General features: G+C 40.6%; 1 protein-coding gene, 1 long non-coding RNA gene and 1 other non-coding gene across 5 annotated transcripts; 1 reads left to right on the top strand and 2 right to left on the bottom strand.

Moving 5' to 3' along the window:
* Positions 1–50,891: 50,891 nt before the first annotated feature.
* Positions 50,892–58,386, top strand: LOC107824326 (putative disease resistance protein RGA4). Of its 3 annotated transcripts, none has more exons than XM_016651075.2 (6): positions 50,892–55,271; positions 55,803–55,949; positions 56,541–56,786; positions 56,908–57,028; positions 57,547–57,614; positions 57,751–58,386. In XM_016651075.2, exons 1-2 carry the CDS (start codon positions 51,494–51,496, stop codon positions 55,805–55,807), a joined length of 3,783 nt encoding a protein of 1,260 aa, XP_016506561.2. In that variant the 5' UTR covers positions 50,892–51,493; the 3' UTR covers positions 55,808–55,949; positions 56,541–56,786; positions 56,908–57,028; positions 57,547–57,614; positions 57,751–58,386. The 3 variants fall into 3 exon arrangements, with proteins under 3 accessions (XP_016506561.2, XP_016506563.2, XP_016506559.2); XM_016651077.2 differs by having other exon boundaries at positions 56,541–56,832; positions 57,956–58,386; XM_016651073.2 differs by having other exon boundaries at positions 56,541–56,832.
* Positions 58,387–58,676: 290 nt separating this feature from the next.
* Positions 58,677–60,495, bottom strand: LOC142180648 (uncharacterized). Its single transcript, XR_012709280.1, has 3 exons — positions 60,125–60,495; positions 59,915–59,977; positions 58,677–58,986 (listed from the first exon to the last, which is right to left on the bottom strand). It is a non-coding gene; the product is annotated as an uncharacterized LOC142180648 (long non-coding RNA).
* A 10,467-nt stretch (positions 60,496–70,962) lies between these two features.
* On the bottom strand, positions 70,963–71,037 carry TRNAD-GUC (transfer RNA aspartic acid (anticodon GUC)). Its single transcript has one exon. It is a non-coding gene; the product is annotated as a tRNA-Asp (tRNA).
* Positions 71,038–72,089: the final 1,052 nt, after the last annotated feature.

Below are 72,089 nucleotides of genomic sequence, written 5' to 3'. Positions count from 1 at the left end.
TAATTTCCCTACGGAAACCCCAAATGCACATCTTTGCGGGATTCGGTTTCAAATTGTACCTCCTTAGCCTATCAAAGAACTTTCTCAGGTCCACTATGTGATCTGCGGCCCTCTTGGATTTGATAATGGCATCGTCCACACACACCTCTATTTCCTTGTGTATCATATTATGGAAGATGGCTGTCATGGCTCTCATGTAAGTATCCCAAGCATTCTTTAGTCCGAATGGCATTATCTTGTAATAGTATACACACCATGGTATGATGAAAGTTGTCTTCTCTACATCTTCTTCATCTATCCAGATCTGGTGATAACCCGCAAAGCAATCCACAAAGGATTGGAGTTCTTGCTTAGCGCAATTATCGATCAGGATGTGTATATTTGGTAGTGGGAAGTCATCCTTGGGACTCACTCTGTTTAAATCCCGATAGTCAACACATACTCTGACCTTCCCATCCTTCTTCGAAACTGGCACAATGTTAGCTAACCAGGTTGGGTACTCAACCACCCTGAGAACTTTGGCTTTGATCTTCTTGGTAACTTCCTCATTGATTTTTAGGCTCATGTCTGGTTTGAAATTTCTAAGTTTCTGTTTTACTAGCAGACACGAGGGATTAGTGGGTAGCTTTTGAGCCACTATGGACGTGCTCAAACCGGTCAAGTCATCATATTACCATGAGAAAATATTTTCATACTCTTTTAGGAAGCGAATGTACTCTTCCTTCTCTGTTGGTGACAAGTGAATATTGATTCGAGTCTCCTTGACGGTCGTGGCATCTCTCAAATTTACTGCTTTGAGCTCGTCCAGATTGGACTTAGGCTTATTCTCAAAGTTTTTAACCTCCCTGACAATTTTCTCGGGTATCTCATCTTCTTCATCTGAACCACTATTCTCATGTTGCGTTGCCTTATTACATGTCACAGTTACTGGTTCATCGAGAAAATTAATAATAATGTTGTAGAAAGGAAGAGTGTAAAGATAGTAGTGAATAATAAAGAGCAAATGCATTTAATTAAAGCTGAAAAATCATCCAAACAAAGTGTGTCTCGATGAATCGGACATTTATTTTAAAACAAGTAAATATTAAAATAAAATTACGGCAAATCTTAAATGCTTAGAATGGCTATAGAAGTAAAATCTGCCAAGCTACCCAGGGGCTTGGCGGGCTCAAGATGGTGTGGCAGTTCAGTTCCTAAGAACGGCTCCCTTCTTTACGGTCTGAATGGTGAGGCCTTCCTCCTCCTCCTCCTCAATTATGGCACTACAGTCTATGTCCTCATCCTCTAAGAGCAAATTCTTCAAACCAGCTAGTGCTTTCTCTTCTGTAGTCCCCCATATCGTATCAGTCCCCTAAAATAGGGAGGGAAGGATTAACCTCATGTAGGTGTGGAAGCAAGGATTAACCTCGTGCAAATATAGAGGCAATGATTAGCCTCATGCAAATAGGGAGGCAAGGATTAGCCTCTTGAAGGTGTGGAGGTAGGGATTAGCCTCATACAGATGTGAAGGCAAGGATTAGCCTCATGCAGATGTGGAGGCAAGGATTAGCCTCATGCAAATAGGGAGGCAGGGATTAGCCTCATGTAAGTATGGAGGCAAGGATTAGCCTCATACAAATAGGGAGGCAGAGATTAGCCTCATGCAAGTTTGGAGGCAAGGATTAGCCTCATGCAGATATGAAGGCAAGGATTAGCCTCATGCAGATATAGAGGCAAAGATTAGCCTCATAAAGATATGGAGGCAAGGATTAGCCTCATACAGATATGGAGGCAAGGATTAGCCTCATGCAGATATAGAGGCAAGGATTAGCCTCATGCAGATATAGAGGCAAGGATTAGTCTCATGCAAATAGGGAGGCAAGGATTAGCCTCCTGCAGGTGTGGAGGCAAGGATTAGCCTCATACATATGTGGAGGCAAATATTAGCCTCATGCAGATGTAGAGGTAAGGATTAGCCTCATGCAAATATGAAGGCAAAGATTAGCCTTATGCAGATATGAAGGCAAGGATTAACCTCATGCTGGTAGGGGCACGGATTAGCCTCATGCAAATAGGGAGGCAAGGATTAGCCTCATGTAGATATGGAGCCGGGGATTAGCCTCATTCAAATATGGAGGCAAGGATTAGCTTCATGCAAGCAGGGAGGCAAGGATTAGCCTCATGTAGGTATGGAGGAAAGGATTAGCGTCATGCAAATATGGAGGAAAGGATTAGCCTCGTACAAATAGGGAGGCAGAGATTAGCCTCATACAAGTATGTAGGTAAGGATTAGCCTCATGAAAATAGGAAGGCAGGGATTGGCCTCATACAAGTATGGAAGCAAGGATTAGCCTTATGCAAATATGAAGGCAAAGATTAGCCTCATGCAAATGTGGAGGCATGGATTAGCCTCATGAAAATGTGGAGGCACGGATTAGCCTCATGAAAATGTGGAGGCAAGGATTAGCCTCATGCAGATATGGAGGCAAGGATTAACCTCATGCAAATATGGAGGAAATAATTAGCCTCATGCAAATGTGGAGGCAAGTATTAGTCTCATGCAGGTATGGAGGCAGGGATTAGGCTCATACAAATAAGGATGCAAGGATTAGCCTCATGCAGGCATGAAGGTAGGGATTAGGCTCATGCAAATGGGGAGGCAAGTATTAGCTCCATGCAAATATGGAGGCAAGGATTAGCTTCATGCAAATATGGAGGCAAGGATTAGCCTCATGCAAATGTGGAGGCAAGGATTAGCCTCATGGAGAGAGCAAGTAGCAAATAAGAGTAGTATATATTTTAGCTAGAGATATATTAGGTGGCTGATGACCTGGTTGATAGTAATCTTGCTACGTGCATATAGTTTCGGATGTTATCGTTATGTCAGATATATCTGCATTCAAAGAAAAATTGTAAGTTCTGTGGGGGGAAAAGTTGGTTTGTGCTTCTATTGGCTGGCTTTCCTTTGCTCCGTTCTGAAATCATTTTTGAGTTCCCCTAGGTGACACCTGACTGTTATGGAAATAGAGTTTTTGAAAATATGCAATTATTGAGAGAAATAGAGTTGCTTTAGAAACGTATTGATATATCAAGTAATTTTGATGAACTAGTAACTGTAACACATCTCAAGGGCATTACAGCTCTCTTATATTTGAATTTTGAGGGTCCTCCTCAAAATTCTGCCTCAGTTTGGTAGCTGATCTTTTGACCATTTGCGGATAATGGATCTTGCTGAACCTTTTTCGGAATTTTGAGAATCCTTCTCAAAATTCCACCCTAGTTTCTTAACTAATTACTGACCGTCTGACACATGTTAGCATTGGCTGGACTTGCTCTGGAATTTTGAGGACCCTCCTCAAAATTTTGCCCCAGTTTTTTATCTTGGGGGAAATAAATTTTTTATTATGATATGACTGAACCTAGAAGACTGCCTACGTATCCCCTCTTAAACGGGAATCATTCCAATCATAGTTCAATTACATCAGATGAAGAAATGTAAATAATCTAGGCATTGTATCTCTTGACTACGTTTGAATTGATTGGTTTTGACCAGTTTCTCCATCTATTTCTGCAAGTATGAGTGTTCCTCCTGTCAGCACCCTATGAACTATGTATGGACCTTGCTAGTTGGGAGAGAATTTTCCTTTGGCTTCATCTTGATGTGGGAAGATCTTCTTCAGCACCAACTGACCTAGTGCAAATTGCCTCAGTTTGACCCTTTTGTTGGAAGCTCTGGACATTCTGTTATGATAAAGTTGGTCGTGACACACTGTGTTCATCCTCTTTCCATCGATAAGAGCCAATTGTTCATAGAGGCTCCTTATCCAGTCTACATTGCTGAGTTTGGCTTCTTGTATGACTCTTAAAGAAGGAATCTCTACTTTGGCTGGATGACAACTTCAGTACCATAAACCAGCATGTAGGGAGTTGCCCCAGTTGATGTTCGAACCGTAGTGCGGTATCTCAATAAAGCAAAAGGTATTTCGTGCTTCCTTAGTATTTTCTTGATGTTTTTGTTGGCTGCTTTTACGGCTTTATTCATCTGAGGTTTGTAGGCTGTGGAATTCTTGTGCTTGATTTTGAAAGTTTCACACATAACTTTCATCAGATCACTATTGAGATTGGCAACATTATCAGTAATAATGGACTCAAGAACCCCAAATCGGCAAACAATTCGATCCTTGACAAAATCTGTGATGCCTTTCTTGGTTACAGCCTTGTAGGACGCAACCTCTACCCATTTTGTGAAGTAATTAATGGCTACTAGAATAAACCTGTGTCCGTTTGAAGCAGTAGGCTCAATCGGACCAATAACATCCATTCCCCAAGAGGCAAATGGCCAAGGTGAGCTTGTTGCATTGAGCTCATTCGGTGGCACCTTTATCATATCGGCATGCACCTGGCATTGAAAGCATTAGCGGACATACTGGATGCAATCTATCTTCATGCTCATCCAAAAGTAACTGGCCCTGAGTATCTTCTTAGCCAAGACGAAACCATTCATGTGCGGGCCACAGGTCTTGGGATGTACATCCTTAAGTAGTTTAGAAGCTTCATCTGCGTCGACACATCTTAGTAAACCCAAATCAAGAGTTCTTCTGTACAAGTTCCCTCCATTATGGAAGAAGTGATTGGACAATCTCTGGACTGTACGTTTCTGAGTGTGATTTGCATGCTTCGGGTATTCTCCTTTTGATAAGTTCTCCTTGATGTCATGGAACCAAGGCTTTCCATCCGTTTCTTTTTCAACATGAGCACGATATGCTGGCTGATTATGTATTTTCATTGGAATGGAATCAATATAATTCTTATCTGGATGTTTTATCATAGATGACAGGGTGGCCGATGCATTGGCAAATTCATTCTGAATTCTGGGCACATGTCGTAATTCTATCTTCGTGAACCTCTTTCTCACTTCATGCACATGGTGCAAATATGGCTATATTTTGGAATTCTTGGTGGCCCATTCTCCTTGTACCTGGTGCACAAGCAAATCTGAATCACTGATCACCAGCAACTCCTGAATGTTCATGTCGGCTGCCATGTTGAGTCCTAGTATGCAGGCTTTATACTCTGCCATGTTGTTCATGCAGGAAAATTTGAGTTTAGCAGATACCGAATAATGTTGACCCATTTCTGATACCAAAACTACTCCAATGCCTACTATTTTGAAATTTTCGGCTCCATCAAAGAACATCCTCCAACCGTCATATGCTTCGGTAATGTCTTCTCCTACGAACGATACTTCTTCATCAGGAAAATATGTTTTCAAAGGTTTGTATGCTCCTCCTACCAGATTTTCAGCAAGGTGATCTGCCAATGCTTATCCTTTGACCTCCTTTTAATTTATGTAGGCGATGTCGAATTCACTCAACAATATCTGCCATTTGGCCACTTTGCAGTCGGCATGGGTTTCTGGAATATGTACTTTAGAGGGTCCATCCTGGATATAAGGTATGTAGTGTAGGCACAGAAGTAATGCCTCAATTTCTGAGCTGTCCAGGTCAAAGCATAGCAAGTGCGTTCAAGCACAGAGTACAGTATTTCATAAGGTGTAAATTGCTTACTCAAGTAATATATGGATTGATCCTTTCTTCTTGTCTCGTCATGTTGTCCCAAAACATATCTGAAGGCTCCATCTAATACATATAGATAGAGTAGAAAAGGTCGTCTTGGTTCTGGTGGGACCAGAACTGGTGGTGTGGACAGGTACTCCTTGATCCTGTCAAAAGCTTTCTGACAATCCTCGGTCCAGATTGTTTCGGCATCCTTCCTTAGCACCTTGAAGATGGGTTCACATATGAATGTGGATTGGGCTATGAAGCGACTGATGTAGTTGAGATGTCTTAGGAAGCTCATCATGTCCTTTTTTCTCTTAGGTGGCGGTAACTCTAGAATATCCTTGACTTTACACAGATCTAGCTCGATCCCTTGATGGCTGACAATGAATCCCAATAATTTTCCTGTGGGAACCCCAAATGCACACTTTGCGGGGTTCAGTTTCAAATTGTACCTCCTTAGCCTGTCAAAGAACTTTCTCAGGTCTATTATGTGATCTACGACCCTCTTGGATTTGATAATGACGTCGTCCAATACACCTCTTTTTCCTTGTGTATCATATCATGAAATATGGTTGTCATGGCTCTCATGTAAGTAGCCCCAACATTCTTCAGTCCGAATGGCATCATCTTGTAATAGTATACACCACACAGTATGATAAAAGCTGTTTTGTCTGCATCTTATTCATCTATCCAGATCTGGTGATAACCCGCGAAGCAATCCACAAAGGATTGGAGTTCATGCTTGGTGCAATTATCGATCAGGATATGTATATTTGGCAGTGGGAAGTCGTCCTTGGGACTCGCTCTGTTTAAATCCCGATAGTCAACACATACTCTGACCTTCCCATCCTTCTTCGAAACTGGCACAATGTTAGCTAACTAGGTTAGGTACTTAACCACCCTGAGAACTTTGGCTTTGATCTGCTTGGTAACTTCCTCCTTGATTTTCAGGCTCATGTCTGGTTTGAACTTTCTAAGTTTCTACTTTACAGGGGGACACGTGGGATTAGTGGGCAGCCTGTGAGCCACTATGGACGTGCTCAAACTTGTCATGTCATCATATGACCATGCAAAAACATCCCTATACTCTTTTAGGAAACGAATGTACTCTTCCTTCTCTGTTGGTGACAAGTGAATACTAATGCGAGTCTCCTTAACGGTCAGGGCGTCACCCAAATTTACTACTTCGATCTCGTCCAGATTGGACTTAGGCTTATTCTCAAAGTTTTCAACCTCCTTATCAATTTCCTCGGGTATCTCATCTTCTTTATCTAAATCACTATTCTCATGTTACGTTGCCTCATTGCATGTCACAGTTACTGGTTCATCAGGAAAAGTAATAATAACGCTGTAGAAAGGAAAAGTGTAAAGATAGTAGTGAATAATAAAGAGCAAATGCATTTAATTAAAACTGAAAAATCATCTAGACAAAGTGCGGCTCAATGAATCGAGCATTTATTTTGAAACAAGTAAATCTTAAAACAAAATTACGGGAAATTTTAAATGCCTAGAATGACTATAGAAGTAAAATTTGCCAAGCTACCTAGGGACTCGGTGGGCTCGGGATGGTGTGGCGGTCTAGTTCCTGAGAACAGATCCCTTCTTTATGGTCTGAATAGTGAGGCCTTCTTCCTCATCCTCCTCAATTATGGCACTACAGTCCATGTCCTCATCCTTCAAGAACAAATTCTTCAAACCAGCTAGTGCTTCCTCTTATGCAGTCCCCCATATCGTATCAGCTTGGTGAAAAGCTTGTTCCAAATGTGGCACTGGTTGCTCGAGAGGGTAGTACAGTCCATGCCATGGAGGCAACCAATTTCTATACTCTTTCCATGTGTACTGGTATCCGAGCCTAAAGGTGATACCATGATTTTTCAGTTGTATTGGTTTGGTGATACCTTGGAGGTTCTTTCCCAATTCTTTGCTGGGTTCATATCCAGACCAAGCCAATGTACTTTCTATTTTACTGCTCCACCATTTATCCTTCTCAATGGTGTTGACCCGTTCAATGTGATGGTAGGTTTCCCCTCCTAGCCTCCTTCTATGTCCAATAGCCGGGATGGTTTGACTAGTGTGAATGGGGTTACTTCCATCTTCGTGAATGATCACCTCTTGACAATTCCATTCAAATTTCACGGCTTGATGTAGTGTGGAAGGCCCGGTTTCAGCAGCATGGATCCATGGTCGGCCCAGCAGAAGATTATATGAGGCTGGTATGTCAAGCACCTAAAACTCGACGTCAAACCAAGTTGGTCCCATCTGCAAACAAAGGTTGATTTCCCCGATTGTGGCCCTTCAGGACCCATCGAAAGCTTCCACGTTCATGCTTACTGCCCGTATTTCATGAAAACCTTTCTCCAACCTTTTTAGAGTGTCCAATAGAAAAATATTTAGGCTTGAACCTCTGTCAACTAAGACCCTGGCAATGAATTTGTCTTCAAATTGCACTGTAATATGCAATGCTCGATTGTGATTCAGCCCATCAAGTGGTAGCTCATCTTCATGGAAGATAATTTTATGACTTTCCAATACTTGCCCCACCATGTTGGCCATTTCTCCGCTAGTGATGTTATTAGGTACATAAGCCTCGCTCAGCACTTTCATTAAAGTGTTCCTATGCGCCTCTGAATTTTGCAACAATGACAGGATAGATATCTAAGTTGGGGTTTGCTCAGATGGTCAACGATGGAATACTCCTTTGCTTGTACTTTCCTCCACAGGTCATCTGGCCCTGTCTCAATGATAGGCTGCCTAGTAGTGGCATCCTTACTTGAACCTCCCAAGTGTTCAGGTGTATAGACCTTTCCAGTCCTAGTCATCCCTTGTGCAGCATCAGATTCCTCTACTTTGGCCTTCCCTTTTTGCCGAGCCTCAGCAACATAATCCCAGGGTATTGATTTTGAGTTGAATAGAGGTGTGGTCGATACTGTCACAGTGAAAGGTGTGACCATTTCTTCTTCAAATGGAGCGAGGGTGGCTGCAGGCTGAGCCACCTCCACCTCCAATGGAATTGATGTAGTTACCTCAACCTCGATTGGTGACTGAGTCCGTACCACGATAGGAGTAAGTGTGACTGCAACTTTAAAGTCATCACCTTCTTGAATAAGCCCAATGACCACTTAGGGTCCCACTCTTAGTTCATCTCTATCACATGTACTCTACCACCTCTATGATCAGGAAGGGGGGTTGTCGCGGACATTAGGTGCGACTTCCTTTTCCTATATGACCTTGTTGTTAATTAGCGTCTGGATCTTATCTTTCATTGTTCGGCACTCAGCAGTGGTGTGCCTCTTCATACCGGAATGGTACGCATAAGTTTTGTTCAAATTGACCAATTGGGATGGGTTCTCTAATGCCCTAGCAGGAATAGGAGTGACATAACCCGCGGCTTTCAACCTTTCATACAACTGGTCGATGGGCTTAGCAATGGTGGTGTATTGTCTGAGTGGCTTGCAGTCGAAGTTGGGTCTTGGTCTTAGAAAGTTTTGGCGAGTTGGAGGTGATTGGAAATGGGATGGTTGGGAGTTATAGGTGTGATAGACAGTGGCTGGTTGGGAATATCTGGGAGATGAAGGCTGATATGTAGGCGGTGAAACTTGGTATGTGGGCGGAGGTGTTTGATATGTGAGCGGAGGTGTTTGATAAATAAGTGGAGATTTTGGGCCCTGGGCCACCATTACTGCCCCAACATCTCTCTTATTTGATATGCCACCTGATTGTAATGCCTTATTTGTGATTGTAGTGCCTCAAAATTCGTTACCATCTTGCTCTTGATTCCTTCCTCGATTCTTTCTCCAAATTTGATGATATTAGAGAATTTTTGATTTTCGATAACCATCAACCTTTCATAATATTGCAGATCTTGTGCTCTGACAAAGAATTTATTCATCTGTTCCTCGTCCAAAGATGGCCTGACCTTAGCCTCTTCTGACCTCCAACGAGTAGCATACTCACGGAAAGTCTCAGTAGGTTTCTTCTTAAGATTTTGGATGTAGAAAACATCCGGTGCGTTCTCTGTATTGAACCTGAATCAGTCCATGAAATTTGAAGCCATACTTACCCAATTGGACCATTTCTCGGGATCTTGGCTGATGTACCAGGACAAAGCATCCCCACTAAGACTCCTCATAAAAAGTTTCATTCAGATCTTTTCGTCTTTCTCGGCCTCGACAAGTTTGTCACAATAGGTCCTAAGATGGACTCTGGGATCACCTGTACCGTTGAACATCTCAAACTTGGGAGGTTTGTATCCCTCCGGTAGTTCTACATCTGGCTGGATGCATAAGTCTTCATAGTTCAGCCCTTCTATTCCTTTATCGTCTTCGACACCTTGAACTCGGCTTGTCACCCTCTTGAGTTCTTCAGCCATGTTTTTAATGAGCAGGTCCTTTTCGAAGGATTCCGTTGTATAGGAGATGGGTTGGATAGAGTGAGGTACGATTTCTACGTATATAGGGTTGCTTTGATGGGTACCAGGGACTTCGGTGTAATGATGGTCATTGTTGGAGTTTTGGGGATCGAGAATGGGTTGTGGTGTGTTTTGGGGAGTGTGGTAAGTGGTGGTTAGTATTGTGGCGGAGTTGGTATTGGCAATGGATTGAGATTTTGGGGTGGATTTGCGTATTGATTTGGCACTAAAGGATTTTGTGGATGTTGGTTTTATGTGTTTTAGGGAGCTATTGGGTTCTTTGTGTTCTATTGGTTTATGTCGGGGACATTCAAGGTGAGTGACAAGTTTGCCAAGTTGCGAACCTACTCAAGTTCTCCTTGCAATTCCAATAGCTTTTGTTCCAATCTCAGGACTAGATCATTTGGGGCCAGAGTACTACGGCCATCTGAGGTTTCTGCGTTCTTAACATTCTCCTTTTGGATACCACTTAAGTCGTCCAATTTTTGCTTTTCCTCTGTCTTTTGTATTGCTTGGAGGAGAAGGAGAAAGTGGAGGGCCTCTAGATCTGGTGTGGTATGCTGACGAGGCTAGTATGAGCAGACCAACCTAAGGGGATGAGAATAATAAAAATAAGGAAAAAGCAAAAAGGTAATAAGTTAGTGAGAATTCTGAAATGTTTGCAGTATTTAAAAACACATATTGCAGAAATATAAATTTGTGTCTTAATTTGGGAGCCTCGTTATGACTGAGGTAGGCCTAGAGACAAATAAATTTGGATAACTTTAAATGCCAATAAATGCTTCATTTCATAATATAAAAATAGGTGAATCCCAAATCGATACTAAGATAATAAAAATAAGTCACTATTGGCACTTGGCCTTATTACATTTTAGGAAAATAAGTAAATCTAGCCTATTTGGTCCCAGAAGGACCTTCCCCAGATTTGATCTTCCTGACTCCATCATATAGGTCCCCCAGCTCGCGCAGACCCAGCAGCAAGTAGGCTCTGGCCAGATGTCCTCCTTCAGCGTTCTGGCAATCCTCGATCCTCTTTTTGACTTTGCCTTCCAGCTCCACTATTCCTCGCTCCAGATATTCCAGTTTCCTGTTAGAAGAGACTGCTATCTCTTTCCATTCTTCAATCAACCTCACATTTCTCTCATGTATTTCCCTGTGCTCATTCTCAGAGTCGTGGATCCTCTTGCGCAGCCTGTTGTATTTGACCTGAGCTTTAGCTTCTTCGTCTATGATCCTATTCCCTCGACCAGCTCCTGGCATTACCATTCCTTTTAGCTTGTCCTCCAACCATGATGGGTAGAGAGGCTCATACCCTACATGATACCTATCTAGCTTGACGATGTTCTTTTCCACAATGATTTTGCAATGCCACATGTGCTGAGCTTGGCACTTGTAAGAGACGTCGTCGTCTTGAAAGTTTGCCCTGAAATGACTCATCTTGGCAACCCTTGGTACAACCTGTTTCCTGCATGCTTGCCTCATAACTTGGATGGGGACATAAGAGTATATCTCTCTCAACCCAATCAGCATCAAGTGTGGAGCGTCTCTAGATCTGATGATGAATTCGTTTATTAGGAACCATTCAAACATCCATTGCACTTGTTCATCGGTCAGATTGTTGAAGAACTCTACCCATTCTTTGGCACTTTCTGGCTGAGAAAATCTGTCTAGAATGTAAGTCATCCGCTTGGGGTAATGGAAGGCAATATGGTCGTTCCAATCCCTTCGCGGAAATTCTTGGTGGTAGTGACCCTTTTAAAAATATTCTAACAACCACAATTGCAGCAACAAGTTACAACCCTCGAAATGCTTGACCCCTTTTTGGAATCACTCCAGAGCCCTGTAGATGCCGGCTATGATCATGGGGACTATAGTGTATGTTTGTCCATTGATCCCTTCCATCAAAGTCTTGGCGAGCATGGCCAACCTAGTGTGGATTCTTTCCCTTTTCATTAGGAACACTATCAGGCCCAAGAAGCATACAATGAACATGAACACTCTGCGGTGGATGTGGCCCAGAGAAGTGAGAGAGATCTCATCATGGTAGGTACAGTAGGACTTGCTATGGCCATACCTCTCATACAGGTATTCAAAGGGTATGTAAGATTCTTTCAGTCATACCAATTCAGCATTCTTCTTCAACCCCATCATCTTTAAGAACCCTTTACCGGTACGGTTCTCCGGTACCGATAACCCGGGACTATCCCAAGTCAATCTTGCAAGCCCTCCAATTTCTTCTAGAAATGGTGTTATTTCTATGTCGCCGAAACGGAACACAGACCTCTCACTGTCCCAGAACAAAGTAGCAGACTCGATCAACTTGTTGTTTGGCTCAATGTCTAGCAGGGAAGGCAAGTTACCCAGATACTTCCTTACATGTTTCTTGTCACTTGAGGAAAGATCCTCCCACCAATCTAGCAGCAATGGTGGAATGTTGCTAACCATACCGAATCTGGGGACCTAGTGCCTCATTTTCTGCAAAACAAAAGGGTTAGGCCTTTCTCCCACACCAAACTCGACTATTTATATATTGGCATTTAGTTCTCCAAATTAATGAACAGAATATGGTTGTGTCCGTTGAGATTATGGAAACCCTGGTGGACTTTGGATAAGGATTATTATGTGGACAACATAATTGATCCGACTAGGTTTGACCATGATGCATGCACAATTTCGATCAGAGTAAGGTTACTATGGGGGTTTAGACTGGTACCCTCAATCGAACAACTTGAGGGGGAAAGCACAGAACCGTCGACTGCACCGATGATCGACTGATTTACCGCAAATAAACCTTTTCGAATTTAAGGGTAATAAATAGAAAGAGCGCAACCACTCATCAAACGTTGCTATAGGATTTGATACGCATGAGTGAAATATGATGTGGAGCATGATTTATGCAGCAATTAATAGCATGTAGTCAGGTATTTGCATGTAGGAAAAAATAAATACAGTATATAAATAATTTAAATACAGTTATGGAAAAGAAAAACAAAGAGACAAGTCAGTTTCGGGAATAAAAGAATCATAAATGCTTAAAATAGGCAGTTAAATTCAAATAAGGGGAAAGGATACGGGATGGAGCATGATTGGACTAATTCACAAAAAATAAGTTCGTTATCTTAAGAGCCTAAAGGTATCCCCAGCAGAGTCGCCATGTTGTCGCGCCCCTTTTTTCCTCCGCGGAGAAAGTCCGGGTTCCGACATTCATGGAGGGTAATAACTCATTTCCTTTTGGGATTTTGGGTATTTGAAGAGTCGCCACCTAACAGATTATGATGCGTTAGGGCACCTAGAGTAATAACTCTTAGACTAGTTTGCATTACCAAAGATTTAGGGTAATGGCTCAAAATAACCTTGAGAGGAATGTGTTAGACACCCCTCTCGGTCCACAATAGCGGGTCCCGGCCGAACTTATACTTATGAATTAGTCCTTTAACAAACAAGAAGTTGAGATACATAATTTGTAAATAAAAGCATGTTGGACACTGTTTGACTCAAATAACAATAAGACAAAGAATTTGAGCAAGTTGTATATAAAAGAGTAAAGTTTAATCATTGGGAATTGGAGAAAAGGGGTCCTAGGTTGGTTAGCCTACAGGATCACCCCACACAATATCCGGTAAACACTCCTCAATGAGGGGCTACACGTGACATTAGCGCGTAGTCATCATATCCCTTTCTACCCAATTCCCTCCCCTTGGTCATAGCCTAAAGCATTCTAGTAATCTTGACAATGTCCTATGCGTGCACTACCCGTCCCTTCCTCGTGGCCTTGGAGGTATTTTAGGACCTCTATTCTTTGGACAGTTCTAGAATTTCTTAAGGTTTTAAAGGATAAAAATCTAGGCGTCAATCAAGAACAGCTAGGACTGCATTTAAAGAAATAAGTTATAGGCTCATAGTTACCTCCTCAAACATAGCAAGTAAGTGCACGTCTTCAAACAATTATTCCAATACTTAAGAGAAAATTCTAGAACATGATATCTAGGTGAGCAGGGGTTATACAGTGGAATTAGGACAATATGTGAGAAATCCTATTTAGTTTGCCTACTGATTTAAACCTGTTAAATATGGATAGCTTAAGTATCAAAACACAGTTTCAGAGTTGCAAAATTTAAAATCGCCCTATAGGTTTGCCTAAACGCAGAATAATGATATCCTAAGAGCAAGGTATCTACATAGGTGCAGTAAATCGGTGAATAGTTTTAAGCAGACATTTGAGATCCTATAGGCATGCTTTCTAGTAGTAGTGAATAAGGCAGTGTTTTAAAAACTCAATTAAAGAATTGATTAAGCCGATTTCAAAGTGAACTAACATGAATTAGACTGACTTGTGTAACTAAATTGATTTTTATTCTATAGGCAGAATTTCTGATTTTAATTCCTATAGGCATGGTATCTAATTCTTAAGAGCTCATGTTGGAATTTATAGGCATGATTTTAGCAAGACAAATGTAAATACATGCAGTAGCGGGAATTGAACTCAATCACTTTATACTCCATAGACATGGTATCTAATTATGAAGTTGATTTTAAACCTATAGACATAGTTTCTATTATTGAATCCATTTAAATCCTATAGACTCGATTTCTAATATGGAACCTTTTAAATCCTATAGACATGGTTTCTAATGTGGTAAAGCAAACATAGCAAGTATATTAACATAATCCTATAGGCATGATATCTACCCAAATTACTCAATAGATATAGCTACCCTCATTTTTTTACTAATCACACCAAAATTGTTTACAAATAATTATAACAGACCAGCTGAACAAATTACATAAACAAATAAAGAAGGAAAAGAAGAAGTTAACTATATGGGGCCCGAAGCAGGCCCAAATGACTTTCCAAGCCTCCAATAGCCTCAAATGTCAAATTCCATAGACAATATCATGTTTAGGTGTGTCAAAGTTCCCTAAGGACCTCAAGGTTCCCGGTCAGTGCTCACACCTAGACTCTTTCTCAAAAATAACTTATTTAAGTGCAGTGTGAAAGGGCCAGCTTTGACATGCCAGAGTTCAGAGAGATCTCAAGGCAGTACACATGCCATAGGGGCAGAACCTAATACTTTAGGAGCAATGTGGGTGTGCATAATAACTTTGAAAGAGATTGGTAGATAGAGAAAGAAGGTCTTAGTGGCAGAAAGAACTTTTATGAAAGTCAGAATATAGTTAAGAGTAGGAATAGTTTAAGAAGACATTTAAAGATAGTCAGAAAGCAGGTTGGAGAACATACAGCTTCAGAACAGATCTCACACAAAGGAAAAAGGTAGGGGAACACCTAGCATACACCATAGTGATGGCAATCAAATACATAGATGGTAGTTGCAAAGTTAATTTGAGAACACATGGCTTTAAGACACAGACAGAATTACATTAGAACAAATTGTACCAGAAAAACATTCAAGATTTTAGAACAATCATGGTTTGGTCATGCTAAACAGCATGAAACCATAAACTTAAAACATTCTTTGTGATACAAAAATCTAGGCATGTTGATTGTATATTAAGTAAAATAGATCATAAATTGGAAATCAAGATTGATAAATTGCAGGAACAAAGTAAACACATAGCTTGGAATGTGAATTGCATCAGAACATACCAGTTAAGGAGAGTATGTTGAATACAGAGTAAAGATAATTCCAGTAATCAGCCTTGTCTTACAGCCGGCTGAAATAGGAGTTGTAAGGAACAGAAGAGAGTAGAGAGCTTTGAGAGTATTATAGTGTAGATGAACTAGAGTTCCTTTTTTTTCTTATTGTTGTGAACTTAAAAGAAAGAGAAGGTTTATATAGGAGTTGAAAACTTAACAAAACAAGGCAAGAGATTAATTTAGTAGTAAATCAGGAAAGTTAACCATAAATCAGTAAGATCTTCCCTTAATCAAGGGACAATTCAATCAACGGTAAACATGCCAGGTATTTAAGGAAAAGAATAAAGCAAAGCTTTAGGTATAGAATAGGTAATTAAGGGTAAATGCACAACAGTTTAATTATGGAAATAAATCAATAATAATCTGCGGAATACAAATAAGGCAAGGAGGACAATTAAAGCAGGTAAATTCAATCAAATTAAACCATAAAATAAGGGATTCAGAGTTATCAAAGGTTCAAAAAATTATGAAAGAAGCAGCATGCTTAGCATATAAAATGAGGTAAAGCATGAATGGTCAATATTTCATAAAACCCGTGTCTAAAAGACACTGATTCGAAGAGAAGCATACAAGTTTTACATGAATGGCTAGTATAAACACAAGTTCATAATATCAGTGAAGGTTTGAACTAAGAAACTTTTAGTAGAAGCATGCTAGGATAAGTAAATCATGAGAAGTCACAAGAATCCAAGGCAAGAACACAATCAGAGGTACCCGTGTCAGAAACCAAACGAAAACCCCAAAACATTAGGGTTTTCAGTACAAATGGGCTAGGGTTGCAGCAAGTTTATAAAATTAGTCAAAATGTGTGAGGATCAGAAGTTTAAACACAAAGAATCATCAAACAAAGTTTAAAAAGAAATTCCAGAAACCTTAATTTTAGAAAAAAGATGAAAAATCACTTAAAATCAAACGATTCTTGTAAAGAAACTCAAGGCTATTGTAAAACACACAAGGAACAAACTCAAATCGTCTTGGATCTGTACAGATCCATGAGTTTTAGAAACGAAATTAGGGTTTCGAAGAGAACCATACAAAGATGAAGAAACATACTGAAAACCCCTTAGATCGTAGCTAATATAGAACGATTTCACTTGAAATCACACTGGAACGGCCAGGAACAGGCGAGAGATGAACCCTAGATGCAAGTCGACATGGCCCTGGTCCCTTGAGGGCCTTAGAGACGGCAAGAATGACATGAGAGAAGCCATTGAAGGCCTGAGAGGGGTGAGAGGTCACCGGAGATGGCCATAAATGGAGGTCGGCATTTGGAGATTAGGGTTAGGGTTGAGAGTGTTTGAGAGCAGAGAGGATTTTAGGGCGGCGGGGTTGGTGGTGAAATGAATTAGGTTTGGGGGGTATAGGCTAGTTTAATTAGGAAAGGGAAAATATGGGTCGTTGATCAAAACGATCAACGGCCAGGATTTGGCCGGGATTGGATTGGGTAGGCAGTGGGTAATTTAATCCGAAACAATCTAGCTGGGAATTGGGGCTGAAACTGAAATGAAATTAGGCTAGATTTTAAATAGCCATTTTAACACAATATAATTTATAAAAAATGATAAATGATTTCTGAAAAAATAATTTCGTATACTAAAATGATTTAAAATAGTTTTTTTAAATATTTTAGAAATATAAAAAAAAAACCCTTTTATGCATTAATAACGTAATTATGCATTAATAAGGCTAGTATTGAAAATATATGCAAATTGGCTTTAAAAAATGTAAATGCAATTTAAAAACTGCACTAAAAATATTTAAGAAATATTTTGGCATAAATATAGAATTTAGATGGCTAAATTACTACAACAATAATTTGAAGGATAATTATTGGAAATTTTATGAGTGAAAACGGAAGAAATATATCAATTTGAAGCATTTAAAATTATAGAAAAATTATAAAAATGCCCATGCATGTATATGCATATATGCTATTTTGAAGGTATATATATGTATTAAAAAAATATAAGAAAAAATTGGGTATCAACAATGGGCACCGAGTCAAATACTATCTGGGAAAATTTGATGACAGCCACGTGGTGGCCTTGATCAATTTCAAATGATGATGGTAACATGCATCGTGTCGCGACATTAAATCAGACGCTTCTTGGGAGGCAACCCATGTATTTTTCTTTCTTTTTAATTTTCTTCTTAGTGTAGGATTTGTTTTGGACTAACTGGTTATGAAGATTTGTGTAGGAATTTTTGATGCAGTGCAGGACGAATACTGAAAATTTTGGCTAAGTATGTAATTGGACCACTGACCGCGCTCAAAATTCTGCGGTCAACGGAAGCTTTTTCGTGGGGGCGTGATTTGGTAGCAACCGTATCCGCAGTGGCATTTTCGCGGTCAGCGGGCCTTGTTTTGCGGCTGCGCTCACTTTTTTGCTCTCAGCGGTAGTGTTGATCTGGAAACTCTTCAAAAGAGCAAAAAGCACGGACCGTGGTAGAATTCTGCAGCCGCGCCAGGTAGGTCGGTGTGGTCCCTCAGTATTTTAGTATAAATAGGAGGGCCCTCCTCCTTTTACCCTTTTCGCACCTTTCACTCTCAAACAAAATAGCTTACAGTTCATCAGCCCTAAATTTGATCCCAATAGCATAGCTCTAATCAGAGGTTAATCTCCAACACACTTCAAACAACTGGTATGCTTGAATAGTTGTGTTAATTTTATTCCTTTCTTTTCTTTCATCTTTATTTTATTGTTTCTTTATAGTGAGGGTTAATTAGTTGATTCTCTAACTTGAGGATACTTCTTGTGCATGCCTAGTAGGGGTTAGTGGTGATGATACCTGTTAATGACTAAAAAAGTGAAACCCTAGGTCTAAGAAAGTCAAAAATACCTGCCTGGTCGTAGAATTCCGTGGACAGTGGTCCAAATTGCGTTGTCCACGTTCATGCTGTGTAAGAGCTGAGTGATTTGCAGGTCCGCGAACGCGCTGCTTTTTCCGCGGTCCGCAGTTGCCTTTACACGGCCGTGCCTTTTTTTTTGCGGTCAGCGTTAATGAGTTTCAAGGAGTTGGTAAATTGGTTCCGCGACCGCGTTTGCTTTTATGCGGATAGTGGTGTAGCTTTCACGGCCGCGCCCCTTTTTCCGCTCTCAGCGGTACCTCATATTCAAAGATTGGGTAGTTTTATTCCCAACATTTCGCGAACGTGATGCTTTTTCCGTGGTTGCCTTTACATGGCCAAGCCTTTTTTTCCACGGTTAGCGAATCCTGATTCTGAGAGGCAGTGTATGAAAGTCCTCTGCTATACTTTATTTCCATGTGCAATGTTTTAGTTTCAACTGAAATGCTTAACCATATGATTGATACATTTTTCTGATTTTGTTTCATGGAATATTCTTTACAGACAATGGTCCAATCTAGAGGTGCCGATGATACACAAAAGGGAAAGGTTGAATCCTCCGGAGGTAGGGGAAGAGGAGGATAAGGAAGGACTAAATTATCACTAGCGGTCTAGAAATCTATAGGGAAGCTGCGAAAAACCATAAAAGCTGCGGACAAAGCTGCATCCCATTCTGAGGGTAGTGAATATGTCCCTTCCCGGGAAGTTTCGGAAGGAGACTCAGTGCCAACCCATATTCCGGCAGACTTCCAAGGGAAATTCCAATTGAGAGACGAGCCTACACCCTCTACTTCTCCTACTTCTTCTGAGTCGTTTGATGTCTCAGAGGAAAGTAGTGAGTCTTCAGCATCAGCTTCTCCTCCTGTTACACCTTTGACCTCACAAGCAGACCCTATTGATGTAGATGCTGAGATCCCTGACGATGGAAGGGGTGGTGACACCTCGACAGGAGGGTTGGTGAGATCAAGGAATCCTGTGGTATGGCAAGAACGTTTTGTGAGTGAAAAAGCCTACCACAAGTTTCGGGAGTGGTGGCCTCAGAGGTCACTGACACATGAGAGGGTTTTTACTAAGCGAGATCTGCTACCTCACAACCAAATGTCAAGAGGCACTTCAACGAGAGAGTGGGGTGGCCGTTCTTTACCAGCAACTTACCAGATGCCAATGAACACTTGGTCAAGGAATTTTACACGAATTTCGCCCACATAAAAAAAGGGCACATTTTTTACCAAAGTCCGGAACAAGAAGATTAAGTTTGATGGCAAGACCTTAAATGATTATGCCAAATTCAATGACAAGGATGAGTCCCTGTATCTAGAGAAGGTGGTTATGGATGAGTTAGCCCCACCCTTGCTTGCATCAGTGATTGCTCTTCCTGGGACTACTCTAGCTTGGCTGACACCTGGGTCCCGATCTATAGGAATACTTTGAGCTTTGAGGAGAAGGGTTGAGAAACTTTTGTGTGCAGCCAATTAGACCCCACTATGCATGACAGTGATATGTCGGTCTCCCGGGCTATTATTGTGGGGGCTTTCATGATGGGGTACCCGATCAACATCGGGAATATTATGGCCAGGGTGATTACCAGAGTGGTTAACAAGAATGAGAGCTCATACCCTTTCCCGAACTTCCTCACCATATACCTAGAGGATCAGAAAGTGGAGGGAAGGGACTTTGACACTAAAGTGAAACCAAAGAGGTCATTCTCCTGGTACAGCCTTCAGGGTCTAGACAACCCCAAATCCAAGGGCAAAGCTACCACTTCCACTAGCCAGTCTGAAGAGCCAAGGGCGGTGGCCACTGGTTCGGAGCCTTCTACTGCCATGCCACTACCTCCCTCTAGACCATCTACTTCTATGCTTTCTTCGGTGCCTTCTTCATCAACATACCTTCTAATTGTACTAAGGGTTAACCAGACTCTTTCCAACATCAACAACTGGATGCAGGTAGCTACATCAAAGTTGTTTGTCCTATCCAGCACAGGGGCAACTTAGTCAGCTCCAGCACAGCCTCAGGTTCCTGCTTTAGTGGAGGAATCACTAAAGGAGCTTCTGGACAATTAGAAGAAGCTCCTGAACAACTAGAAGCTCATCATGGCCACTTTGGATGCTTAGGGTAAAGAAATCAAGGAACTGGGCAAACAAACAAAGAATATGAAAAAGACTCGGGATTCCAAGGAATCAGTAAAGCTGTTGAGAAAGAAGGTTGAGAAAATTAGAGACTCTGGAGACATCCCATTGGACTTACTCTTGGAGGAGCCAGTTCCAGCAGCTCAGGCAGCACAAGCACCAGAGCAGGAGGCTGACAGAGAGCCTATGAGGAGAGGGGTGATCCCCTAGACTGAGGATTTGGAGATTGAGCTGGAGGACTCCGAGGGAGGTGACTCAGGCCAGCCACAGGACCCAGCCAATGACCCCATGTAGGCAGAGGCATCATAGGGAGTTTTTCTTTACATTATACCCTTCCCCTATTCTATTTTTGTTGATAACATTGAGGACAATGCTATCAATAAAAATAGGGTGGTGGCCTTATTTTTGTTTTGATGATGATTCGGATATTGGTCTATAATAACTTTGATACTATTTTTTATTTTATTTTTTACTTATCGTACTTTATTTTCGTACTTTTGGTATGTATATAAAGTTACCTTTACATGTATATATTCATTCCCCTTTTATGCATATTCGTCTTAATCCCCTATTGTACATATTCAGTTTACTTTTCGTATTTTACTTTATAACTTCTTTTGAAATTTTCCTTAATAGCATAGCTACTTATTTCATTTAATAATTTCTTTTTTTCGATTTGTAGTTTCTTACTTTTACAAGCTTTTGTGTTCAATAAGCATTTGGTTTTCTTAATGTCACGGTTCTTTCCAAAGATGGAATTTGTGTGAACCGGGTGGCTCTTCCCGATGATGGATGGCATGACAACTTTCTTAAGGGTTTGAGTCCGTTTTCTTTATGTTTTTGTGAAAATAGTAGTAATGAATAAAAGTGTCTCAGGAAAAGCTTCACTTTGGCCTAGCACATTTACCTTTAACCTTATGGTTAGAAACAAATTCACTTGCAAAGAATGGTGCTAGTTGTGACCATTAGACTCTTGTGTTGACTAAACAATCATCGAGTGGTTTTTAGGAGCCATTTGTGTTGCTCAATCTTAGCTACGGTTGTTGTGGGCCCTCAACTCTGTTCTCTTTAGCAATACAATAGCTTGTGAGGTGAGGTATTAATTTGCAAGTCCAAGTCCCGTGCCAATAATTCTAGAACTTGCCCTGAATGTTTGTCTAGGCAAAACTCTAAGTGTAGCTCGGCTTGAGAAATAATTATAGGCTCTCTTTGATCCAAATTGAAACTTGAAAGCATCCTTAGCCCACCAAATATGATATCCCTAGTTAGCCTCGTTGAGCTGAAGCCCTTTTTCTTTCAATAACCATGATACAAATCTTTATCCGTTCTAAAATGACCATCTCTTGGCACCCGGTCTTTTCTTAGCACAATTGGTAAAAACATAAGTTTGGGGGAGAGATGAGGAATGGAAAAGTAATAAAAGATATAAAATGAAGAAAAAGGAAGGCAAAAGAAAAAGAAAGAAAAGCCAAAAAGTCAAAAAGAAAGTGAACAATATAGAAAAATGAAGGGATTCGCTAAAAGCAATGATGAAAGGCTTGGAATGATTAGAAAGGAGAAAAATGATTGTAATGAATAAGAAAGAGTGGCAATGTTTCTCTTTACTCCACTAAGGAAAAAAAGAATGGCTCAAACAGTCAAGAAAGTGTGAGCCGAAATGAGAAAATGAAGTGTTTAAGGAAAGATGAAACCTTCATAGACCGATATATCCTACCTGGAACCAAAAGCATTCATTACATTCCCCGTAAAAGCCCTATATGATTTCGAGTTGAGTGAGCTTACATTAGTGGTAATTCACATGAGGGGCAAGCTTATGGTACTTAGAGCCGGACTTATGACATTTCCTTGTAAGAGATGAGTGTGCTTCTTCACAATCCTTGTTTTGAGTGCTTTAATTCTTAAGTGAGATTTTGCTTATGGAGAATGGAGGAGAAAGAGTTTGGGTTCCACAATGACCTACGTAGTAGAGTGAACTTCTTTGATGAGTTAAGTCAACTCTTGATTCTCTTGTGTCACACTAGAACCATGGTGCTAAAAAGGTTGTGTGTTGTTAATAATACATTTGTATTGAGGGTAATTGTTAGTCCCAATTGATGATTGACGAAGTCACCTTAGAACAACTGAAATTCTTCTTTCCTTTATCTTGTGGAGGTGGCAATTATTTTGTTTGCTTGAGGACAAGCAAAATCTTAAGTTTGGAGAAGTTGATAACTATAGATTCTAGCCTATCTTATGCTCTCTTTTGCTTAGGTTTTGGATAAAAAATGTATAAAAGTATTTCTGAAAACTGACTTATTATGCTTGTTTGCAGAGATTGGTCAAAATGAGGCAAGAAGGCCATAACCAACTCATGAAGGAGTTAAATTTGCACAAGTTGTTGAGATAAAAGTGCTGACCACAATGAAATAGTGCGGCAGCGGAATACCTGACGCAGTCGCGGTGCAAATTCCACTGAGAGCCTCGATCAAGGTTCAGAGACCCTGCAAAGTGAGCCTTACTGAGGAGCACGGTCCGCGTCCAAATTGTGCGGCCGGGGCTGATTCTAATGCTGAGGTGGTACTTTTTACGCTCCCCACAAAATCAAGTCCAGCCCACGCACAAAAGAGAAGAAACGCGGTCCGCGCCTGCTTTTGCGCGACTGTGAAAGTCAATGGGCTGAGGCTCCTATTTTTTCGCTGACAACGAAACCTCCATAAGGGTATTTTTGTTCAGTAATTTCAGTTGTGTATAAATAGATCTTTTTCACATTTTTAGGTTATCTTTTGTATCAGGGAGCTCGTGAACAACCGTACTTTACCACTTTGAGTAATTTTAGAGTAGCTTTAGCTTATATTCTTAGATTTTATTCTTGTAATAAACTTTTATGGCTTATATTTCATCTTCATCTTTGATTTCTACCTTGATTATGAGCAGCTAAGCCCATTAGATAGGGTTGTGACCCAACCCTAGTGTGGGTATTTAATGGGTCTTCAATTTTAGGGCTTAATTGTTTATGGGCAAGTGATATTTAGCTTGATTAATGCTTTAATTGTAGAATTAGTGGTTGCAAACACTGATTCATGCCTTTATGACTTAGACTCTTCTTGAAAAAGAAGGACCAAGTCTAGAAAAATTAGGCTAACAAATAATTAGGGTGCATTCAAGAGATTGATAGCCCCAATTAAAGGGTTAAACCTAGAGATAGTAATTCCTGATTTGAGCTAATTTTACTTGTATTGTTTGAACATCCAATTGGGCTTGAGAAAGCCAATTAGGGCAAAGTCACTCAAACTACCGGGAGGTATAGAGAGAGTAACTATATATAAAGGTTATATCACGACCCCAAATATAACAAGTTTGTCCTAAATTTTAGACCTCATTAGATACTCGCCTAAGTGTAAGTCACTTCCCTAATGCCTTTTATCAATTGAGAAAACTTTTACAAAAATATTGTACTTAGATTATTTTCAGCAATCAGTAGCATTAAAAGTAGTATAGAAACAAATTCAAGCATGGTTAGAAGTGCAATTAAAAGCAACACTCTGCACATGTTTATTTACGTGGGTCCTGTCATAGCCTTGTCATTACCTCGTCGAGGTTAGACTCGACACTTACGGATTACATTGGGTCAGTTATACTCATTCTACACTCTGCACTTCTCGTGCAGATTTTGGTACTGATCCCAGTTGTCTGTGAGGCGTATCGGCTCAGATTAGCATTTGGAGACTTGAGATAGATCTGCTGGCATCTGTAGACCTTTAAGTCCCCTTCCATTTCCCCTATTTACTGTTCTTTTCATTCAAGACAGTTGTATTTATTTCAAACCCTATTTGTAGAGATTCTAGAAGCTCGTGTACTTGTGACTCCATATTCGGGCTGTACTTAGATATTATTGGTATTTATATCATTTTGCACTCCGTTTAGTTTCATTTCAGTTTAATTGGTTTTACTTATTTGAAATGATTAAAAATTGGCTTAAATATCCTCTAACGTTGGCTTGCCTAGCAAGAGAAATGTTAGGCCTTATCCCGGTCCCGAAGGTAGGAATTATGGGTCGTGACAGTACCTCAACAAATCCTATTACTTCAATGTATTCTTTAAACAAGTCAATATAAGAGAGGTGTTCTACTTTATAACTACTCAACATGTGCACATCTTTCTTAGTATAAGACAATGTAGATTCCAATACTCACTCACCCCCATAATTAAAATACAAGTTCACTTTATCCACCATCCTTCGAATAAAATCACATGCAATAATAATAAAAAGGCAAAATGGGACCACATCAGCAGTATTTAAGGCTTAAACAATAAAAGTATAAAGATATGAAACCCCACCATCAATTAACTATACAAATCGATAAAACCCCTAGCTTTAATATGTAGGACCAACACGACAAGGATTACCACAAACAAAAGTGACATAAATAAATCTAGAAAGGTACAAACAATAGCTCGATAACATAAAAACATCACATGGAAAAGACATAAACTCGTCAGTTCCCAAATATTCCCCAACCCTATAATTTAATAACATAAAGCTGTAAATACTTACTTTAATCGAATGATATTGCAAGATAGTGCTGGAAATCAAAGTTGTTTTGTTTTGTGCGCACCACATCGGAGCAATCCATGAACCCTAAAGAACCCCTAAAATCTCCATTTGATGTTTTAGATAGAGGAAATGAGAGAAATGGTAAAGAATGAGTGTTTTGTCATTGGGTATAAGCCAAAAGAACTGACCCACATAAAAAAGAGTGGGCCGGATCGGTTAAACGGGTTGAAATTTACCCAAATATAATTTCAGCCTCAATGAGCCACGTGGCCAAATGAAAGAATGCCACATCATTTAATGAGAGGCCCACATGAAGTGCCATTAGTTGCGGGGGCAATTTTGACAATAGAATTAACGTCATATATATTTTCAGACGGATAGATGGATGGGGGATTTTTATAAACCATTTAACATATGATAGGAGTATTTTAGGCCATGTTGGGGTTAGATGCCATCACGTCTGGGTGAGATTTTGGATCGTGACAAGTACGAAACTATTCTCTATAAAAATTGACTTTCCGGCGTACCAAACACAATTTAAAAAAGGGAAAATGTTCAAATTTGGCCATGAACTATGCAATATGATCTAAATTTACCATCTGTTAATAATTATGGTCAAATATATCCTCGCGGTTACCAAAATGGGCCAAGTTTGCATTATTTTAAACAAAAAATTATTAGAAGTGTTTTAAAATAGTGGGGGTGTGAGGATAAACATTTTACTTGATATGGGGCGAGGGTAAGCCTCGAGGCAGGAATTGTCAGCCCCAGGGATCTTTAAAAATTTTAATTTATAAATTAGTAAAATAACATAATAACACAAAAAATATAAAATATAAATTAAAAGTTTAAAATTTTAAAAACTTTAAAGAAACTCATAGAAAATAAAATATCTAGCATGTTTTTATAAGTAAAAATAATGCATATAAATCACGTATAATAGTCTTAGCTTTCAAACGATTAAAAACTTACAATTTCTTAAAAAATATAATCAAACTCCACATTTTACCTTTCTAAAAAAACAATAATTTTTATAAGTACTATAATTAAAATATTACTCATTCATGAATAAATACAAATTAGTTTAAAATATCAAATTAATAAAAGTCTATAATTAGCAAGACATATGAACTAAGACATGACCAATAACAAGTGAAGATATAAATTTGTTATAAATTCGCAATATTATGACTCATTATTTGAGTTACGCTTAATCTTCATATTTCTACGATGAGTAAAACTTTTACCATTTATTTGTTAAAGAATTTTGAGGGTCAATGATGCTAATTAGGAAATTCAGCATGTGATTTGCGTTAGAACTGTTAGACGAGCCTCGAGCGTTGGGCGTTAAGCATGTTTAACGCACACGCTCGGGCACTTGAGACGTAAGTCACAAACTAATCCTCACACATGAGCCCCAGTGCGTTTTGTAAGTGTCCTGCCCAGGGCGAGCCCCGGGCGAATCCCAAAAGTGTCTTTTAAAATACTGATCATCAGACACTAATTAATATTTAATTAATCTGATAAGCATAAAAGGAAAAAAAGAAAAAAAAGCTTCTGGTGAACAAAAATGAGGAAGGAGTACTCAGGTCTTCATCCCCGTCCAAAACCCAGACTTCTCCTTTTCATAACTTTAAGTTCTTACGACGCCCTTTTAACACTTCCATTATTGCTAAACTCCTCCTTTTCCAGTTACGTTGGTAATTTCTCATCAAACTCAAGCAGCTCCAATGCCAAATTTAAATATCAGAAAGCATTGTCTACTCACTGTCACACCTCCTTTTGCGCGCCCGCCCCGAAGGGTAAATGCGTGAGGGAGTTTTTACAATTTAAGTGACAATATTCGAAATGGGATTATTTATTTAATTCAGAGTCGCCACTTGGGAAAGGTTTGACTTTTGGTGTCCCAAGTCACCGGTTTATCTTGAATCCCAATTCGAGGAAAATATTCGACTTTCCAAATGAAGTCTGCGAACCAGAAATTCTAAGTAAGGAATTCTGTTGACCCGAGGGAAGGTGTTAGGCACCCCTGAATCCCGTGGTTCTAGCACGGTCGCTTAAATTGTTGTAATGGCTAAATATATGATTTTAATACATATTATAATTTATGTGCTTTATCAACTTTAAACTGCTTTTATTATTATTTTTTAATAGAATTGCAACGTCGTGAAAATGCATCTCGAACCACGTCGCAATCAATGCACCCATGGTTGTTAATACATTTCGACTCCGTTGAGATTTGGATTTGGGTCACATAAATGCACACCCAAATTTAAGAAAGTAATATTGTTAAAACGCGCCTAAAGAGACTATCACGTTATTGTTTTTGGGGAGGATCATGAAATGCGCTAAACGACCCATCCCAGATTCTAAGTATTAAATATATACATTTATGAGGGCCCCGCAGTTTGTGCATCTCATTTGGCGAGGCTCGTCTCATTTTATGAAACGGGTAAACCTGCAATGACTACATCTTTATTATGTTCGTCTCTAAGAAATGGAAGAAAGAAAATACATTCTAATTAAATTGCATGCTTGGCCAACTCCGGATTCTTGTTTGATTATCTGATTAGTTGTTTATGAGGCGGGAATTGTTTCGTGCCTTATTTCACGGGGGAACATGCTGTTAATTTGCTAAAGGAGATTGCAGGCAAGATTAATAAAAATATTAAACTTACACTAAATGTTCTTCAAGTTCGAATTTAAACTAACTTATTTGGGCTTGATTAATGGAATTAACTACTTATTAGAAGATGCTACTAATTGGATTCGAAACTGCCTAATGGAATCCGGACGTGACAGAGTTAAATTAAATGATTTAAAGCTATATTGCGTTTGTCCAGGTTAGTAGCAATCTACCTTATACATACAGAGTATAAAAATGAAATCTAGTTATCGATATACCAATTACTCGTGCATTCCACGAATTACACAATTACATCATATGTACAAACTAAACAAGCTAAACCATTGTAAATCACAATAATTAAATAAACTAAGTTTTCAATTAGATACGAAACTACCTGTTGTATTTTCCTATTGAGTCACAACCTAAAGATTTGCACAAATCTACTAACACTTTATAAGACTATAGGTACAGCACCAAATGACTGAAAAATTCTTCGCGTCTTTCATTTCATACTCATTGTTACTGTTACATCAAGGTGAGATTCAAAATGTGTACCTGGATGCTGAAATGCAAAGAAGAACAAGGAGGATAGAGAAGTCAGCAGCAGTGGCAAAGGATAGCAGCAACAACAACAAATACAGCAGCAATAGCACACCCAGGCAGAATGAAACAACAGTAACTCAATGAAACAGTACCCAATGTCCCAGTAAAAGACTCAACGAGGCTCAGTTGAGACCCAGGAAACTCCAATGTTAATCAAACAGGTAATAGATGAATCCGACACAAGATTGAAACACAGTTTCTGATTTTCAAACACTCAAAGGAAAGAAACCCCAAATTTCGAATAAAACAAAGCAGTTGATGCTGATTTCAAACACAAAAGGTGAGGAAAAGCAAAGTTTTCAACTTCAATCAAACAGCAGAAATTTTCTTTTCTATCTCCCTCCCTGATTTCTGAAACCTTTCTTTTCTGATTTTTAGACTATCTTTGATTTTCTGAACTATCTTTTTTCTGCACTCTCCACTGTCTCTCCTGTCTGATTCCTCCCCCAACTAATGGAATCCTCCTCTATTTATTCTAGCATCAGCCCATTCAAAACAGCCTGTTAAAATCCACTGAACTCCCTCACATGTTCTCCTACTGTTTTTCCACTCAAAACTCAAAAGAAAAGTATTCCCCATGAGATTCCCCTGACAGACCCTTTCTTTACTGCTAAAGTGGCCTGTCTTTATTAAATTAAGCAAATATGGGCAGTGTGGTCATGTCCTGACAACACATGCTGTCCATTTCTATTCTAACTTCCTAACACATGCTGCCCATGCCATTAACTTGAACTACAATCTGCAATCTATGCTAACACTAACAGCTATCCAATCTTTAGGTGATTTCTGGTTCAAATACACAGGCTAAACATAGTGCAATTACTTCTCAGAAGCTTCAATAAGCAAATCAATCATATGAGTCAGATAAATACCATTCCAAATCGAAACTGATTGACGACATATATCGACTCGACTATACTAATTATAACACAAAACAAACAGTCGATCAAACAAACAACACAAATAAGGCATAAACTATTCTTGACAATTTTTGCACGATACAGGGGAACCACATGCATTATCGATTCGACGATTTAATCAAGCTGGAATATGTATATCACTATACGTATTCAAACATAAGCAGAATAACAATTGACCGAATAAAAGGTCTATCGGAAATGGAGAATAACTGACAGTGGAATCCCAGAAATAAACAAAACTAATTAAACATGCCGAACAAAACTAAAACAAACAACGAAATGGACTGACATGAAAAAGGAAAACAGAAATACCTTAAAGGCTTGAAAAATCAGAAGGCCCTGTCTCGGATTTGAATCGACCTTTCTTGGGGTTGAACGAACCCTAATCTTCTGGTTCAAACGGAGAAAAATCGGACTCAGGACTTCTAGGGTTCCTAGGGCAGATTTGGGATTCACGTTTTCCTGGTTGAATTCGAACCAAACCAAGCCTGGTTTGGTCATGAGGGAGGTCAGGGGAGTGCCTGACATGGATTTGGGGTGGTTTGGTGCAGGTCGAGGCCCGGCTCGAATCTTCAAATGAAGATTCGAGATGGTGGGGGAAGATTCGAGACCTAAGGTTAGCAGATCTATGTTCAGGGCGGTTGAGTGGTCCTAGGGTGTTAAGGTGGTGGTCACCGGCGTTGTTGCCGCCGGGTTTACGGTGAGGGGAAAGGGGGCGGCGCTAGGGTTCTAAGGGGTTTGGGTCTGGTGAAGACGACCTAAGGGCAGGGGGTTTGGCTTAGGGCGCGTTTGGTAAGAGGGATGGGCTTATATACGGGGTAGGTGAGTGGATCCAAGCCATTGGATCTGATGAGATCAACGGTTTGGATTTCTTTAACTATATGAAACGGGTTCGTTTTGTCTAAAAGAGGGTTGAGTCGGTTTGGACGGGTCGGGTTTAAACAATGGGTATGGATATGTGATGAGGGCCGTCAGATCCATTTGGTTTGAACGGCTGAGATGGATTGTTCTTGAAACGGCATAGTTTTGGTGTCAAACTACGTCGTTTAGTGGCCTGGGCGATGGGTCTCTTGGACCGGCTGCCTTTGGGCTTGTTTTTGGTGCTTTTGGGCCTCGAATTTTCTAAATAAAATGGCCCAATCCGATTTAGACCAATTTGCACTCTTTTCTTTTTATTTTCTAATTTAAACACAATACCTAATTAAAGTAAAACTAAACACATATTAATTAACACTTAACACAATTATCACACACACATTAAAATATTTAAATAGGTAAAATCACACTACGACAACAAAACACAAGACGAAAACATACATTTTGCGATTTTTCTTTAAAAACTAAACCATGATTTAATTAATTCCTAAATGTACAATTAAATCCCAAATAAGCATGTAATATATTTATTTTACATTTTGCGATTAACTACAAAAGAGGTAAACATTTACGGACAAAAATGATTACCAAAAATGTCACACAAATTCTCACAATTGTACCCGAAGGTAACTTGTTTTATTTTTTGATTTCTTTTTGGAGTGATTTCCGTGAAGCAAAAATCACGTGCTCACAGTTGCCCCTCTTTGCCCGAAAACACAAAGAGTTTTCGTGCAAAGATAAAGTGAGCGGATATGAGCGATTCTGCCCATTGGAATACTCCGTGTGAAGCATCTTTGAAAGACTTGACCAAATCTTTGCTTCAAAGATTTCCTACATATCCTGGGCTAAACAGGAATCAGGTCAATGTAGTTCGGGAAACTTTGGTAGCTGGGACTACCATTGGATTGCAATGCTTGTTGTTACTGCTGTTGCTGTTGCCGCTACTGCTTACCGACAGCCTTATTACAACCAAAGGAAGTTGAAACTGAACTAACTATTTATGTCTGTCAACCGCTAGTTACAAGATTCCTATCTATAATTCTTTTGCAACTTGATCTTGGGTCTAAGCTGATTCTGCTTGTAGACTTCGATCCAAATCTTGATCCTTGCAAGTTGTAGGCGCTTGTTTATTTCTGCAATATTGAATGAAACGGGATTGGCGGAGCTTCGGGACTTTGATCAAATTTTGGAGCGATCCGCCGTTTGTTTGTTCCAGTACTTGGGAACATCTTCTCTTTTTGTTCTTTTATTCTTTTCTTTATCCAAGATTGAGATTCATCCCGTAGGTCAACTCGATCCATGTGCCTCGAGGTCAGACCTACTGAGACAAAATAAAACAAACGAACGAAATTTTTCTGCCCCAGTTTCACTAGGAAAATTTCGTGAGTTAATTGCCATAATAATCTACAGCACTGATGCGGGGATTGAAAATTCTAGTCTACGAAGCGCAACTCAGGGATTGGAGCCCTAATGTCACAAAAGGTAAAAATGCACAACTCAGGGATTGGAGCCCTAATGTCGGCTTAACAGAAAAACGCTCAGTTCAGGGATTGGAGCCCTAAATTGGGAGGATTGCCAGGTTATGTTGGAAACTGTCTGGGTTATGTCGGAAAGATTCATCGGGTTATGCCGGAAAAGGGAGAGAGTCCTCGGGTTATGCCGGGAAAGTCATCGGGTTATGCCGGAAAAGGGAAAGAGTCCTCGGGTTATGCCGGGGAAGTCATCGGGTTATGCTGGAAAAGGGAGAGAGTCCTCGGGTTATGCCGGGGAAATCATCGGGTTATGCCGAAAAGGAAAAGAGTCCTCGGGTTATGCCGGGGAAGTCATCGGGTTATGCCGGAAAAGGGAAAGAGTCCTCGGGTTATGCCAGGGAAGTCATCGGGTTATGCCGGAAAAGGGAAAGAGTCCTCGGGTTATGCCGGGGAAATCATCGGGTTATGCCGGAAAAGGGAGAGAGTCCTCGGGTTATGCCGGGGAAGTCATCGGGTTATGCCGGAAAAGGGAAAGAGTCCTCGGGTTATGCCGGGGAAGTCATCGGGTTATGCCGGAAAAAGGGAGAGAGTCCTCGGGTTATGCCGGGGAAATCATCGGGTTATGCCGGAAAAGGGAAAGAGTCCTCGGGTTATGCCGGGGAAGTCATCGGGTTATGCCAGAAAAGGGAGAGAGTCCTCGGGTTATGCCGGGGAAATCATCGGGTTATGCCGGAAAAGGGAAAGAGTCCTCGGGTTATGCGGGGGAAGTCATCGGGTTATGCCGGAAAAGGGAAAGAGTCCTCAGGTTATGCCGGGAAAATCATTGGATTATGCCGGAAAAGGGAGAGAGTCCTCGGGTTATGCTGGGGAAATCATCGGGTTATGCCGGAAAAGGGAAAGAGTCCTCGGGTTATGCCGGGGAAGTCATCGGGTTATGCCGGAAAAGGGAAAGAGTCCTCGGGTTATGTCGGGGAAGTCATTGGGTTATGCCACAAAAGGAAGAGAGTCCTCGGGTTATGCCGGGGAAATCATCGGGTTATCCCGGAAAAGGGAAAGAGTCCTCGGGTTATGCCGGGGAAATCATCGGGTTATGCCGGAAAAGGGAGAGAGTCCTCGGGTTATGCCGGGGAAGTCATCGGGTTATGCCGGAAAAGGGAAAGAGTCCTCGGGTTATGCCGGGGAAGTCATCGGGTTATGCCGGAAAAAGGGAGAGAGTCCTCGGGTTATGCCGGGGAAATCATCGGGTTATGCCGGAAAAGGGAAAGAGTCATCGGGTTATGCCGGGGAAGTCATCGGGTTATGCCAGAAAAGGGAGAGAGTCCTCGGGTTATGCCGGAAAAGGGAAAGAGTCCTCGGGTTATGCGGGGGAAGTCATCGGGTTATGCCGGAAAAGGGAAAGAGTCCTCAGGTTATGCCGGGAAAATCATTGGATTATGCCGGAAAAGGGAGAGAGTCCTCGGGTTATGCTGGGGAAATCATCGGGTTATGCCGGAAAAGGGAAAGAGTCCTCGGGTTATGCCGGGGAAGTCATCGGGTTATGCCGGAAAAGGGAAAGAGTCCTCGGGTTATGTCGGGGAAGTCATTGGGTTATGCCACAAAAGGAAGAGAGTCCTCGGGTTATGCCGGGGAAATCATCGGGTTATGCCGGAAAAGGGAAAGAGTCATCGGGTTATGCCGGGGAAGTCATCGGGTTATGCCAGAAAAGGGAAAGAGTCCTCGGGTTATGCCGGGGAAGTCATCGGGTTATGCCGGAAAGGGAGAGAGTCCTCGGGTTATGCCGGGGAAATCATCGGGTTATGTCGGAAAAGGGAAAGAGTCCTCGGGTTATGCCAGGAAAGTCATCGGGTTATGCCGTAAAAGGGAAAGAGTCATCGGGTTATGCCGGAGAAGTCATCGGGTTATGCCGGAAAAGGAAGAGAGTCCTCGGGTTATGCCGGAAAAGGAAGAGAGTCCTCGGGTTATGCCGGAAAAGGGAAAGAGTCCTCGGGTTATGCCGGGGAAGTCATCAAGTTATGCCGGAAGAGGGAAAGAGTCCTCGGGTTATGCCGGGGAAATCATCGGGTAATGCCGGAAAAGGGAAAGAGTCCTCGGGTTATGCCGGAAAAGGGAAAGAGTCCTCGGGTTATGCCGGGGTAGTCATCGGGTTATGCCGGAAAAGGGAAAGAGTCCTCGGGTTATGACGGGGAAATCATCGGGTTATGCCGAAAAAGGGAAAGAGTCCTCGGGTTATGCCGGGGAAGTCATCGGGTTATGCCGGAAAAAGGAAAAAGTCCTCGGGTTATGCCGGGGAAGTCATCGGGTTAGAAAAGAAATGTAGGAAAGAATCAGGAGGAGACTTCCCTTTTGGGTTCGTTATTGCAGCATAGCTATTTCTAATCTTTGCGCATTTCCCTTTAGCTGCGCCTGCCTCTCGCAGGGTTGTACCTGCTTTCTGCTTAGTTCGTCTTGTATTGCAACTGCTTCAACTTCAAACAAAGGAAAATTGTTAGTTTGAAATTGTGGTCGGTTTTGTGGCCTTCATTGTTTTTCTTGGTCCCAAGCCTCATTTCTGTTGAGAAAATTCTCCATTGATTGGCTTCCAAGGCGACCTCCTTTCAAACTGATAAGACTCAATATTTCAGGATTTCACGATGATTTGCGCGTGTAAGGCTCTGTTTCCTCCATCTCAAACTCTGCTTGGGGATTTTGAGGTAACCAGATGTCACGATCAGTCGGGATTGGACCGACGCACCACTGAAGCCGGGTATGTTCTTCACCTCTTTCTAGACACAGCCCTGTGAAACCGCCACCTTTTCTTTCTAGCATGTTTTGGGGCTTAGGGTTAAAACGAAAAGGAATCCAAAGAAAGGTAAACAAAGAGCGAGGAAATGAATTTAAAAGAGAAGCGTCTTTTTCGGGGAAAAGAAAGACTTATCTGAGGTGCATGCTGGCTATAAATTGACATGACCTGCTTTTTGGACTGGATGCCCGACTCTCACGAACCTACATTTTCTCACGAACCAAATGGATCTATGTTTCCAAACCAGGGAGCCTTGCCAGAACCTTCTGTGGTGAAATCCTTTTTTCGGCCGACAGCGCCCTTTGCGAGTTTTCGCTAGCCGACCTCTCTCATTTCTCTTCTTACCGTCGCCTTATAGTGCTCGTCATGAGTTTCACTAACAAGACTCTCTCATTTTGATTTCTCTGCTCGCCATCGCCTTATGGTGCCTATAGGTTTTCACCAATAAGACTCTCTCATTTTATTTCTCTCATCCTGACTGCATCGGATCCGAGCAACTGCGTCCTTTGATTTTGAAGAAACTTTTGCCGATTGATCGGAAGGACTTGCAACAGGTTTGGGATCAAAAGAACTTGGATCGAATTACAACTTTGGAACCATCTAGGCGGGATTATCGCCGAATTATTATAACGTCTGCCCCAGTTTAAATTTTGGGGAAAAACTGGATTTTTGTTTTGGTGTGACTGAACCCCATAGAGAGGCTGCCTACGTATCCTTTCGGAATCAAGTCAAACGTAGTTCAGGACAGTTTCATTTTTTTTATTTTTTTTAACTAGCACTTCCGGGTTCCAAAGAGGGTAATGAAAGAAAGGTAAATGTCTCAAAGGGTTAGCAAAGGATTTGAGTGTTTGGGTAGCGGGAATAAAAGCCTTCGTCCTCTCAATTGTGCAAAAACATCGTCAGAGCAAGTTCAGACATAGTATCGTTTTACTGCATCCGCATTCACGGCTGTGTAGGGATTTTTTCCTTCAATATCACCTAGATATAATGCTCCCCTGGGCAATATCTTCCTGATGATGTATGGACCTTTCCAATTAGGAGCAAATTTTCCTTTCGCTTCCTGGTGATGTGGAAGAATGCGCCTTAACACCAGTTGACCTACTTCAAAATTCCTGGGTCGCACTTTCTTGTTGTAAGCACGGGCCATTCTTTGTTGGTACAACAGCCCATGACAGACCGCAGCCATTCGCTTTTCATCGATCAGTGTTAACTGTTCCAAACGGGTTTTGACCCACTCACTGTCTTCAATTTCAGCTTCAACAATGATCCGGAGAGAAGGGATTTCTACCTCTGCCGGTATCACAGCCTCGGTCCCGTAAACCAACAAGTATGGGGTTGCCCCTACTGATGTGCGTATTGTAGTGCGATACCCCAGTAGGGCGAAAGGTAACTGCTCATGCCATTGTCTGGAACTCTGGGTTGTCTTCCTCAAAATCTTCTTGATGTTTTTGTTTGCCGCTTCAACAACGTCGTTGGCCTTGGGCCGATGAGGAGTGGAATTCCTATGCGTTATTTTGAACTGTTCGCACACATCCTCCATCAAATGACTATTTAGGTTTGCCGCATTATCTGTGATTATAGTTGCAGGAATACCGAAACGACAGATAATATTTGAATGTACGAAATCCACCACGGCTTTCTTAGTGACCGATTTGAGAGTGACAGCCTCGACCCATTTTGTGAAGTAGTCGATAGCGACCAATATAAATCTGTGTCCATTTGAGGCCTTCGGCTCGATAGGACCAATGACGTCCATGCCCCAAGCAACAAATGGCCAAGGTACAGACATGGGATGCAGTTCTGTGGGAGGCGCATGAATCAAATCATCGTGCATCTGACACTGATGACACTTACGACCGAAGCTAAAACAGTCCTTTTCCATGGTCATCCAGTAATAACCTGCTCGAAGGATTTTCTTTGCCAAAACATACCCGTTCATGTGGGGGCCGCACACTCCTGCGTGTACTTCATGCATGATCCTTCCCGCCTTATCGGCGTCAACACATCTTAGCAGATTGAGGTCCAGGGTCCTTTTATACAATAACTCGCCGCTCAAAAAGAAACCACCCGCATGCCGCCTAATGGTTCTCTTTTCATCTCCAGTAGTATGTTCGGGGTATTCTTGTGTTTTCAAGAACCTCTTGATATCATGGTACCATGGCTGTGTACACGCTCCTGCCTCGATTACGTTGCAGTAACTGTGTCTTTCCCTGATTTGGATTTCTAAGGGATCGACGTGGGCGTTGCCTGGGTAGGGCAGCATTGAAGCCAAGGTAGCAAGTGCAGCCGCTAGTTCGCTGTGACACCGCGGGATGTACCTGAACTCTATTGACTTGAAACGCTTGTCGAGGTCTTCCACGTGCTGTCGGTAAGGAATAAGCTTGACATCCCGAGTTTCCCATTCACCTTGGGCTTGCCGGATAATCAGGTCAGAATCCCCCATAATCAATAAATCTTCAACATCCTGATTGATCGCCATATTCATGCCCATGATGCAGGCTTCATATTCAGCTGTATTGTTCGTACAAAAGAAACAAAGCCTAGCTGTAGCCGGATAATGTTGACCAGTAGGTGAGATCAAGATTGCCCCTATTCCTACACCTTTGGCGTTTACGGCCCCATCAAAGAACATCCTCCAAACATGAGCGTTTTCCGAGGTTATTTCTATGGTGTTGATTTCTTCATCCGGAAAATAAGTACTCAACGGTTGGTATTCCTCATCAACCGGGTTTTCGGCCAAATGATCCGCTAATGCCTGGGCCTTCATTGCCGTGTGGGTGACATAGACTATGTCAAATTCAGTAAGCAAGATTTGCCATTTGGCCAGTCTTCCAGTAGGCATCGGTTTCTGAAATATGTATTTCAGAGGATCCAACCTGCTTATGAGGTAAGTGGTGTGAGCTTGGAGATAATGTCTCAATTTTTGAGCAATCCATGTCAAAGCACAACACGTTCTTTCCAGCAGAGTGTACTTGGCCTCGTAGCCGGTGAATTTCTTGCTCAAGTAGTAGATCGCCTGCTCCTTCTTTCCGGTTATGTAATGCTGCTCGAGGACGCAACCGAAAGAATTTTCCAAGACTGTCAGATACAAGAACAGTGGTCTCTCTGGCTCTGGCGGGACCAAAACCGGGGGATTTAAAAGATATTCCTTGATCTTGTCAAAAGCTTCTTGACACTCAGCTGTCCATTTGATCGCTGCATCCTTCCTTAACAGCTTAAATATGGGCTCACACGTGCTAGTCAGCTGGGCGATGAATCGACTGATATAGTTTAACCTGCCCAACAGACTCATCACGTCTTTCTTTGTTCTTGGGAGAGGTAGATCTCTGATAGATTTTATCTTTGTTGGATCTAACTCTATACCTTTCCTGCTTACTATGAAACCCAAAAGCTTGCCTGATGGGACCCCGAAAGGGCATTTGGCTGGGTTCAGTTTCAAGTCGTACTTCCTCAGTCTCTCGAAGAATTTCCTCAAGTCTTGGATATAATTGTCCTGCGTCCTGGACTTGACTATCACGTCGTCCACATACGCCTATATTTCTTGATGCATTATGTCATGAAAAATGGCAGTTATGGCCCTCATGTAAGTTGCCCCAGCATTCTTCAGACCAAATGGCATAACCCGGTAACAGTAAGTGCCCCATGGTGTAGTGAAATCAGTCTTCTCGTCGTCTTCTTCATCCATCAACACCTGATGATACCCAGCGTAACAATCTACGAAAGACTGGATCTCATGTTTGGCGCAATTATCAACAAGGATGTGGATGTTGGGCAATGGGAAATTGTCTTTGGGACTCGCTCTGTTCAAATCTCGATAATCCACACATACCCGAGTCTTCCCATCTTTTTTCGGCACTGAAACTACATTCGCCAACCACGTGGTGTACTGGACTACCCGAATTACTCCCATTTTCAGCTGCTTGGTGATTTCTTCTTTAATCTTGTCACCGACATCAGTTTTGAACTTTCTTTGCTTTTGTTGAACTGGAGGATAATCAGGGTGAATTGGCAATTTATTCACCACTAGATCAACGCCTAACCCTGGCATGTCATCATATGACCAAGCAAACACATCTTTAAATTCAAAAAGAAGTTGAATTATCGCGTCTCGCATTCTCTTGTCCGTGTGAATGCTTATTTTGGTCTCTCGGATTTCCTCAGGATTTCCCAAATTAACCGGTTCGGTGTCATTCAGATTCGGCTTAGGTTTGTTCTCAAAGTGTTCCAATTCTCGATTTATTTCCTTAAAAGTCTCTTCTTCATCGTATTCCGTTTCTTGGTTCATTATTTCGCAGCTAGACTGCATGTTTGGATCTGGGCATGAAGTCCGCAAGCATGTCATGTTATTTAAAACCGCATTATTAGAACTGAAAGAAATAAAACAAAAAAAATAAAAAAATCAGAGAGAATAAATAAGATGGAAGATGAAATATTAATTTCATTTCATTGAATTTTGAAGATAATAGGGTTTACATCAGAATTTAAGGACAGGAAACTAAGAGGAAATCATTCGAGTTACACCCCAAAATAACTCGTGATGCAGAAAAGGTGGCAATACTGGTCTACCAGGATTCCCGCTTGATCGGAAACGGAGTAGCCTTCCAGTTTTGTAATTTGGCACCAGGCCCCATGTAAAGCACCTCATCAGTGCTCGAGCCTTCCCTCGGCTAAACCATATGGGTTTTATATAGCATTTGCCTCATAACCCCACAGATTTCTTCAATTTCCTCGGTCGTGAAGGTCTCATCCTCTCTTTCTTCAATGTACTTGGGTCAGACGAATGTTCTGTAAAGATGCGGAATTGGCTGAGATAAAACCCAACCATTACTCTTTCGTTGGTTTGCCCACATTACGTCAGCTTCTTCGGCATAAAAACCAACACCGAAGAACTTTTCGGCGGTAGGTAAGGTGATAGGCTCGGTGATACCTTGCAATGATGCCCCGAGTCCCTTCCCCAGTTTATAACCATGCCTGATCATTTCCTTGGCAACCATAACTGACGCTTTTGAGAGAAAAGGTTGAGGGTAAGGGCTTCCTTCTTCGCATTGGTCTGCGACCACAAACTCAAAAACTTGATAGACTATGTGTTCACTACCCTCCTTAGCTTCGAGGCATGGAACCGACGGGTCTCGATAAATTGAATGCTCATCCTCTCCGTGGACTATAATCTCTTGATTTTCATATACAAATTTTACCATCTGGTGGAGAGTAGAAGGTATGGCTTCCGCCGCATGAATCCAAGGCCTTCCTAGAAGGAAATTGTAAGAAGTATCCATATCTAGGACCTGAAAGGTCACCTCAAAATCCACAGGTCCAATAGTCAAAATCAAATCGATCTCGCCTAGGGTGTCCCTTTTGATGCCGTCAAAGGCACGAACACATACGTTGTTGGGCCTGATTCTCCCTGTCTCGATCTCCATTCTTTGCAGAGTCGAAAGGGGACAGATATCTACTCCGGACCCGCCATCCAGCATGACCCTCTTCACATAGTACCCTTCACATTTAACTGTTAGGTGGAGGGCCTTGTTGTGAGCGGCCCCTTCCGGGGGCAGATCATTTTTGCTGAAGGAAATCTGATTGATCATGAAGAATCTTTCTGCCATCCTCTCTAGCTGTTCCACGGTAGTTTCAATTGGGACGTAAGCTTCGTTGAGGGTCTTGATCAACACTTTCTGATGCTCAGTTGAATTCATTAATAGAGACAACAACGAGACCTGAGCGGGAGACTTTCGGAGTTGGTCAATTATCTCGTAGTCCGCAGTTTTCATTTTCCTGAAAAACTCTTCCGCTTCCTCGGCGCTAACTGGTTTCTTGAGTGGGAAACGCTTCTTTGTAGAATCATTCAACTCCTCCAGGTTGAGGTATTTCTCAGTTGGGTTAGTTTCATTCACTTCTCCCAGGATTTCTTTTCCTTTGTAGGTTACTACCGCCTTGTTATAATTCCACGGGACGGTAGTAGGATCTGTCATGGGCCTCTGCGGCGCGCGTCCAATAATCACGGGCTCATTCAGCCTTGGTGAAATTATTGGCCCCCGTTCCGCATAGGTCCCTTTGGGCACATACATTTTAGATCCTTTGTTCAGCTCAAACCTTCTGGGAGGGCTCAATGTCACTTGTCCTTTCTTTGAACCTCGGGGGACATAAAGGACGGCATCTTTCGAAGGTACTACCTCAGTTTTGGTTTCCACTGCTTTTTCTGTATTTTGAAGAGGGGTTTTACTCTTCTTGTCCCCCTTTTCTTGCTTTGCATATGTCTTGGGCTTTTTCTCAATGTCGGCGATTGCAATGATGGCTCTCAAGACAGGATCAAACTCTTTATCTTCGCAGATCATCCCAATAATCGGTCCATGGTTGTGAGCCGGTAACGGGTTGTTGGTCACATTAGGAATGTCTTCGTCCTTTAACACTATCCGCTTTTGTTCTATGAGGTTTTCAACAACCCTTTTCAAAGTTCAACAGCTCTAAGTGTCATGCCCTTCCACTCCCGAATGATAGGCACATCGGGCACCAGGTTGGTAAAAGGGTGACTCTGGGTTTTGCCTATTTGGGGGTACGGGTTGTAACAAACCCATTTGGACCAATTTAGGGAAAAGGTTGGAATATGACTCACCAATAGGTGTGAAGTCCGTTTTCCTGGGCGGCTCTCGAGTGCGGGCGTTGTAGGGGAGATTATTTTGTGGAGGTCGGGGATTATACTGAGCTTGGTGAGGAGGTTGATTTCTTGGAAATTGAGCTCGCTTTTGGTGAAATTGTTGTTGTGGCCTAATATATGGTTGTGCATTCATTACTGTGTAGGGCTGAAGGTTCATAGCATAGGCCGTATCTTGATGGGGGTAGTAATGTTGCGGGGCTCTTTCAGAGAAATGAAATCTGGACGGATAGGGTTTTCTTACACTCGAAGTGGCCATTGTTGCTTCTTCTTTCTTCTTTCGGTTTGCTCCTCCTCCAGGCCCGCCTTGGATTGCTTGGGAAGTGGCCCTTATAGCAGACTGACTCAAGATTCGCCCTGTCTTTAACCCATTCTCCACCATTTCACCGATTTTGATGGCTTCAGCAAACGGCTTTCCCAATGCAGACATCATGTTTTGATAATAATCAGCCTCTTGGGCTTGAAGGAAAACACTGACCATTTCTGTTTCATCCATCAGAGGTTTGACTCTGGCCGCTTGTTCGCGCTATTTGACAACATATTCTCGGAAGCTCTCCGAAGGCTTCTTCTTTAGATTCAACAATGAATTCTTGTCGGGGGCAATGTCGATGTTATATTGAAACTGCCTGACAAAATCCCGAGCCAAGTCGTCCCAAATGTGCCAACCAGATACTTCCTGATCCGTATACCATTCAGAAGCAATGCCGATCAAAGTTTCTCCAAAGTAAGCCATAAGAAGTTCTTCTTTTCCACCCGCTCCCTGCAACTGGTTGCAGTACCTTTTGAGGTGGGCTATAGGGTCCCCATGCCCGTCATATTTCTCAAACTTTCGGGTTTTGAAACCCAAGGGCAGATGTACGTGCGGGAACGTGCACAGGTCAGCGTAAGATACGCTCTTTTGCCCGCTCAGACCCTGTATATTTTTGAGAGTTTGCTCCATGCTTCTCATTTTTCTGGTCATTTCCTCTTGTTCAGGTGTTTTCTCGGCTTTCTCCTGCCCTGCGATAAACTCGTACCGAGACGGCTGAGGGTAAGCGTTGGTAGTGAACTGGCTAGGTTCCAATGGAAGAGGTGGTGCTTGAAATGTGAAGGATGATGAATCGAAGTTAGGCCTGGGTAAAACAGGTTGTGCCGTGGCTGAACAAGGTGGAGCAGTGAATATGTTTGAAGCCGCACCGGAAGCTAACACCTGGGGGCGAGACTCAGAAGGTGTTCCAGTAAAGTAGGTTGAGATGGTAGGAAATCCCAGTGGGGTATTTGGATAACTTATGGGGGTGTTGGAGGTCCCACTTGCCCTAGGAAAAAGCTCAGGGAATCCAGGGATCGCATTTGGTGGCTCTTTTCCATTGGCCCAGGCGTCCCACATTTCCATCATGCGGAGACGTAGAATTCTATTTTCCTTGACCGTTGCTGACTCAAAAGTTGGGATGGCTGAGATTGAACATTCCTCCGAAATAGGAATCGTTGGCAGAGGAACTTCTGAAGACATTTCGACACTTCCTTTCGACCTTGTGAAGTATGTATGAACACTTCCTCTTGATTTAGCGACGGGTGGCTGAACGTTTCCTTTTGATCTCGTGAAGTACAAATGTGAGACCAGATTACCACAAAACCAAACCACTTGTCTAGGAACCTGGACTTATCAGCAAAAAAATGGTTAGTTTGAAACAAAAAACAGACAGGTAATCCCACATTGGGGTGTGATGCACCTATACAGTTAGGTGGGTTTCTACATGCTTGCAACAAAGACATGCGTCATTCCGGCTTCTCTTTAAGCTTTTCTTTTATTTATCACCATTTTTCTTTCTTTGTTTTTTTTGTTGTTTTCAATATTTGTAGTTAAAAATGTGACCGGATCCGATGACGATTGCCTACGTATCATGATGCCGCATGAATCAGATCATTACGTAGTTCGAAACAGATGAGTGTAAAAGAAGCACACGTTTTATTACTGAACAATCTATTACAAACTAACATTCTTGAAAAAGGGAAAATAACAAACCTTGAAAAAAGTACTGACTCAACAGACTAATACACCTTGATGCAAAAGACGGACAGACTCGATGCGCCCGCGGGGCATCGTTCGGCCTCGCCGCGGTCCTAGGTGTGAGATCCCTTTCAAGTTGTTCTAGCTCATGCATGGTCTGCTTGACATAAACCATTACTACCGAGAGAACGGTAATGTTGGTCATGTTTTCACACCGTAGACACCGTCTGATGATGGCATGGGCAATGGTCCTGATCTTATCCCTGGTTTGCCTCTTTTCTTTGAGTAAGCGCTCTATTTGATCATTACGGGCTGTCATAACCCGAGAATCCTGGATGCATTGATTTTGCCACTACTGAATTTCTACTTCCATCTGGGCTAAAAGCTTGCGGCAATGTTTGTTTTCAACTCCCAGGGTTCGGATTTGCTCAAATGCTCTGTCCACCTTTTCCTTTAGATTGGCAATGGTTCGCTCGTGATCCCTTTCCAACTGTCGCAGGTGCCAGTTACATTTTTCTGTCCTTCTTGCCCAGTGTGCTTCGAGCCCTGCTATGGTATTTTCTGACTCACTCCGGCACTCCCCAATTTCCGTCCTTAAAGCTTTTATCAATCGCTCATCCGACCGGCTCCTTGGCTGGTTATCAGCATCTATCTTCATCTGTTTGATCTGGGCCCTGAGCATCTCGTTTTCCTGAGTCAACCTATTCTTTTCTCCCAGATCGGTAGCAACTTGCACGTTGTGCTCATATTTCAGACCTTCAACCTGTTGCTTCAATTTGCCAATTTCGGCACGATAGCCTCTTTCTTTTGCCAACCAATCCCACTGCTTTTGCGATGACTCGGCGAAGTTTCGGATGTGAGGTCTTTTAGCCGGCCTTTCGTGTTCAAGTTCTCTTCTGTACCATGCAAAGTAACCTGGTGCCATTTCACCTTTGGCCCGATCCTGCACACAAGTATCTGCTTTCAAATATTGACATTCATTCCAGATCTGGCGGATTTTTGCTTCAGGAAATTGTCCGTCGGGGCTTATCTCAATTGTTTGAGCACTAAGATCTTCCTCATGTGGTACTATCTGGTATCTTCCGAATTGTCTCAAGACTCGGCAGGGCGCGTAAGGTTGAATGCTCTTAAGTCCCATCATTAGAAAGTGAGTTCTTGATGCTGGCATATACATGACCTCATCAACAGGCAACCATCCCAGTGCCAATTGTATTTGGCTGGCGGTGAGAGTCTGAAATAATGAAGTCCATGCCATAACTCCTTTGGGTAGACTGATCTTTTTGGTTCTTGTATAAAACTCTTCTATGCAAGTTTTATTCGAGGAACCATGGCTTAAAAGCTCGGAATGATGGCATAGATGTTCAATCATCCATATTTGTAACAACAAGTTACATCCTTCGAAGAAATTCCCCCCGGCTTTGCAGGATGTGAGAGCTCGAAAGATATCGGATACCACCATAGGCGCGAGAGTACTGTCATTTTGAGTGAGTAAAGTACTGACGATCCCGGATATTTTCAGATCAATATTCCCATCTTTCCTTGGAAATACCAGAAGGCCCAAAAATGTTATCATGAAAGCCACCCGTCTGTGCTTATCCCACTTCTGACGACTACCTTTGCTGCATAGCTTGTTAATCGGATTGTTGAATCCTCCTACATGACCATACCTGTCGTATATGAAGCATGGATTACAAAAACCGGCGGCCAAATCTGGGTTGTTGACCGTCCTGGGTATTTTTAGTGAGTCTAGAAATCGATGCATTGTGACAGCTCTTGGGGTGACCAGGTATCTTTGCCTTAATGGAAGTTCAGCATTTCCGATGTACCCAGCCATTTCTTCCAGAGTCGGTGTGAGTTCAAAATCGGAGAAGTGGAAAACATTGTGCGCTGGGTCCCAGTAGGTGACCAAGGCTCTTATGATATCTCCCCGAGGCTGGATCTCCAATAAACCCGTGAGACCTTTCAGATATTTCTTGACCTCATCTTGCCCTTCAGCACCTAGATCATTCCACCATAGCCGTAACTTGACAGGGATTTTAGTCATTATCGAAAAGTGTTCATTTTGCATTGTGCTCATCCTGCACATTTATTAAGGTGACTTTAAGCAAAAATGACTTGACTCAAAAACACTTTGACTATATCTTTTCTAAAAAAAAAGAAGATCAGATTTTCGAACACGGCCTTTCAGCACTTCGGGGATGAAGATTTTAAGGTTGTGAGAGTCAACCGATCAAAAACTCTAAAAGACGATCGAAAGTGGCCGTTTTATGCAAAATCAGCCTTCCGCCGTCCCTTGCGGGAACATTTGGCTATTTTTGACAAAACTACCAGTTGATTTATTTATGACTCTTTTAGTAGTAATGAAAACAACATGGGGAACATGGCCTCACAGAGCCTCGGGGACGAGGATTCTAAGGCCGTTGGGCAATTTGGTCAGGAAAATAAAAATGACCAATAACGGCCGTTTGTGCAAAGTCGGCCTTCCGGCGTCCCTTCGGGGAACATTCGGCTATCCTTGACAAAAACGGCATCACCCGACTTATTCACGACGAAATTAAAATTCTAACATTTTGGCTATTTTGAAAAGGGGAGGTTGGACCCGATGAGGGTTGTCTACGTATCTCGCACCCTGTGAGAATCAAACTGGCGTAGTTCGGGCTTGATCAAGCGTAGAGTAAAACCCTTTCTGAATACAATCTTTTAAAGAAAAGAAAAAATATATTTCTGGATTTTTATATTTATTTTTTTGAAAAGAGATAAAGACTAAAGAAAAATCTTTTTAAGGAAGTATTTGGACTATTAGTCTGAATTTATAAAAGAGATACTACAAAAGAAACAACATTTTTTTTTTGAATTTTCCTTCTTTTTTACTTTTAAATAAATACCTTTTTTTTTTGGATTTTGAAAGTGATTAAAAGGAAATTTTTTATATGTTTTCTTTTTTATAAATCAAACTAAAAGACAAATTTTGTTTTCATTTTTTTTCTTTTTTTTTTTAGAAAATTCCGGCGAGGTTTTGATACTACTTGGACATTGGTTTTATTTTTCCAAAAATAAGTAATTATCTCCCTACGCTGCTACTTTTCTTTCCTTTTTTTGAATTATTTTTTTAGAAACCGGTCAGCATGCAGATCTGAAGCAAATAAATGCGCCAAACAAACGGGATGCAGCAGGATGATCTTTTCATTTCAGGTTACCTGTCCTAGACGGACCCAACCCCTGTGTTGAGTCCCCTATGTCAAATGCAACATGATGCAAATAAGCGTTCCTACTAGGGATCCGACATGAGGTTTTGTTATACTAGGTTTATAACCTGGGTATATGTTCTAGACTATGTACCCGAGCGGACAACTCGAGTCGAGGAGGGGGCTACGTACCGGGGACCCGCGAGATCGTCCGGCTTTGTAACTTGTCCGGCCTCTTTCTTATTTCAGGTATTGACACTAACAGAATAGGGAGTCTCGACCAGCGAGCTTCTCCCGGGAGGTAAGAAGAGAAGAGTTTCGGCACAGTTTATATACAGTTCAAATAATATCAAAGCGGTAAAAGACAATATTTAGCACGTTATGCCAAAACATGTAATAAAGATCAGATAATAAAGCCAAATATAACAATTATTCTAAGCTCGAATTCTTGAACCCTGAACCGGAGGTTCTGGGTTCTAGTCCCCAGCAGAGTCGCCAGAGCTGTCACACCTCCTTTTGCGCACCCGCCCCGAAAGGTAAATGCGTGAGGGAGTTTTTCCAATTTAAGTGACAATATTCGAAATGGGATTATTTATTTAATTCAGAGTCGCCACTTGGGAAAAGTTTGGCTTTTGGTGTCCCAAGTCACCGGTTTATCTTGAATCCCAATTCGAGGAAAATATTCGACTTTCCAAATGAATTCTGCGAACCAGAAATTCTAAGTAAGGAATTCTGTTGACCCGAGGGAAGGTGTTAGGCACCCCCGAATCCCGTGGTTCTAGCACGGTCGCTTAAATTGTTGTAATGGCTAAATATCTGATTTTAATACATATTATAATTTATGTGCTTTATCAACTTTAAACCGCTTTTATTATTATTATTATTTTTTAATAGAATTGCAACGTCGTGAAAATGCATCTCGAACCACGTCACAATCAATGCACCCGTGGTTGTTAATACATTCCGACTCCGTTGAGATTTGGATTTGGGTCACATAAATGCACACCCAAATTTAAGAAAGTAATATTGTTAAAACGCGCCTAAAGAGACTATCACGTTATTGTTTTTGGGGAGGATCGTGAAATTCGCTAAACGACCCATCCCAGATTCTAAGTATTCAATATATACATTTATGAGGGCCCCGCAGTTTGTGCATCTCATTTGGCGAGGCTCGTCTCATTTTATGAAACGGGTAAACCTACAATGACTACATCTTTATTATGTTCGTCTCTAAGAAATGGAAGAAAGAAAATACATTCTAATTAAATTGCATGCTTGGCCAACTCCGGATTCTTGTTTGATTATCTGATTAGTTGTTTATGAGGCGGGAATTATTTCGTGCCTTATTTCACGGGGGAACATGCTGTTAATTTGCTAAAGGAGATTGCAGGCACGATTAATAAAAATACTAAACTTACACTAAATGTTCTTCAAGTTCGAATTTAAACTAACTTATTTGGGCTTGATTAACGGAATCAACTACTTATTAGAAGATGCTACTAATTGGATTCGAAACTGCCTAATGGAATCCGGACGTGACTGAGTTAAATTAAATGATTTAAAGCTATATTGCGTTTGTCCAGGTTAGTAGCAATCTACCTTATACATACAGAGTATAAAAATGAAATCTAGTTATCGATATACCAATTACTCGTGCATTCCACGAATTACACAATTACATCATATGTACAAACTAAACAAGCTAAACCATTGTAAATCACAATAATTAAATAAACTAAGTTTTCAATTAGATACGAAACTACCTGTTGTATTTTCCTATTGAGTCACAACCTAAAGATTTGCACAAATCTACTAACACTTTATAAGACTATAGGTACAGCACCAAATGACTGAAAAATTCTTCGCGTCTTTCATTTCATACTCATTGTTACTGTTACATCAAGGTGAGATTCAAAATGTGTACCTGGATGCTGAAATGCAAAGAAGAAGAAGGAGGATAGAGAAGTCAGCAGCAGTGGCAAAGGATAGCAGCAACAACAACAAATACAGCAGCAATAGCACACCCAGGCAGAATGAAACAGTAGTAACTCAATGAAACAGTACCCAATGTCCCAGTAAAAGACTCAACGAGGCTCAGTTGAGACCCAGGAAACTCCAATGTTAATCAAACAGGTAATAGATGAATCCGACACAAGATTGAAACACAGTTTCTGATTTTCAGACACTCAAAGGAAAGAAACCCCAAATTTCGAATAAAACAAAGCAGTTGATGCTGATTTCAAACACAAAAGGTGAGGAAAAGCAAAGTTTTCAACTTCAATCAAACAACAGAAATTTTCTTTTCTATCTCCCTCCCTGATTTCTGAAACCTTTCTTTTCTGATTTTTAGACTATCTTTGATTTTCTGAACTATCTTTTTTCTGCACTCTCCACTGTCTCTCCTGTCTGATTCCTCCCCCAACTAATGGAATCCTCCTCTATTTATTCTAGCATCAGCCCATTCAAAACAGCCTATTAAAATCCACTGAACTCCCTCTCATGTTCTCCTGCTGTTTTTCCACTCAAAACTCAAAAGAAAAGTATTCCCCATGAGATTCCCCTGACAGACCCTTTCTTTACTGCTAAAGTGGTCTGTCTTTATTAAATTAAGCAAATATGGGCAGTGCGGGCATGTCCTGACAGCACATGCTGTCCATTTCTATTCTAACTTCCTAACACATGCTGCCCATGCCATTAACTTGAACTACAATCTGCAATCTATGCTAACACTAACAACTATCCAATCTTTAGGTGATTTCTGGTTCAAATACACAGGCTAAACATAGTGCAATTACTTCTCAGAAGCTTCAATAAGCAAATCAATCATATGAGTCAGATAAATACCATTCCAAATCGAAACTGATTGACGACATATATCGACTCGACTATACTAATTATAACACAAAACAAATAGTCGATCAAACAAACAACACAAATAAGGCATAAACTGTTCTTGACAATTTTTGCACGATACAGGGGAACCACAGGCATTATCGATTCGACGATTTAATCAAGCTAGAATATGTATATCACTATACGTATTCAAACATAAGCAGAATAACAATTGACCGAATAAAAGGTCTATCGGAAATGGAGAATAACTGACAGTGGAATCCTAGAAATAAACAAAACTAATTAAACATGCCGAACAAAACTAAAACAAACAACGAAATGGACTGACAAGAAAAAGGAAAACATAAATACCTTAAAGGCTTGAAAAATCAGAAGGCCCTGTCTCGGATTTAAATCGACCTTTCTTGGGGTTGAACGGACTTTAATCGAAGTGTTCTCAACTGAGAACACTTCGATTAAGGTCCATTAGACCCTAATCTTCTGGTTCAAACGGACAAAAATCGGACTCAGGACTTCTAGGGTTCCTAGGGCAGATTTGGGATTCAGGTTTTCCTGGTTGGATTCGGACCAAACCAAGCCTGGTTTGGTCATCAGGGAGGTCAGGGGAGTGCCTGGCATGGATTTGGGGTGGTTTGGTGCAGGTCGAGGCCCGGCTCGAATCTTCAAATGAAGATTCGAGACGGTGGGGGAAGATTCGAGACCTAAGGTTAGCAGATCTGTGTTCAGGGCGGTTGAGTGGTCCTAGGGTGTTAAGGTGGTGGTCACCGGCGTTGTTGCCGCCGGGTTTACGGTGAGGGGAAAGGGGGGCGGCACTAGGGTTCTAAGGGGTTTGGGTCTGGTGAAGACGACCTAAGGGCGGGGGGGTCTGGCTTGGGTCTGGCTTGGGGCGTGGGGTAAGAGGAATGGGCTTATATACGGGGTAGGTGAGTGGATCCAAGTCGTTGGATCTGATGAGATCAACGGTTTGGATTTCTTTAACTATATGAAACGGGGTCGTTTTGTCTAAAAGGGGGTTGGGTCGGTTTGGACGGGTCGGGTTTAAACAATGGGTATGGATATGTGACGAGGGCCGTCAGATCCACTTGGTTTGAACGGCTGAGATGGATTGTTCTTGAAACGGCGTAGTTTTGGTGTCAAACTACGTCGTTTAGTGGCCTGGGCGATGGGTCTCTTGGACCGGCTGCCTTTGGGCTGGTTTTTGGTGCTTTTGGGCCTCGAATTTTCTAAATAAAATGGCCCAATCCGATTTAGACCAATTTGCACTCTTTTCTTTTTATTTTCTAATTTAAACACAATACCTAATTAAAGTAAAACTAAACACATATTAATTAACACTTAACACAATTATCACACACATATTAAAATATTTAAATAGGTAAAATCACACCACGGCAACAAAACACAAGACGAAAACATACATTTTGCGATTTTTCTTTAAAAACTAAACCATGATTTAATTAATTCCTAAATGTACAATTAAATCCCAAATAAGCATGTAATATATTTATTTTACATTTTGCGATTAACTACAAAAAGGTAAATATTTACGGACAAAAATGATTACCAAAAATGTCACGCAAATTCTCACAATTGTACCCAAAGGTAACTTGTTTTATTTTTTGATTTCTTTTTGGAGTGATTTCTGTGAAGCAAAAATCACTGTGCTCACACTCACAATGACACTAACCCTGAACACTCAGCCCTTTTGACCGTACCGTTTACCACAAATCTGAAAAATACTCGGGCTATCCTACTAATATGGCTTTTTTTGGACTGAAATAAATCATTGGTTATGAAAATAGTGGATTTTGATTTGATGGAAAGAAGAAGAGAATCCGATAGGTGGATTTGCATGTCAAAATGGTACACTGTTTGTTGTTCATGTCTGTTGTGCCAAAATGGCAAAATGCCATTGTTATTCTTGTTTGTATGTCCCAGACAAGTGACTGGAGAAGAGAAATGTTTTGTTTTCTTACCGCAGTACCGTAAAAGATAGTAAACCTTTTTTCTAGTAGTTTTAGGGTTTATTCTTGAGCTGGACATTAGTGTCCACACATTCCAAACTCAAAAGATCTTTTATAGGTGCATACAGAAACAACCAAAAAACACCAAGCGGGGGCTATTTTAATTTTCTTCTCTGGCCGTAAATTATGACTTCCTCCTTTCATATTAAATTAGGTAAATTTGAAAATAATTCAATTTTAAACTCTTTTATTTTACTCATTTATCTTTAATGAGAAGCTTTTAAACCTTTTAACTCCTTCAACCTTTTAAGAACATAAATTTCAAAAAATTTCTTTCTTTTTTCCTTAAACTCGAATCAAATAGTGGTCCACTAACAAACAATAGCAAAAGAAGACTCTACAAGTACTTTAGGAAGACTTTGGTGTAGAGGAAGAAAACTGTGTGAAAGAGCAAAGCAACAATGGCCGATCCTGTAATTGGTGCTACTGTTCAAGTTTTGCTTCAGAAGCTGCTTTCTCTCACTATTGAGGAAGTCAAAAGTTTAAGGGACTGCAACAAATATGTCGATATGCTGGCACAAAATGTATCCATGATCCAAGCTTTCATTCACGATGCTGAAAGACGACAAGTTGAGGATCAGGCTGTGGAACAATGGCTCAAGAGGCTTGAGAGGGTTGCTGAAGATGTTGAAAATGTGTTTGATGAGTTCTCCTATGAATCTCGCAGAAGAGAAGTGAAGATCCGAAACAACCCAATGAGAAAGGTCAGTGGTCTCTTTTCTCATACAGCTTTTAAGAGCAAAATGTCTCGAAAAATCAACAACATCACTCAAGAGTTGAGGACTATCAATCAGTTAGCCAATAACCTCGGTCTCCAACCCCTAATAGTTCCTCCCCGGCAAATACTATCAACTCGAGAAACGGATTCCATGGTAGTTGTTTCTGATGTTGTTGGTAGAGACAAGGATGTTGCTGAAATAAAGAGGAAAATGTTGAACGTGAAAGAGAATGTTGTTTTGTGCACCATTCCCATAGTGGGTATGGGAGGTTTAGGGAAAACAACTATAGCTAAGAGAATTTTCAATGATGACCATATCAAGCAGCATTTTGAAAAGAGAGTCTGGTTGTGTCTACCTGAAATGTTAGAAACTAAGAGCTTTCTTGAACTAATCCTTGAATCATTGACAGAAAGGAAACCTGAGGTGCAAAGCAGGGATATTATAGTCAAGAAGCTGCAAGATGAATTGGGAGGGAAGAAGTATTTGCTTGTCCTGGATGATTTGTGGCGTGTCGACCCTACAATATGGCATGAGTTTGTGGACACTCTGAGTGGAATAAATACATTCAGAGGAAACTGCATTCTTGTGACTACTCGTAGGGATCAGGTGGCATCCTCAGTAGCAGCAGATCCTCATAAGTTGAAAAATTTAACAGATGATCATTGTTGGTCCATTTTCAAACAAAGAGCATTTGTTGATGGGGAGGTTACAGAGGAATTAGGGAGCATGAGCAACATGATTGTTGAAATGTGTAAAGGTCTACCATTGGCAGCAAGTGTGTTGGGAGGCCTCCTACACAACAAAGAGAAACATGAATGGCAGGCAATTCTTGAGGGCAATCCCCTTGTTGCAGGTGACGATGATAGTGGGGAAAGTAGCTTGAAGAAAATACTAAAACTCAGCTATGATTATCTACCATTTCCACATCTGAAAAAATGTTTTGCTTACTTTGCAATGTTTCCAAAAGATTTTGAGTTTGAAAAGGACCAACTAATCCAACTCTGGATGGCAGAAGGATATCTTCGCCCATGTCAAGAGACCTCTGTGATGGAAGATATCGGGAACAGGTTTTTTCAACTTTTGTTGCAAAATTCCTTGCTGCAAGATGTTGAGCTAGATGAGCACAACAATATAACACACTGTAAGATGCATGGTCTTGTGCATGATTTGGCTGGAGATATTTTAAAATCTAAACTATTTGATGAGAAGAGCGATGGTGGAGAAAATCTTTCTCAAGTTCGATACTTTGGATGGAACTCACCAAGAGATCAAATAGATAAGATAAATAAGCCAGGACATTTGTGCACATTGTTCTTGAGAAGTAATCATATATCTGAAGATACGCTATTGAGCTTTCAGTTCTTGAGAGTTTTAAATTTGTCCAGGTCAGCCATCAAGGAGATATCAGTCTCAATCGGCAAGCTTATACACTTGAGATATCTTGATCTCTCCAACACTATGATCAAAGCATTGCCCAACTCCATTTGCAAGCTCTACAATATGCAAACACTTCGAGTCAATAACTGCTTTTCACTCGAGGTGCTTCCAGACGAAATGGGAAACATGATAAGTTTGAGGCATATATATTACAAATCTAAATACAAACCAAATTATCATCATCCTACGGGTTGGGGAGAATGGTGTATTGGTAATTATCTCTTTCATATGCCACTTAAGATGGGTCAATTAACTTGTCTTCAAACCCTACAGTTTTTCAAGGTAGGTTTAGAGAAAGGTCGTCGAATAGAAGAATTAGGTTTCTTAAAAAACCTTAGAGGTGAATTGACGATCAACGGTCTGCAATTGGTCCGTAATAGAGAAGAAGCTGGAAGAGCATATCTACAGGAGAAACCAAATATCTACAAGCTGGCATTTCTATGGTCCCATGATGAACCAGAAGACTGTCAAATCAATGATGAGGATGTTTTGGATGGTCTTCAACCACATCCTAACTTGAAAAACTTAGCAGTAATGGACTATTTGGGGACTAGATTTCCTTCATGGTTCAGTGAAGAGTTGCTACCACATTTGGTCAAGTTGAAATTAAGTGGCTGCGGAAAGTGCAAAGAAATTCCATCGCTCGGCCAACTGAAAGTCCTTCGGCATCTTGAACTGGTGGGCTTCCACACGTTGGAATGCATTGGACCTCCATTTTATGGTGTTGAAGTTAACAATAATGGAGCAAGAAGCAATAACGCTAATATTCAAGTGTTCCCGTTACTAAGAAAACTAGTATTGGAGGACATGCCTAGCCTCACTGAGTGGAAGGGAGTGGAAGTGATGCCAACTGGAAGTGGTGGTAGAGACGGAGTTGGAGTAAGAATGTTTCCTGGGCTTGAGATGTTGTGTATTAGTAAATGTCCGTTGTTAAAAAGCACTCCAAATCAATTTGAAATCTTACGTGAATTAAGCATTGAAGGAGTTAACAATGAAATGCCATTGTTGAACTTGTGCAGCAAATTGACTTCTCTCGTTGAGCTTTTTGTCAATAATGTGAAAGAGCTCACTTGTCTTCCACATGAAATGCTACACAACAATTTTTCTCTTCAACATCTATGCGTCTTAAATTGCGGAGAGTTTCGTGAATTTCCACAGAGTTTGTACAGTCTCCGTTCTCTTAAGAGCTTGATAATTAAGGACTGCACCAATTTCAGTTCCATTCCTGTTCCCTGTGGACAGAATCATTTGGCTTCCCTCCAAAGTCTTCAGTTATACAATTGTGATGGATTGACTAGCTTACCAAGTGGTCTGCTAGAGCATTGTCCGTCTCTGGAGTCTTTGGCGGTCTACAACTGTAACAACTTAGTTTCCTTCCCTTTACATGTGTGGGAAATGCCTTCACTTTCAGCTATAGCTATATCAGAATGTCCCAAACTGAATAGTGTACCCACAGGGGGCCTTTACTGTCTCACTGGTTTAAGGGCATTGTCAATAGGTCCTTTCTCAGAGTTGGTGGATTTTGATGCATTCCAATTGATTTTTAATGGCATTCAGCAGCTATCGTCCCTTCGTACATTGTGGGTGTATGGACGTGCGCACTGGGTTTCTCTTCCCTATCAGCTTATGCAACTTTCTGCCCTAACAGAGCTTGGAATAGTTGAGTTTGGAATCGAGGTTCTTCCTCATAGTCTTGGCAACCTTACTTCTCTTGGAAAATTGACGCTAGTGAGGTGCAAACTTCTAAAACATGTAGACTTCTTAGATGCCATGCCCAAATTACAGCATTTGGAGATCCGTGATTGTCCATTGCTAGAAGCTCTGTCGGATGGGCTCGTCAACCTTGTTTCTTTGGAAGAGTTAATTTTAAGTAACTGCGAAAAACTACAACATCTGCCATCTAGAGATGCCATTCAACGGCTCACCAAATTACGGCACCTGGAAATTCATAACTGCCCACAGTTAGAAGAAAGTTGCACCAATCTGACAAGCCAAATTACGGTTCCCATACTTCAGTTTTTCGGTAAGTCTCTGTTTCTCTTTCAGTTTCTGAGTCTATCTTTTTTCTTTTTCAAAATCTCCTCCATCCTCCTCTCCCTTGGCTTTCCAAACTTCTCATTCCCCAAACCGATACATGTTACTGTGGTACTGAAGAATTCCAGGAAAAAAAAGTTCTGTATTAATTCAATCCTTCTACTTGCAATTATATGACATCACGAAAATTGCAAAGTTGTCAGTGAATTGAATGCTTTCCTTCAGTATTTTGCAATTCCACTTGAAACTGTTTGATTGTCTCTGTGGATTTTTCACTTGAAACCTCTTTTTTTTCCTACTTGGTCTTCTTTTATTCCTTGTAATAGGAAAAATAACTTGTTTTTGAAGTTATTTATGCATAGACTGGGCAGATAGGAACAAGTAATTGAAAACCAAAGACCTCTGAGAACGATTTGCTCAGAGTCAGCACTCTAAGTAATTACTCTCTTCAGCTGGTGTTCTACAAGGATGCAAATGCATCACAAAAGGTTGCTCTAATGTTTGGTATTTCCTTTTGCAGATTAAATTTCAATGGAAGTGCGAAATTATATGATCCACATTCTGGCCTTGTTTGTGTACCAAGCAACCTTTTTGAGGAAACTGAAGTCTCCATATGAAACATCAATAAACCCAAAGCTTAAAGGGTGTTCAGTGAGAAACTATACAGGTCTGTCCTTCATCTTTGGATGGCCTTGTTTGCCTTTTTATTCCCCCTGTAAGTTTCTGCAATATTACTTGACCATAAAGTCTGATATCTACTCTCATCGAAACTTGGTGTTTAACTTATTTTAATGCCGAGTTGACTCCAGCAGCATTTTATAGCTCAAAATGAGTTTTGGCATTTGGATCAAAGAAATTATTTAATTTATCAATTTATCATGTGAATGATCTCCTACAATATGATATTCCCCGTTTCATAAGGATCTTTTTGTCTTGCTTTTTTTTTGGTCCTCCTTGTTGCATCAGTCAACTATCTATGAAATTGTTTAACTGTTAGAATGTAAGCTGCTAGGAAGAGCCTACATTAGTTTCTGTCAATTTGGTGCTTCTCTCCATATAATTCTTCCGCTTTCGTTGGCCAGAGCTTCACTTCAAATAATCCTGTGTTGTACGTTGATGATAGGAGTGTCTATTACATTCTCACAATATTAAAATTCTACCAAGTTTCCCCATTTCCTTTGTTGTATTAATGTCTGACCCCTCCCCTCTTCCAACCTGTACTAAAGAAGAAGAATCAGTATTTGTCATATCTGTTCAGGTACTATGTTGAAGATAATAAAGGGTGTACAGGGAGGTGCAATTGAATTAAGTTCATGAGCTGTTCCTGTGATGTAGCTGTGGAGGTTGCTATGACACATTTGGTAGATCCAAGTCCATGGCCTATTTCGGGTTCACTCGGAGCTTTGGAAACAACCGTAGGAGGTGTTAGGAAGGAAGACTCTGAAGATGACATAAAAAGAGCTGAGTTGGCAGCTCTGGAGACAAAATGGATGTGCAGTATTAGGTGCACCTTGCTCCCATGCCAGCCTAGACTTAAAAGTTGTGTAGAAGTATGCCTAAGAACAATTTCGTCGATTTTACTTTTCAGCTCCTTTTTCTCATGAAAATGCTGTACTGTTTAACAGGGATGCTTTTCTAGCAGTCTCCCTTGGGGAAGAACTGAGACTTGAATGGATTGAACAGTTGGAGGGACATTCATCCAGTAGGTTGAAAGATTCTCTACTTTTATAGGACCAATGTTTCTATGTAAGCATCTTCCAAGTTGTTAATCTCCTAGATCCCCTGGTTAGCACTGTTTTTATCGCTTACCTTACCTCTTTTGATCCCTTGGTTGCATAGGGACTAACTTAGTCGAGGTAAGTTAGTACCTATGCAACACAATGATTCAAAAGTTCTGTTTGTTTTGCACGATTATCGTTCAACAAAAGAGTATCTTTAGGAAAGTGATGTGATTTTGTGTAAAGAAAACTGCCATATCTTTAGGAAAGTGAAGTATTTGATTGGCATAACATTGGTTTGTCATGATTGGTATAATCAGTTGCTCTTGCATAAAAGAAGGATAAATGTAGAGAGGCAAAAAAAAAAAAAAAATGGACCCTCCTCCCATGTTAATATTCATATATTAAAAGCCACTGACAATGGACTCTTAGATGCAAGACAGATTTCATTTTGGACCAACATGTGAACTTCCATGATAGCACAGGCTTCTCCCAATTATGTTCACTGTCTTCAACAGTATTTCCTTTTTCCTATTTAATTTTCAGGGCACAGATTGGAACATTGTGCAGAGTGGTGCCTTTGGAGACTCTGATTGCACAAAGCTGGGAATTAGGTAAGTTAGCTTTTGTTCATAAAAGATTGCAAATGGTGGCTTTGGATCAATGCTTTTTTTTTTTCTCTGCAATAGATTTTCTTTCCCCCTTAAATCTGCTTTTAAAGCATCCTATTTACTTGTTCAATGTAAATAGGATACTCGGAGAGCAGGTATAGGAGGGATAATAAGAGACTCTAATGGAGATCTCATCATGGCTTTCTCAATATCTGTTCAATTCAATGTAAAAAACGAGGTAGAAGCTGTAGCAGCTAAACTTGGTGGTAAATGGTGTATACAGCTAGGCTACACCAGATTTCATCTAAAGCTTGATTCTCTGATTGTGGCCAACATGATTACAGAAGGATGTACCAACAATGCAAAGATGAAGCAGATCATTAGAGATGCCAAAAGAAGTATCAACTCTCGAGAAACAATCCTAAGTCGCGATTGAAGGGTTTCAAACAAAGAAAGTTGCAAAAGACTGCTATATAATGAATCTTATACTAGCAAAGAGTGCCTCATTGGCTCTTAAAATGTCTTTAGCAAATATGTGTTCACCTTAATAGGTCTTGCTTTATCCTAAAGCATCTCTTTTTCCAGTGGTTACTTGTGACCTGTTTCTCCGTTCTCCAAGAAGGATATGTGTGCAAAAACTAAGCTTTTACTATTTCCTGTGTTTCAGATTCATGGTTTAAACAAACGGCATGGGCCTTGTAAATCGTAGGCTGTAAAAGACTTTCTTATATGTGTTTCAGTGTCATGATTGGCAAGGGAAATTGCATTTCGTAAACGCATTTGCATTTGGCTGAAACTGGATGGAGATTATTTCCTTGTATGTGGAAAATTCTGGACTAAGATTTGACATCGGAGGCCTTTCCTTCACAGTATACATGCTACACCTGCCTCTTCTGTATAAACAGAATTTTTGTCTCCAGCAACCACTTTTGTCACGACCCATTTTCTAAACAAGCCGAGACCGGCACTCGATCACTGAACCTGATCGAGCGAACCATCTCTGCTTATTCAATCTATTATAGCTCCACACTTTATATGCAATAAAGCAATACTCTAACCAAATACTCTTGATTAATTCAAATATTTAAATAAATCAACTCCAAAACTTTATTCATAGTAACTACTGAATTATTGCTAAGTTATTATAAAATAACATATGAATCTCAACCCAATGACTATGTCTATGAAGCCTCTACTGATAAACTGACGCACTGCTCAGGACATGAGATTTCCTGGTCATTTCTCTAGATAAACAAAGAAATAGCTAAATGAAAATGACTCTAAGAATACTCCACGAACAAAAGCGGAGCTCACCAATATCACTGGAAGGGAAGGAAGTCCTAACTCGTAACCTGCTCACCTGCAAATCCGGTTCCTACGTTGTACCGCAGACCAACGTAGGTTCCCAAAAGAGAACGTCAGTATCATCCATTGTACTCAGTGAGTCTCAACAACAGGAGGAGAAACTTTAATAACATATACATTACGAGCAAATGTTCTAAATGCGTGTAAAACATAAAGCTTATAAGAATAATTCTAAAATAATTGCATAATAGCAATTTACGAATATTCTAAAAGAAATTCTTTTCTTTTTCTTTCTTTACAAAAAAATTACTTCACTTTATACTTTGGGAGTTCCAACTATCCTGACTTAATTCTGTCTCAGTCACCGTGTGATCGGCACGGGTTCGATCCCAACCTGATCGAATAGGTCCAATCCACGAGGTGCCCCTCGCTTCATGGTTCTCAGCGCTCATGTATCATACCTTAGCATGGCTAAGTAAATTCTCAGCAACGAGACCCTCGGCTCATGTGCTCCCTACTTTGGCACAAGTAGTTTCAGGAAGTCAACGCCTTGGTCAGGACCCTCGGCCTGGACGATGACCCCTTCTCAGAATAACGGATACTCCCCAAAAATCTTTTCTTTCTAAAACTTCTTCCTTGTGACTTTTTCAAGTCTAAATCTTTTCTTTATAGAACATTATGTACATGCTCATATTGGTGCCCTTAAATGTAAAGCATGACATAAGAATGAAATAAACATATAAAAATATTTCTAAAGACTCTTTCTTCTTCATAATCTTCAACATGAAAATAGCATATAAGAATAACACAAAAATCTGAAAATTTAAGCACATATAGCATAATAGATCAACTAAACTTTTGCTAGAACAATTCTAAATTAATGGGTACTCACTCGCTCTAATTAAATAAAGATAAACTCTTTTAAGCAATTCATCAAACACCTTGTATGCGTGCTTTTGTGAGTTAAACCACTTTAGTAAAGGGTTATATCAACTCACCTCAATACTCCTTGGGCCAATACGTAGACTCCAGTCCAATTTATACCCGTCAAACAATCGTTTCTACAAAAATCAGTGTATTTTAATCAATTTTAAAGTACTACGCCTAAATATGAAATCTATTGTTGATATAGAGGGAGAATGGAATTAACTATTCTATTCTTACCTATTACTACTGTAGGGTAATTGACAATAGGGGATTTTACATACCTGAGTTCAAGAATAAGTGAGTTATGAAGAACCCTAGAATTTTTTTCGCTGCAATATTTGTCCGCCTCTGTTCCTACCCCCGCGTATGTGCTTTTTTTTGTGTTCTGCGCCTCTTTATTTCCTTGTTTGTTAGAAATAGGCTTCTTGCCTTTTTGAATGAGAATTACGCTCATTCTTATTCCAAGGCTTTAAGCCTTTTGTATTTTTTTTAATTATTTTATTTGTTTTCAACCTACTTTTTTTTTCTTTTGTGACTTAACTGCTAATTAATGATACCCACCTTTAATAATTAACAATATTAAAATTATTAACATTTTCATAATTGTATATCCAATTATTTAAGTGTGTGTGTGTGTATATATATATATCACTATAAACAAGATAAAAATAATAGTAATAATAATAATTTAGTTCTATAATTAGCGTATCTTGAAACTTTTATAAATTTAAGGAGTGTTAAAATCTTCCTCTCTTAAAAAAATTCGTCCTCGAATGTTGCTAGGACCTTATTCGTGTGCTAACAATCATTCCTTAAGTCCTTGAACCTCTTAAATTTTCTTAGCACTACTCACTCTTGCAAGGGATTCAAAATTTTGGCTGACTCCCTAAAATTTTAAAATTTCCGGCAGAGTTTCCCTTGTAAATTGGACTATCCAAAAAAATATCCCTGTCACAAATACCACAACTACACCAACAACAACCAAATATACCATAACAGGCCATTCATAGGCACCATACGCAGCTCATAAATTAATTACTCACACTCCGGCAAGGAGGTACCACGATAACTAACAAGAATCTAAAGCACAACAACTCTAGCACAAGTAAATCACTTTAATGAATTAATTATACTATGGCATAAACTAAATTACTACAACAACTAAGTATAATCTAAGAAGGACATAAACACTTGCTAACTTGTATTAATAAATGAAATATAAATGTCAAGTCAAACCTAGGTTCACATACCTTGTTACTCAAATAAATAAGGATACTTCTTCCTCATATCTTCCTCGACCTCCCACGTAGCTTCTTTTGAATCATGATTACTCCACAAAACTTTTACCGATGCTAATTCTTTTGTTCTTAACTTTCTTACTTGCCTATCGAGAATTTCTATAGGTACCTCTTCATAAGTCAGGCCTTCCTTAATTTCTATGGTATCGACAGGTATTATATGCGACTCATCATGGATGTACTTTCTAAGCATAGACACATGAAAGACAGGATGAACAGAGGACAACTCAACGGGTAGCGCTAGCTTATAAGCCACGTTTCCTTTCTTTTCTAGAACTTCATAAGGTCCGATAAATCTAGGGCTAAGTTTCCCTTTCTTACCAAACCTCATAACTCCTTTCATTGGTGAAACTTTCAGAAACACCTTATCACCAACCATGAACTCTAACTCACGATGCCTCTTGTCAGAATAAGACTTTTGACGACTCTGAGCCGCTTTAAGTCTTTCTCTAATTAGCTGAACTTTCTCCAAGGCCTCACAAATAAACTCTGGACCAATCAACGGCACCTCTGTTGGTTCAAACCAACCCATCGGAGACCTACATCTCCGCCCATACAATGCTTCATAAGGAGCCATACCAATGCTGACCTGGTAGCTGTTATTGTAAGCAAATTCTATAAGTGGCAAGTGATCATCCCAATTACCTCCAAAATCTATAACACACGCACGCATCATATCTTTGAGAGTCTGAATGGTCCTTTCTGCCTGGCCAGCGGTCTATGGATGAAAAACGGTGCTTAAATTGACCTTGGTACCTAATCTTTTCTGAAATGCCTGCCAAAATTTTGCCGTGAACTGAGGGCCTCTGTCAGATATGATTGAAATTGGAGTACCATGCAATCGGACTATTTCTTTTATGTACAACCGCGCATACTGCTCTGCGGAGTCTGTCGTCTTTACTGGTAGGAAATGCGCGGACTTTGTCAGTCGTACTACAATAACCCAAATTGAATCATGTTTATGGTATGTGCGAGGTAGACCTACTACGAAATCTATATTAATCATCTCCCACTTCCACTGTGGTATCTCTATATCTTGAGCTAGGCCACCAGGCCTCTGATGCTCGGCTTTGACTTGCTGACAATTTAAACATTTAGCCACATGATCTGCTACTTGTTTCTTCATGCCTTTCCACCAATACTACTCTTTCAAATCTAGATACATTTTGGTAGCACCTGGGTGGATAGAGTATCTCGAACTGTGAGCTTCCTCCATTATGGCCTTCCTAAGACCATCTACATCAGGCACACATAACCGATCATTCAACTTCAAAACTCCGTCACTTCCTAGAGTGAAAACAATGATTTCTTTGCTTCTGACTCCTTCTTTTAATTTCACTAAGTACGAATCTTCGTCTTGCTTAGCCTTAACATGCGCAACAAGGGAGGATTGTGCTAAGGCATAAGCAGTTATGTCTCCTTCTTCGGTCTCATCCAATCTAATTCCATCATTTGCTAGTTTTTGAATTTCTCGACCCAAAGATCACCTTTGTACTGCAAGATGGGCCAAGACACCCATTGACTTCCTACTAAGTGCATCTGCTACCACATTAGCTTTGCCCGAGTGATAAAAGATATTGATGACATAATCCTTCAATAGCTCGAGCCACCTTCTCTGTCTCAAATTTAGTTCTTTTTGCTTGAAAATGTACTGGAGGCTTTTGTGATCTGTAAACACTTCAGAATGCTCGCCATAAAGGTAGTGTCGCCATATTTTTAATGCAAACACCACTACTGCAAGCTCTAAGTCGTGTGTGGGGTAGTTCTTTTCATGATTCTTTAACTGCCTGGAAGCATAAGCAATACCTTTTCCATTTTGCATAAGAACACAACCAAGGCCCACTCTGGAGGCATCACAATACACTGTGAACCCACCCGAACCTGTTGGCAAGGTTAGCACAGGTGCAGTGGTCAACCTCTTCTTTAACTCTTGAAAACTCTGCTCACAAGCGTCTGACCATTGGAACTTAACTGCTTTCTGAGTCAACTTAGTTAATAGAGCTGCAAGTGAGGAAAACCCCTCTACAAACCTTCTATAGTAGCCAGCTAACCCCAAGAAACTCCTGATTTCGGTTGGCGTTGTCGGCTTGGGCCAGTTCTTGACTGCTTCTGTCTTCTGAGGGTCTACTTTTATTCCTTCACTAGATACCACGTGGCCTAAGAATGCTACTGACTGCAACCAGAACTCACATTTTGAAAACTTGGCATAAAGCTCATTCTCCTTCAAGGTCTGCAAGGCTATTCTAAGGTGTTCTGCATGTTCTTCCTTGCTCTTAGAGTATACCAAAATATCGTCTATAAACACGATAATAAAGGTATCCAGGAATGGCTTGAAAACTCTGTTCATGAGGTCCATGAATGCAGCTGGAGCATTTGTCAACCCGAAGGACATTACTAGAAATTCATAGTGCCCGTAGCGAGTTCTAAAGGCTATTTTAGATATATCCTCCTTTCCGATTCTCAACTGATGGTATCCCGACCTCAAGTCTATTTTTGAAAAGTACTTTGCACCCTGAAGTTGATCAAATAAATCATCAATTCTTGGCAGTGGGTACTTGTTCTTAATGGTAACTTTATTCAACTGCCGATAGTCGACACACATTCTGAGAGACCCATCTTTCTTTTTGACAAACAGGACCGGGGCACCCCACGGTGAAACACTCGGCCTGATGAAGCCCTTGTCAAGAAGGTCTTTCAACTGTTCTCTCAACTCATTAAGTTCTGTTGGAGCCATCCTATAGGGAGGTATAGATATGGGCTGAGTTCCTGGCATGAGATCAATGCCGAAGTCTATGATTCTTTCGGGAGGAAGTCCGGGAAGGTCATCTGGGAAAACTTCTGGAAATTCTCTAAAAATTGGCACTGACTGAAGAGCTGGTGGTTCTGATTTTGGATTAATAATGTGAGCCAAATAGGCGAGACACCCCTTACCGATCATTCGTTGTGCCTTAAGATAAGAAATAAACCTACCTACAAGCGATGCTGAACTACCCTTCCACTCTAAGACTTCTTCATTTGGAAATTGGAACCTGACTATCTTGGCATGAAAATATAACATGGCATAGCAGGAAGACAACCAATCCATACCCATGATCACATCAAAATCCACCATTTCTAACTCTATGAGATCAGATTTTGGTGTTGCGACCTTGGACTGAACTATACAGCCTCTATAGACTGTTGTGACTTTCACTGACTCGCCAACTGGAGTAGATACTAGGAATGGCTCACTAAGTTGTTCAGGTTCTAGTCCGAGGTTAATTGCAAAGTATGGAGTCACATATGAAAATGTTGAACCTGGATCCATTATGGCATAAGCATTATGTGAGCAGACTAAAAGTATACCTGTAATAACTTCTGCAGATGCCTCTGCACTCTGACGATCAAGTGTAGCAAATAAACGGGGTTGTCCCCCTCCCTGAGTAACTCGGTCTGCACCTCTGCCTGCTCCATGCCCGGACTGATTATGAGAACCACGAGCCTGAGGTGGTGCAACTGCAGTAGCTGAGGAACTAGAAGGACGAGTTGATCCACCACTGAAATTACGTTGCAACTTTGGGCAGTTGGCCTTTATATGACCAATGTCTCCACAATGGTAGCAACCATGAAACCCGAGCTTGCACTAACCTGAATGTTGTCACTTACATGTTCCACAAAGACTTTGCTGGTGTGAATGTTGCTCAGCATGACTTTGGCTATGTGAGGATGATGTCCTAAAATTCTGATTCTGGCGAGACTGATTTCCACTACTCTGAGTACGTCTAAAGGAAGACCCACCACCTGACTGATGACTGAACTGAGCTGGTGCTAATGACTCCTTATTAGAGGAATCCCTTCCGCCTCCGCTGGATGTACCATTAAACCTGCACGTTGTTCGGGATTTCTTGTTATGCTCTTTCTCTTCTCTCCTTTATTGTCTGTCTTTTTCTAAGTGCTTGGCGAACCCCACAACAGATGAGAAAGTTGTCATTTCTACCGCTGCAGCTGATGTCGTATCCTTAATGTGGTAAGCCAATCCACCAACAAACCTGTGAATCTTTGCTTTTTCTGTCTTAACCATGTGAGGAGCATGCTTAGCTAACCTTATGAATTCCATGTACTACTCTTACACACTTTTATTCCCTTGCTTGAGCTGTTCGAACTCTGTAGCCTTAGCTACCATATCCTCTTCTGGGATAAAGTTAGCCATGAAGGCCTCTTCAAATTCTTCCCAAGTAGGTGGACCATCATCTTCATCTCTCTCTTTTTCCCCCATCTCAAACCAAGCGCCAGCCACATCTCTAAGCTGGTAAGCAGCTAGCTCCACAGCTTTGTCATCAAATACTTTCATCACTCGGAGGGCTTTCTTAACACCCTCCATCCATAACATTGGATCTTCATCAACTATAGAACCATGGAACACTTGAGGACTCAACTTCAGAAATTCATTCACTCTTGAGGACTCGGAATTGTTCTGCCTATTTGTTTGAGGTGGAATCTTATCTCTTTTCTCGTTCTGGTTGGCCATAAAGGCCTTAGACATCTCCATAACACTGTTGACTGCATTGAACATCTGACCCACCTCTGGGGATATAGTTGTTTGAGTCGGAGCTGCTGTTGGGGTTGGCGTTGGATCCTGAGGTACTTGCTCATCATGCTCCACCCCTTCTTCATGTTCAACCTGGGGTACTTGAACCCCCTTGTGGATTTACCCTTCCTTTTCTGAGTTCGAGCCTTTTTAGTTATGCCTTGAGCCACAATAGTAGCAATAGTTTCTTGAGCAGCATCCTGAGTGTCGGTGTCAGAGTTGCGAGTACGAGCCATTTCTGCAATTTTTTGAGAAAAGAATACATTAGATAATTTCTAAGAGGTAGGCTCTACCACACGATCTAAAGTATGAAAAAAAAAGATTTTTCCTAAATGCTTGTAGCCTCCTGTTTATAAGTATGGCACGCTTCATACACATAAACAAGACTCTACTAACACGGCTTCATAGACCCCTAGGACTCCATAAACCTGAGGCTCTGATACCAAGTTTGTCACGACCCATTTTCTAAACAAGCCGAGACCGGCACTCGATCACTGAACCTGATCGAGCGAACCATCTCTGCTTATTCAATCTATTATAGCTCCACACTTTATATGCAACAAAGCAATACTCTAACCAAATACTCTTGATTAATTCAAATATTTAAATAAATCAACTCCAAAACTTTATTCATAGTAACTACTAAATTATTGCTAAGTTATTATAAAATAACATATGAATCTCAACCCAATGACTATGTCTATGAAGCCTCTACTGATAAACTGACGCACTGCTCAGGACATGAGATTTCCTGGTCAGTTCTCTAGATAAACAAAGAAATAGCTAAATAAAAATCACTCTAAGAATACTCCACGAACAAAAGCGGAGCTCACCAATATCACTAGAAGGGAAGGAAGTCCTAACTCGTAACCTGCTCGCCTGCAAATCCGGTTCCTACGTTGTACCGCAGACCAACGTAGGTTCCCAAAAGAGAACGTCAGTACCATCCATTGTACTCAGTGAGTCTCAACAACAGGAGGAGAAACTTTAATAACATATACATTACGAGCAAATGTTCTAAATGCATGTAAAACATAAAGCTTATAAGAATAATTCTAAAATAATTGCATAATAGCAATTTACAAATATTCTAAAAGAAATTCTTTTCTTTTTCTTTATTTACAAAAAAATTACTTAACTTTATACTTTGGGAGTTCCAACTATCCTGACTTAATTCTGTCTCAGTCACCGTGTGATCGACACAGGTTCGATCCCAACCTGATCGAATAGGTCCAATCCACGAGGTGCCACTCGCTTCATGGTTCTCAGCGCTTATGTATCATACCTTAGCATGGCTAAGTAAATTCTCAGCAACGAGACCCTCGGCTCGTGTGCTCCCTACTTTGGCACAAGTAGTTTCAGGAAGTCAACGCCTTGGTCAGGACCCTCGGCCTGGACGATGACCCCTTCTCAGAATAACGGATACTCCCCAAAAATCTTTTCTTTCTAAAACTTCTTCCTTGTGACTTTTTCAAGTCTAAATCTTTTATTTATAGAACATTATGTACATGCTCATATTGGTGCCCTTAAATGTAAAGCATGACATAAGAATGAAATAAACATATAAAAATATTTCTAAAGACTCTTTCTTCTTCATAATCTTCAACATGAAAATAGCATATAAGAATAACACAAAAATCTGAAAATTTAAGCACATATAGCATAATAGTTCATCTAAACTTTTGCTAGAACAATTCTTAATTAATGGGTACTCACTCGCTCTAATTAAATAAAGATAAACTCTTTTAAGCAATTCATCAAACACCTTGTATGCGTGCTTTTGTGAGTTAAACCACTTTAGTAAAGGGTTATATCAACTCACCTCAATACTCCTTGGGCCAATACGTAGACTCCAGTCCAATTTATACCCGTCAAACAATCGTTTCTACAACAATCAATGTATTTTAATCAGTTTTAAAGTACTACACCTAAATATGAAATCTATTGTTGATATAGAGGGAGAAGGGAATTAACTATTCTATTCTTAGCTATTACTACTGTAGGGTAATTGACAATAGGGGATTTTACACACCCGAGTTCAAGAATAAGTGAGTTATGAAGAACCCTAGGATTTTTTTCACTGCAATGTCTGTCTGCCTCTGTTCCTACCCCCGCGTATGTTTTTTTTTTGTGTTCTGCGCCTCTTTATTTCCTTGTTTGTTAGAAATAGGCTTCTTGCCTTTCTGAATGAGAATTACGCTCATTCTTATTCCAAGGCTTTAAGCCTTTTGTATTTTTTTAATTATTTTATTTGTTTTCAACCTACTTTTTTTTCTTTTGTGACTTAACTGCTAATTAATGATACCCACCTTTAATAATTAACAATATTAAAATTATTAAAATTTTCATAATTGTATATCCAATTATTTAAGTGTGCGTGTATATATATATATATATCACTATAAACAAGATAAAAATAATAGTAATAATAATGATTTAATTATATAATTAGCGTATCTTGAAACTTTTATAAATTTAAGGAGTGTTAAAACTTTAAACTTGTAGCACTTATGTGCTGTATTATTACCTAGATGATAGTTTCTTTAATGTATTCTGTTTTTCCTTCTGAAATTTATCTTGGCTTTTGTTTGTGCACACTAAACAAAAAACAATCAAGCCTACCATTTGCTTTATTTATGTCTAAACACTATGATGGCTCAAATCTAAAGCTTGTGTTCGGAATCCCCAAGTCATGCACTAAACGTGTGTAACTCGGGAGAAATTCAAAAATAGCCAGATTTATAAGTGGTCATTGAAAAATAGCCACAATTTCAAAAGTAATCGAAATTTAGCCATTTTTCATATAAAGATAAATCTGAATGAAAAACACGGTTCAAAATCCGAAAAATATTCCAGCATAATATACTGGAATTCCAGTACAATATACTGGAATTATACTAGAGTTTCCAGTATAATATACTGAATGTCCAACATAATATACTGGAGTTCCAGTATAATATACCGGTCCATCATAATATGCTGGAAGTTCATACACAGATGCTCCAATCTCTAGTATATTATGCTAGAATTTTCCGCGTGTTGGAGTTCTAGCATAATATACTGGAAGTTCGTGCACAGGTGCACCAATCTTCGGTATATTATGTTGGAACTTTCCGTGTTACAGCAAAATAATGGCTATTTTCAATTACTTTGCAAATGTTGGCTATTTTTCAATTACTAGTCCAAAAACTGGCTAGCCCGTGCTATTTTTACATGTAACTCCAATTCTCAACCTCCACATTTCTGTATATTGTTTAAAAGGAAAAATTTACTTCCTCTGATCCACTTTAATTGATTTTTTGGCTGGTTTGACATATATTAAGGAATTCACCTTTTAACATTAATTAACAATCAAATTGACCATATTAACATTAATTTGTTCATTGAAAATATAACGAACTACTCCTAAGCTCTTTACTCTAAGAGCAACTAGGGAAAAAAAGTTAATTCCTTCTTGAATAAATCAAATTATGGGCGACTGATCGCAACAGACTCAACCTAAGAATGAGTGGGCGCTAATACTTTTACCCAATAGCGATATCGGGGTCGATTTTCCACAGGGAACTTCAAATTGGAGTCGAGTATTTGTATGGTCTAGGATAGTGTTTTAGCTCATAATTGATCTTCTAACATTTTTTGGTTTTCTTTTGTTTAAGAGCTACAATTTATCAACTACAGTTGTAAAACTAGGTTATGCTAATATTATGATTCTAAATTGTATGCAAGATAGATAAAAGCACTAGGGATGCAGCATTTACCTAGGTGGTCCACTAACGGGTAGAAATTCCTAATGCAAGAATGACGAATATGGGGCTTATGCTATAACCGTTGCACCTTTTAAACCCACTCTCACACCTCTCGGTAGAGAGAGTGATTTTGCCCAATTGACTCTCTCGAGACCAATTGGGTAGGCTAATTTACCCAAGCAACTTATGGTTCAAGTTGGCTAATTACTCTCTCGAGGTTTAACCCGTTAATTGGGAGTACCATTCTCATGGGTCCATCCCGATTCCTTATTGGAGTTAATCTTGAGCTCATAGACTCTCTTTCTCAAGAAGAGTCAAGACCCACTAAGCTAGACTTAGTGTTTGCAACCACCAAATCTTAGTGAAAACTTAAGATTAATCCAAATAGCAAACACCCAACATCATTCATGCACTAAACAATCACACCCATCAATTTCCCACACTAGGGTTGAGCCACAACCCTAGCTAATGGGTTTAGCTAGACATAGTAGTAACAAAAATCAAAGAAATAATAGATGAAATTGACATAATAGTTAACTACAATGTTAATCTACTTGATTCCACTTTAAAACTAGAAGAAATGGCCCAAAATAGGCTGATAATAGGGTAACACGAGTTCAGCTGCTCTCTGCTCTCGAACCGCTCTCTCAAAAAACTCGCTGCTAAAAAGTAAAATGTTTTATTTATACTACACAGGAAAAACTGGACAAAAATACCCCTGAGGGTCTGGCGCGGACCGCGCACAAATGACGCGCGGCCGCATAGGGCTCTGGGTCTTCATTACTTGCATCTGGTACTGGGGGCGCGGACCACACAAAAGTGACGTGCGGCCGCATGAACTTCATCCACGCGGACCGCACTGATTAGGTGCGCAACCTAAGGATGGTGGTTGCAAACACTAAGTCTAGCTTAGTGGGTCTTGACTCTTCTTGAGAAAGAGAGTCTATGACCTCAAGATTAACTACAACAAGGAATCGGGATGGACCCATGAGAATGGTAGTCCCAATTAACGGGTTAAACCTCGAGAGAGTAATTACCCAACTTGAACCATAAGTTGCTTGGGCAAATTAGCCTACCCAATTGGTCTCGAGAGAGTCAATTGGGCAAAATCACTCTCTCTACCGAGAGGTGTGAGAGTGGGTGTAAAAGGTGCAACGGTTATAGCATAAGCCCCATATTCGTCATTCTTGCATTAGGAATTTCTACCCGTTAGTGGACCACCTAGGTAAATGCTGCATCCCTAGTGCTTTTATCTATCTTGCATACAATTTAGAATCATAAAATTAGCATAACCTAGTTTTACGACTGTAGTTGATAAATTGTAGCTCTTAAACAAAAGAAAACCAAAAATGTTAGAAGATCAATTATGAGCTAAAACACTATGCTAGACCATACAAATACTCGACTCCAATTTGAAGTTCCATGTGGAAAATTGACCCCAATATCGCTATTGGGTAAACGTATTAGCGCCCACTCATCCTTAGGTTGAGTCTGTTGCAATCACTTCTTGGCTCCGTTGCCGGGGATCGAACCCGGGTCACCCGCATGACAGGCGGGAATACTTACCACTATACTACAACGACCTAAGTGATCCGCGCATAAAAAAAAATGATGCGCCAAAGCCTAAGTGAGAAATGGCTTTGATCACTTTTTGCCGCGCATCAAAGCAGTGCGGTCCGCGTGGGCTGAGTAGTCAAAATGTGACTAAAAGAAAACCAGCACGGACCGCGGCCATTTTTGTGCGGCAGCACTGGTAGGTAAGCTGAAAGCCCCAGGGTTTTTCTATAAATAGAAGCCTTGGGCCTCATTTGAACCTTTTCGCAAATTTTCATCTGGAGCTCTAAATTTTCACTGTTCATCCGCACTCCCTGCTCATTTAGTCGATTTTTCACTAATCCCTAGTAACAAATCTTGTTCATTTCATGCCTAATTTTTTGTTTCTTCTCATTACTCTCTACTAGTATAACTTCTTATTTTCATTTTCTTCTTAATGACTGTTAGTTTGTATTTCTATTGTTTAGTGAGACTTAGGGGCATAAATCCATGTAATTAATTGAGTAGGGACACTGAGGGGTCAAATTCCGATCAAAATGGGACTTAAAGAGAATTTTTTTTCTGCCTCAGTTAAATCTGCCCTATGCAGCCGCACAGCATTTTTGCGTGGTCCGCGTGGCTTTTTGTGTGCTATGATGAATCGCCTCCATGCGGTCCGCGTGACATTGCTATGGGGTCCGCGTGAGTCCAGCGCGGCCGCGGTCCAAAACAGTGCGGACCGCGTGTGAAAAGTTCAGAGAAGTCACCATTTTGGCAGTTCACCTGTGCGGTCCGCGTCCATTTCTGTGCAGTCCGCGCTGAAGCTACGCGGCTGCAACACAAAACTGTGTGGACGACATCGGTTCATTCAGAGAAACCATTGTGTGAATCAGTAAACTGCGCGGACCGCGTGCCTTTTGGTGCGGTCCGCGTTCCTCTGTCTGTGAAACTGTGTCTGCAATTCTTTCATTCAATTGAACTGTCCATTTCATATCATGTGATTTTACTAGCAATGCTAGACATGTCTTCCTTGCAGACAATGGTTCAAAAACATGTGGCTAAGAAGCGAACAGGGAAACAAATACAATCCGAGAGAGGTGGT

Source organism: Nicotiana tabacum, chromosome 5 (genome assembly GCF_000715075.1).
Source record: "Nicotiana tabacum cultivar K326 chromosome 5, ASM71507v2, whole genome shotgun sequence".
NCBI lineage: Eukaryota > Viridiplantae > Streptophyta > Magnoliopsida > Solanales > Solanaceae > Nicotiana > Nicotiana tabacum.
The sequence above is the reverse complement of the archived record's forward strand: the minus strand, read 5'-3'. Positions and strand labels throughout refer to the sequence as shown.

Bases quoted from the DNA above. Each gene is read 5' to 3' on its own strand.
- LOC107824326 (XM_016651075.2), top strand. From the start codon at position 51,494: ATGGCCGATCCTGTAATTGGTGCTACTGTTCAAGTTTTGCTTCAGAAG.